General features: G+C 39.3%; 2 protein-coding genes and 1 pseudogene across 2 annotated transcripts; 1 reads left to right on the forward strand and 2 right to left on the reverse strand.

Moving 5' to 3' along the window:
• The first annotated feature begins 20,997 nt into the window (after positions 1–20,997).
• Positions 20,998–21,951, forward strand: LOC134372451 (vomeronasal type-1 receptor 1-like). Its single transcript, XM_063089947.1, has one exon. The coding sequence runs from the start codon at positions 20,998–21,000 to the stop codon at positions 21,949–21,951; it is 954 nt and encodes a 317-aa protein (XP_062946017.1).
• Positions 21,952–24,577: 2,626 nt separating this feature from the next.
• On the reverse strand, positions 24,578–46,896 carry LOC134372452 (DEP domain-containing mTOR-interacting protein-like; annotated as a pseudogene).
• Positions 46,897–53,752: 6,856 nt separating this feature from the next.
• LOC134372453 (vomeronasal type-1 receptor 1-like) lies at positions 53,753–54,745 on the reverse strand. The gene has a single exon (XM_063089949.1). The coding sequence runs from the start codon at positions 54,743–54,745 to the stop codon at positions 53,753–53,755; it is 993 nt and encodes a 330-aa protein (XP_062946019.1).
• Positions 54,746–72,089: the final 17,344 nt, after the last annotated feature.

The following is a 72,089-nucleotide window of genomic DNA, read 5'->3' on the forward strand; positions in this document are numbered from 1 at the left end:
AAGAAGATGAATGGCCAGCTGGACTGATGTTCCAGGCCCTCCACTGTTGAGCAGCCTAGACAGTTGGTATTCTGCCTGGAACTTATTTCAGAATACCCACATGGCTTGTCCCTCATCCCCTTCAAGTGTCTGCTCAATGGTCCTCACGTTACAGAGACCCCCTTACTGTGCTGTGTAATATCATATTACATAGTCTACATCTCAGCTCACCTTTACATTGTGCCTGTAGTCACATACTGTATAATTTAGTATTTCTTCCTTCCTCTTCCCTGTATGTCTTCTCTGGATATAATGCAAGCTCCAGGAGGGCAGCGGTCTTTGTCTCTCTTGTGTCCCATTGTCTCCCATGCATCTGCAATAAGTTCCTGAAACCAAGTTTTATCTTATTGATCATTTGTTGGAGCAGCGAATATCATGACACCTCAGCTTCCTTCTTTACTTTTCAGGCTACTCTAAATGTCTGTTAACTCGTTCCACCATCCTGGTATTGCTCAATATTTTCAAGATGAATAACAGTCACTTTTTAGAAAACCTTTAGAGTGACCTTTCTAGTCACATGCTCAGCTTACCTCTATCTCTTCTTAGACATCACTGCTGAAAGTTTTGAAGTCTCAACTTTTTTCAGGTATTCCCAGAGCTATTTCTGCCACCATCTTTGAATCACTAATATATAGTCATTATTAACAGCTTTCAGTAATCTGATCTTTACAACTTTTTTGAGACAATATTAGTTCCCCAGGAAGAATCATCCCTATAATCACAAGAGAAATAATCACTTCCAAGCAATTAGATGAGACTGGATTTAAGATACGTTCTTAGATGTTTTCCCTGTGGACATACTTTGCATGTGACCACTGCAACTATTGTCTCATACCAAAATTTCATTTGTTTTATTGCTCTCTTTTGAGATTGATATCAGACTCTTAAAATAAATGGAATAGATTTCAGGATATGAGTAAAGTATATTAAATGGATATAAGTGTTAGTCAATGAATTGACCCAATAATTCACTATGTAGATGGTGAGAAATGTTTTCTGTGGTAATCATAGAAATGCATCTTCGTGCTCCTTCTTCAGATTGGCCCAGCATCCTCTTTCTTCCCTGTTGTGATGATGAAGATTCTCTCCTTGACCAAAATGTACTCAGGCTTCTCTGAGCTCTCTTGTTAACTAGGCCTCAACCTGGGCCTATTAAAAACTGCAGGCCCTCAGCATAACTGTTTATTGCATTCACTGACTTACCACCACTGCCATCCCCCCTCCCCGCCTCCACACACACACACTAAGAGAGTTATACATAGTTTCTAGTAACTTAAGATCTGGACCCTAGGACTATGACTCCAGCTTGCTTAAGTTCCTACCTTGGAAAGCTCAAGGTTTTCAAAAGAATTTGCTGTTTGTTGAAGCCAATGCCTAAAGATAGGGCTCCTGTCTCCCGGTCTCTGGAAGAATGGGAGCCTACTTCAATAGCAAACCCAGGCAGTCTAATCTTGCTACTTTTCATAAATTTCTACTTCCCTGACTCTGCTCAAAACCCTTCCATTCTCCCTATTCTTTCCATTTCCCTTTAAAACATCGAGTCAGCTCTGCACAAATCAAAGTTGAGTTCAGTTCACAATTTACTCTTTCCTATTGCAAAGTTATTACTGATTAAAATCTGTCCTTACCACTTTAGTGGCTGGCTTTATTTATCTTTGACAATTATCCGGTGCTGTGACTCAATTGGAAATAGATTTGTCAGTGGGCCCTCAGATCATCTACCCAGGTCCCCAGGTACGTACCTTTGAAGCTCTTGTCTTTTCACTCCTGACTGGTCAATCCATGGGTGTGTTTCACTCCCAAACCAAGGTTCCAGATAAATGCCCATTGAAACATGGTGAGGACAGATTTGATAAATAAGAATTTATGACTCTCAGTATACTGTCTGAAAGTGGGTTAGAGTCCCAGGTTTCTTTGAAAAGTATATCATAAGCTGGAAGATTTTCTGGCTCTGTTTTAGGGGCAAATGTGGTCATCTGTGAGAGTCACAATGCCCAGTGTGGCGACCAACTGGACTGGGAATTTGGTATCTTTTTCACAGAGACACCAACTCTGTGATTCTTTGGACACCAATAGGGGATCCGGAAATTCAGCTCTGACACTAACAATCCAGATTAGCATCAGTCATCACAGGTTTAAGGGCTCAGTCCCACAAGACTTCTTTCTTTTCACACACCAGTCACAAATGTCAGGTCCCTGTACTTCTTTTTGACTTGGTTACAAAATTAGTGGCTCCCACAACCTTGCCCTTCTCAGGTTCAATAATTTTCTAGAACAACCCCAAAAACTCAGGATGCTATTCTTTTACTATAATTTATTATAAAAATACAAGTGAAGAGCAGATGAAGACGTACATAGGATGTCTAGAATAGTCTTGAGTGCAGGTGCCTCCGTCCCTGTAGAATTGAAGGATACCACTGTCCCAGCATGTGGATATATTTGCCAACTCAGAAACTTCCTAAACCCTGTCATTTAGGGTATTTTATGGAGGTTTTATCACATAGGAATGATGGATGAAATTATTGGCCATTGACGTTAACAATCTCGAGCCTCTCTTCACTCCCTGGAGGTTGGGGAATGGGACTGTAAGTTCTAAGCTTCTAATGAAGGTTTGGTCCTTCCAGCAACCAGCCCCCATCCTGAAGTTATGGAGAAGCCCATCAAGAGTCATCTCATTAGAACAAAAAATGCTCCTATCACCCTTACCATTCAGGAAATTCCAAGAATTTTAGGAGCTTTGTGCCAAGAACCAGGGAAAAAGTCCAAATATATTTCTTATTGTACCACAGCTTTCAATGAAGTTTGGGTGGAAAGAGGAGGGTTGAGGTTGCAGAGGAGACAGAAAGCACAGCACAGAAGTGGAAGAGGGACATTGATGTCTGAGATTCACGTATGTTTCTAGGGGGCTGATAGTAAAGCAAAAGTCGGAGGCATGCAGGGAGGCCTGCAAAACAGCATTCAGCGCTTTGGGAGCCACTGGAGGTGTGGGGTAGAACTAGATACTGTCTGAACTTTCCAAGCACTCGATGCCGTATTCCTAGTACATGGGGTAAGTCCAGGGAGATGTCTATGGTGTGGGGTAGGGAGGTGATGGTGGCTGTGGGAGTGCAACTGTAGAGTTGGGAGATGTGCGAGAGAGATGGTCTACAGAAAGATGTGCATACAGAGAGGAAATGTAAACTGATGTCCCCAGGGCCCTGTTACTGGGGACTTATGGGTGAAGCACAAACCCACTTTTCTTGTGTTTGGAGAGCAGGATCTGGGGACTCCAGGGGAATTGTCTGTCAGAGGATGGGCCCTATAGGCTAGGCCCAGAGCTTAGATGATGTCCATGTGCCCACTTGCCTGTTGTTGCTGGCCCAAACACAATGATTAATGGGACCATGAGGAGAAGTGGACATCAGTGCACAAGGGCCTGGTACCTCCTGTGAGGTAGGGAGCTCTGGAGGTGGGTGGGAATTAGGTAGATGTGTGGGGAGATGGATTGTGGGTCCTCAGAAAGGAGCTGTTCATGGTTTCATGTGTCCCTGTGATGACAGGCTCATGTGATCATTGAGTATGTTGCCGTGTCCTTCTCCTGAGAGTTATAGGGGTTTCTTGATGAGGCTCAGGATGTATCCTCACTTGTGTCAGGCCCTCACAACCTCCCAAGTGACCTGGGCTGGGCTTTCTGTGGGGATGTGTTTGGTCCTAACATCTGAGCTATGAGCACTTTTTCTTCAGTTCCTTGGGTAAGTGCTGTCATTGCTAGGGCTGGGTTGTGTTCACTGCCCTTTCTCTCCCCTGCATCCCAACACCTGCAGCCCCAATGCCTCATCAGGAAGCATTCAGGGTCAGTGGTCTTACAGTGAGCTTAGTGTATCCCTCTTTACTTGCCACATCCCTGGTCAAGTGACTGTGTCCAGATCCATGGCACTTGCATAACCTAGGTTTTGCTTCCTTCGTTTAGCTGACAATTTTGGGGGCCTGCGCATGCTAGGAATAGCAGGCATTGTCATGGTCACCATTTCTCTGGACTATGGGATGTTTCTTAAGACTCTCCTGCACATTTCTTTTTGTATTATTTGGATCTCTTTTCTGTGGTCTGTTATTTGCTGAGTTTCTCTGGGCCGGTTTTAGCCACTCACCTGCTCTCTCTTTCCCTTAGGACTTGTATCATTTATGTCCCATGTAGTTGCTCAACTGGGGGTTAGGGAGAAGAGTCCTCTGTGCATCACCTGATGGACATGACTCCAGCCATGGTGAAGTAGGCTCAGAGGAGACACCATGATCTGGCAAATACAGCTGGGGAGGGTGTGATGTCAGGGCAGTGTTCAGACCATACCAGGAACCTGTCCTGTTCAGGCAGGGTCCTGGTGCCATTGCCAGTGGTCACATCCCATTTGTTTACTCCATTCTTGACACTTTGCTGACTTGTGAATTCTACTTACTCCCTGTCATTTTTACTCTCACTTCCAGCCAAGGGATAATTTCCACCTCTCTGGACTGCACATCTCACCCATTCTTCTCGTCCCTCCTTCTGCAGTGCTCTCAAGAGTTACCCACACATGTTGGGCCATGAGGCATGCACATATTTTTATGTTGGCCTTGAACACTGCTACTCTGTTGCAAATGGATTTTCCTGGGCTTGGACACATGCTTCTACACAGTCTTACATGTCACCAGCAGAAAATTCCTGTAGAAAGCTGTTGCTAGAGGAACTAGTTGTAGACTCTGCCTCTTCTCCCAGTGTTACATCCTATCCTCATGTCCTTTTCCTGGTGAGGCCTCCACCATTCTGTGACCTTGGGGGCCCAGTAATGCACTGTAACCGCTTCTTCAACTAGACCCCAACTCCTTGTCTTGAAAAGAAATCCAGAGCCTCATTCCTAATATTACAGATGCACATTTGCATGGGGTTGTCCCAACAAAGTAAATATGTGCTTCACTGTCATTTCTTTGCTTTCAGGTCTTTGGTGTTGAATGGAGAATGAGGAGGCACCTTCAGAACAGAGTGATTCTGTATAAGGAGTGTTACAGGTCAGGACTGCCCTGGTAGCTGCCTCCATTCAGAAGGCCCACCTTTTTGAGATGTGTGGCCCAGTCTTGTATGACATTTTTCACTTAGCTAAGCACCAAGGAACAAATCACAGGCAGAAACTACATGTGGGGGCATGTACTCAATGATTCATTTCAGTGCCGTGTTTCAGTGAAACCTTATTTCAGTGCACCAGAAGCAGCATACTGGAGAGAAACCCTTCAGAAGCAATGTTAACAGAGCCTCATTTGTGGAAGCTGCAAAGCCCATGTGTCAGGGAAGCCCTTTACCTGTAGGAAGGGAGACATCTCCAGCAACAGGCCACTCACACCAGGGAGAAAACAAACAAAATCACTAAATTTAGGGCACCTTTCACAGTGGAAAAGTCATTACAACTGGGGACAAGGTGAGAAATCATTCAGCTGCAAATGCACATTTTTTCAGCACGAGTTTGTCCGCCCTGGAGAAGTCTTACACGTGCAATGAGTGTGGGAAAGCCTTTAGCCACATGTTTTCATTTGCTAGGCACCAGAGAGTCCACACTGGAGAAAGGCCTTATGAATATGGCCAATATGAGGAATCCTTTGGGACAAATTCTGGCCTCGTTTAACCCTGGAGAATTCACAAAGAAGCAAGGACTTACAACTGTAGCAACTGTGGCAAACCATCAGCAGAAGCTCTCCCTTCACTCAACACCAGTGGTCACACAAGAACAGTGCCTTAAGAGTGTGGGGAATATGGGAAATCTTATAGCTGCCATGCAATACTCATTCCACACTGGACCATTCGCACTGGAGAAAGGCCTAATGAGTGCATCGAGTGTGTGTAATGTTTTATTTGCAAATCCAACCTTAATCTACACTGGAGACTTCACACTAATAAAAGGCCTTATGAGAGTGGTGAATGTGAGAAATTCTTAAGCAAAAAGTCTCACCTCTCAACACTGGAGAGTTCACACAGGAGAAACACTTAAGATGTGCAGGGATGTGCAATTTCCTTGTTCACTGTAACAACACTGGAGGAAATCTGTGAGGAGCCATCTGCCTGAATTGAATCTCATGCGTCCAAATATCCACAGTGGGGAGATTCCCCACAACTTTCAGATATATGGGAAGCATGGGGAGCTATGTTTTACTTTCTAACCTGCCCCAGGCTCTTGCCAGATTTATGTAACTGCCTGTTTCTGTGGCTGAAGCCACTTCATTTCTACCCACTGGGAGGTTCCCACAGTGTGCTTCTGTCACCACCCCAAAGTGCTCAGGGAAGCAAACCACCGTGCTCTCCCAATTATTGGAGGAAATTTGGGGTAGCTTGAGCCCTAGGGGGACCTCACTCCCTTCTCTCTGGCTAGTTAGTCGTGGAACTGACTCTGTTGGTCCAGAGAAAATACGATGAAGGGTGGTTTGAAAATGATACAAAAAGAAATGTGCAGGAGAGTCTTAAAAAACATCCCATAGTCCAGAGAAATGGTGACCATGACGATGCCTGGGCTCTGTAAGAATGAAGGTGTGAACAACTTTTGGGGGGGATCCCAAACTTGCCTCAGAGAGGACAGTATAATGGCAGAAAATAACTTGCCAGTTTTGGTCAAATTTGTATTCCTGTCCACATCCTCTAGGAAAGATTTGTGATCTTAGTTTGTGGCTTGGATACTATGCATTTTAAGAGGCTCAGAAGTCACCCTGAGACAAGCTCCAGTGTGACAAGCTCCAGTGCTTGTGGGAGCAGCATGAATTTTTTTCCCCTTGTTTGTAAAGAACACATGGCGTGGTGGGGGCTGGGGGGGTGGGAGGAATCCCAGCACTTTTGAAAGGAAGCTCTTCACCAGATCCTGCAAAAGAGCCATGGGCCCTGATGTTTAAAATTCAGTGGACTAGGGTCACTGGTTGTAAGACCATAGATGGGGGCTAGGGGAAATCATAATTGGTTCAGAAATATTGGATCGATAGGGAGTGGAGGAGACTGCAACCAACTAGATGGATTGTGCCTGTGCTAGAAGTGTATCCACAAATTTTCCAGTTACGGTGACTGTGCAGGCTCAGTGTGTACACAAATCTCAGGGCCTCCAGGCATGTTTGTCTTGTGTAGCTAAAGTCATTGTCAGAGAAAATAATCTAAAGACTTTGAGGATTTTCCTAGCCTGTCTGTTATGTTCACCTCAAGGTCATTGCTACACAGGTACAAAAACAAAGATACAGAAAAGGGAGATATGTAGACCAGGGATGTGGCTTTCGTGATCCAGCCAGCATTCCTGCTGATGGGTGGAAACAACCATCATCGCTCACCAATATTTGCTGCCACTAGGCAAGACTGACCCCCAGGGGCATGAGGAAAGAGATGGGGTTGCCAAACCTATTTTATAAAAAGAGTGAGATATATGGATTTTTATCTTGAGCCATTTTCTAAAGCGTTATGGCATTATTTACATGTAGTAAACTGCACATATTTAAAATGTATAATTTGATAAGTTCTGATGTATGTATGAAGTTGTGAAACCATCATAATATTGACAATGAACACATCCATCACCTCATGTTTAATTCATGCCCTTTGTGGTCTCTCCTAGGTCATCATTGATTTACTTTTCCTTGTAATAAATTTGTTTGTGATTTCAAGAATTTTACATGATTGGAATCATAGTATTTGCTTTTTATTTTGGTTTCTTTTATGCTGCATAATTACTTTCAGATTCATCAAAGACACATGAGTAGTTCATCCTTTTTTTATTGAGTAAAATTCTCTTCTATAGATATACCACTATTAGTTTACCAGTTCATCTGTTTATGGACATTTGGTGTATTTGTTTTTTGATCTGTAATGGTCTCTAAGCTGTGTTACTCTATTTGTGAAATTAAGGGATGAACCCTGATGGCACAAATTTTGAAAATTCAGCTTAAATTTAAAAATATGTGTAAACTCAAGAATCCTCCCCTTGTGTTAAGATTTACAGCGTTTCCATCACCCTGGCAGACTCCTTGTATACTATCCTTGTCAATAGCACTCCCTGCAATGGTAACCACTATTTAGACATTATCACCATGGTTTAGTTCAGACTGTTATTGAACAGATATAAATGGAACCCAGAGTATTTTCTCTGTTGTGTATTTCTTCTTTTGATTATTATTATATCCATGAGAATAGTTCACTCTGTATACTTTGTTCTAAGAGGGCTGTGAATATCCTTGCTTGCAATATTTAGTGAATGTAATCACTTATTTCTGTTGGGTATAAACATAGCCTGGATCTGAATGGCTGAGCCACAGGATGGATCTATGCCCAACTTTAAGGCAAACTTCTAGATATCTTTCTAGAGGGACTGCACCACCACACTTAACACCAGCTGTATATGAGAGTGTCCTTGCACTACATTCTCCACAACACTTGACATCGTCTACTTTACTCTTTCAGGCATAGTAAGATTTTTTCAGAGCCACAACACTAAAATCGTCCTTGCTGATTCCACCATTGTCATCCTAATTGTCCGATGCAACAATGAGAAAAATAATAAAGCTTATGGCACACAATTCCGTAAACACTAATGTTGTGTCAAGAACTGTGCTGAGCAACTTACGGGCATTTTTCTCATTTAAACTACATGACAAACAGAAAAACTGAGAGTCTCCCAGTTTCTCAAATGGATCTGAATAAGAAGAGAAAATAATTCATCTAAGTCATCAGCTAACTTGATAAAAGGCGGGATTGGAACTGAAGCTCTCTGGCTCCCGAGCCCTCACTGTTATCCACCACACCAAATGCCTCTCAACAGAGCAGAAGCTTTTAAAATCACAGCATCATGGATCTTCTGTACCATTTGGCCCCATGTGTCTCTATGTGCCTCTTCTGGGAACTTCATTCTCACCCTCTTCTCTAATCACCTCTCTAGTGCTGGATTCACAAGGCATTTTTTAATCTTTTCTCCTTTTAACTGTTAAATATGTGCTAAGGGTAAATCCACCCACACTTAATCCTTCAATTTCAACTCAGTGCTCTCTCATACTTCTTCTACCTGGCAATTCTGACCTCTCCATTCTGGCCGAGCTGATGGGACAGTCACTCTAGGAATCCTTCCATGATCTCTTGCTCTCCCCTGTCTGGATAGGTGCTACTTCCCAATAATCTCACTGCACCAAAATTTGTCACTTCCTAAAGCAAATTCACCCTACACAGTGTCACTGGTACTATGGGTTCCTTCTCCTACTCTTGACACTGAGGCAGAGTCTACATTCCAGATCATCTCTTCCCTGCTTCAGCCTTTCCTACATATTTTCTCTTTTAAAGTGTCTAGGATAAAAGTACCAAAAAGGAAAAAAAAAAAGAGAGAGAGGGAGAGGGAGAGAGAGAGAGATTAGAAACTTGGTTTCAGAGTTGTCAAAACAGTGGGCATTAGAGGCACTATTTTTATCTTCATTTTCCCACTGAAGTTGGGATTTTGTGTCTCCTATGTTACTTTACTAATAGACCCCTCTTGTGTATCAGATTTCTTTCATATGACAGATCAGAACTTCAGACCAGAAAGCCAAACACTCTCAGCCAGTGTTGTTTGAGGGAGCTTTGCTCGAGGGAAGCAGGACTTGGGGATCTTCAAGGGAAACAGTTTGGGCCAGTCCAGGGATCAGGAAGGGCTTTTGGAAATGTGGAAAGGGCAACTGATGCCAGGAACAGACTCCCGTGAGGAGATCCATCCTTGGAAAATGAGCCTTGAAGATGATGGTTTGGGGCCAAATGATAGTCTGCACTCCAGGGTGTTATAGGAGCAAGTCTTTTCAGGAGATATTCTCCATGAATGTGACTCACATGGACCAGGAAATGGCCCCATGACCCATGCAGAAAATAACCTCTACAAATGCAGAGACTGTAGGAAAGGTTTAAACAGGAAGTGGTTCCTTGTTCAACCTCAGCAGATTCACAATAGAATTAAGCTCTGTGGATGCAACCAGTGCAGGTAAGTGTTTAGCCAGAGCTCACACCTCATTTGTCATTACTTCATACACTGAGGGGATGTCGTACAAGTGCATCAAATGAGAATGAGCTACAACCACAGGTCACACCTCACACAGCATCAGTATATTTTCATGGAGAGAAGACTTATGAGTGCAGTGAATTGTAGAAAAAACAGCTACAACTGCTTTTTGGGGGTCTCTCATAATAGGATCCATGCTGATGAAAAACACTTTGAATGCAAAGAATGTGGAAGAGCCTTTTACTACAAATCTTTCACTCATTACATAAGGATTCATACTGATGAAAAAGCTTTTGAGTTCAAGGAATGTGGGAAAGCCTTTTGTGTTGGCTCTTCCTTAACTAAACACATGGGGGTGTCACACTGGAAAGAAGCCCTGTGAATGTAGGAAGTGCAAGCACACCTTCTGGGGGAGGTGAGACCTTACATACCAAGGGATTCATACCAGACAGAAATGTGTGAAGTAATTTCCTAGTGGGTGCACCTTAGTCAACTTCAGAGAACTCATACTAGGCAAGGAAATTCTGTATGAAACTACTAGGACAATCATTAACCAGAGGAAAGTATTATGAAAATTGTTAATCAGAAGAAAATCTTACTAAACGTCTGAGAATTCTTACTGAAGAAGAGCTCCATACGTGCAATTGTTGTGAGAAAACTCCCTGAGACAGGTCATCACCTACTTGTCTTCTGCAGAATCATATAAGAAATTGACCCTGCTTGAACTTTCTATGTAAGAAAATATACGTGGAACAAATATAGTGTTTATCGTGAATCCATAAAGTATTTTAGTCACAGTTCTCCTTTTCTTTACACTATAAAGCCATCTCAGAATTTCTTTTTTTAAAAAAGAAAAAGTGGAGACATAAAATAAAACAAAAACAAAAGCCAAACAATACCCAAGAAGATGTCTTCATGAACTCTTTCAAACATGCCTGCCAATCATATTAGAACCCATCATCTTTTTATCAGAGGAGTGTTTGAGGAGTGAAAGTGGTCCCTTTACTTGTTATTTATATAATTCACTACTGTCTTGTGACAGGAGAGTTAGAAAGTGGAACACAGCTCTCCAAACACTTATTGATACTCCTCTTTCTTCTAAACATTATCTATAGTCTGAGGAGCATAATTCCTTGTGAGTCACGAAATATTCAAGGATCCACATGTGGATGGCCACATTTTACTGCATGATCGAGTTTGGGTATGTTGTCAAAGCTCATGTTGAAATCTGATCCCCAATGTGGCAGTGTTGGGAGCTGCTTGGGTCACAGGAGGGAATCCCAGGGAGGGGGATGGGTACAGAGTGAGTTCTCACTCCATTAGTTTCTGAAAGAACTGGTTGTTGAAAGTACCCTGGCACTTCCCCTCTCTCTTTCTTGCTTCCTCTTGCTCTGTGATCTTGCATCAACCAGCTGTACCTTTCCACCAAGAGTAAAAGCAACCCAAGGCCTGCACCAGATGCAGCCGTTCCAGAATTGTGAGCCAGATAAACCTCTTTTCCTTATAAATTACCCAATTTCAGTTATTCTGTCATAGCAACAGAAAAGTAGACTAATCTACAGTGTCACTTAAGTCTGTTTAGGGTTTTGATTTTTATTTTAAAAGCCTTTATTCTTGTGGTTTTACATTTTCAACCTACTTTTTATTAATTCCATTGTACTTGTTTATTTTCTTATTTCTCCATGGTGATGATCTCATGCAGAGCATTTTTCTCAGGTGAGTTCTAATTCTTCTTCTTTCTGTGGATTCTCAAATTCTTTTTTCCTAAGCAGATGGGCATCTCTAAGCCCCCCTCAATAGTTTTCTAGGGTTTGAATCATAAATCAAACGAACAAAGCACATAGCAAGCTAAATTCATGAAAGAAAAACAAACATGAAGGAGAATTCTTGTTATTTAATCTTACAAAGGTTTGTGTGAAGATCTGCTGCAAAATTTCATGCCTGGGATTTTAACAATTGACTAGGATGCATACATGCAGCTTCATGTGCGTTTACCAGTTGCCACAATGGACTTATTTCTTTGGTGCTGTCATTAGCTGGCTATTTTGAAATTCCTCTTGTGGGACTGTCTTTGAATCTAGATTTCAAGCCACATGAGCTAGTCAGTGTTACATCAGGTTACAGTTTTATTGTACAGAGAAATATAAATCACTCACTTTGATTCCTCCTCAGAGCTTTTAAATGATCACATATGCACTTGACATTGCCAATGTACCTTTTTAAGGTCCTTTATGCAGATATCATTATAAATGCATCTTTCAATGAGTCAATAGAGGCTCTATATTTGTAACGTCTATGAGGACAGCAGGTGTAGTTTTCTATTTTGGAGGGAAAGCAAGTATACTTTTAAGGACACCACTTTTTTCTGTCCTCTCTTAGAGGGCCTTCTGTGCAGTAGCTGTGGAGTTACCTATGGTTGAACTCCTGAGTCCAAGATACTTGTAGATATCTGTATTAGTTTGCTAGGGTGATATAACAAAGTACCATAGACTAAGTGGCTTAAACAACAGAAACCTATTGTCTAACTCTTGTCCCTCTTCCAACTCTATTCTTTGCAGTGTATTCTCAACCCACCAGCCAACATGTCTCTTTCACTGTATGAATCAGACAATGTCCATACTTTGGTCAAACTCTGTAACACCTCCCATTTTGCTATAGAAAATTGAAAATCCTTATAGAAGCCTACACAGCCCTACAAGTCTTTAGCCCACATTTCTCTCTGACCTCCTCCTTAAACTCTCTGGTGCCATTTACTTGGCTTTGCCTGGGACATGACATCAGATATTTCTTGTGCTTGCATAATATACAAACAAAATCTGCATAGTTTATTCCTTCATCTTTTTTCAAGTATGCCCTGAAATACCCACTTGTCAAAGAAATTTACAATTACTACCTACTTTATATTGCATCCTCCCTCCGTTTCTTGCTCATATTTCTATCCTGACTCTATTTTTTCTCCCAGTCACTTATCTTATAACATATTTCATCTTTTATTTATTAATTGTTATTGTCTAGTATTTGTCTTTCTCGACTAAAATATTGTCTAAATACCAGCAGTTTCTTTGACAGTCCTTCTTTTTTCCTTTCCTTTCCTTTCCTTTCCTTTTCTTTTTTCTTTTTTGGCAGCTGGCTAGTTAAGGGATCCGAACCCTTGACGCTGGCGTTATCAGCACCACGCTCTAACCAAGTACGCTAACCAGCCAGCCCCTTCTTTTTCTTCAGTACAACTCATACACCAAGAATAATGTGTGACATACATCAGGTGCTTAACATGTGCCTATTAAAGCAGTGAATAAAAGTTTCTCCACTTTTTCCAAGTTCATTTCTAACACTCAGGCAATTCATTCCTAAGTGATTTTTCTTTTCTTCCTTTTAGGTTGCCATTTTACAAGATTTTTTGGAACTGAAAAATAATAATATTTTGGAGGTAAAACCCTAAAGTTGGCAAGAAACACAGCCCAGGCTTAGTCTCAACTTTTTTCTGTTATTCTTTAAACGTCAGTGTCTTCATCTCTCCTGTCGTTTTTTACCTGGTTTCTCCAGGTATCTCAGATATGTTCTCCCCTGCTCATTAATCTCCCTTTCTCTCCCCGACCCTCAGTTGAATAATCACTACTAATAGCTTTCAGTAATTTGAACATTTCACAGATCTGAGATCATCTCAAATCCCCACACAGACACTGTCACTGCACTTACAGGTGAAATGATAATCACTTCCCAGCAAGGAGATGACCTCATGGTGTCACAAAACTTTATCTCAGGGATAAGATGCTCCTTTGCACATGTGCCCAGACTGTGGTCATGGAAGCTATGGCCCCAGCAAGAAATTACATATGGTAAGTGAGCCTTCTTTTAGATAGACATATTCTTAGAGAAATAGAATGTTTCTCTGATACCTCATAAAAAATACAGTGTGAATATACAGATTTTTTCTCCCTAGGTCAAAACTGAACATAATAAGTAAATACATAAAATAAGAATATTTTCTGAGATTACTGAGACATAGAGTAACCCCAGCCTTCCTGTCCCAGGGCTGCCTGACATCTCTTGTTCACCTTCTCTATCGTAGGCTCATCTGAAATCCTCTACCTGAGTGAGTACACCAAACCTCAGAGTCTTGGCTCTTCTGCTTATAAGATGGGTAAGAGTATGTTTAGCTCTCAGATCCAGCTTACACACCTGGTGTCTGACAGCAACTGCTATACAGGACAATTTTAAAATCTGTGGTAGCATGTCGTGCTTTGGTTGGCTATGAAAGTATGTCTGAAACTTTCTGTAATCCCTACAAAACCATAAACCTCCATTGCCTTTCTTATTGGTTCTGTAGAGCAGTATGCACTTTATCATACCACTAATTTCTTATCTGTAGAAAATTTCTGGGATCAGTGTGAAGAAGGTAAACTGCATCTCCCATTTAGAAAAATAGAAATCTCATTTTTTTAAATGTGCCCAAGAGACTTCCAGGCTTATGAGTAGGAATAATTGGGGAGTACAAATGTATTAATGTCTAAATGAAACTCTGACATGTAACCAGATTTAAAAGTACTTTTATAGTTCCCACGCCTCTGCACCTGCCCCCAGTCTATTGGGATTTCTAAAGCTGTCACTCTACTCAGTCTTCAAGAATTGAAAATTTGGCTAGTTCCAAGCCAGAAGAACTGTGAAGTGGGCATTTTCCAGTCATGGGAAACTGGTGACATTAATTTTCAATATCATTAATGTCATTAATTGCCTAATTGTGCCTCCATTGAAAACACTTTGATAAAGAAAAGAAAGGCCTTTAATATTCTATGAATGGTTCAGTTCTTAAAGGGTGCATGGATCCATAACCACAGCTGATTCAGGAATCTGATATTTACTTGTCTCCAAATATTCGCCAGAATTGTATTGTTCTCACTCTTGCTCAGTTGCCTTTATCTGAGTGTAATTTAAATTCATTTTTATGATTCCTCCACGATTTCGTAGGGCATTCTCCTATCTCTTATTCTTATTTTAATTTGTTGGATCAATTCCTACTACATTTTCAATATTTTACTGTACAACTTATACTTCATGTCAAAGAAAATTTTGGACAGATTTATGTGCATATTCATGAAATGGATATTCTTTTCTTGCTCTCTCACTTTTATCCTCATCCTCTATGACACTGGGGTTAACCTGTTATTGATTATATGTATCCTTCCAAAAATGTTTTTAATTTGTTAGCATCTATTTCTCTTAACTAATCTGTACTTTACCAAGGTTCTAATATTTCCCAAATTTTAATTCCCTTTAATTTTCTTATTGTAACTCTATAGCTCGTTAATTATTAAAATAAATAAGTGTAATAGTATTAGCTAAATAAAAACACTCACTGTTTTGACTAATCCTAATTTGAATTCTTTGGAAAACATTAAATTTTAGGTGATTATAAAATTTTCTGTCTATTTAAAAGTGACTAGAAAAATTTTATTTTTTACTTCATACCATCATATGTATGTAGAAAGACACTTTAAATAATGCCAAACTGAGAAACCATAATTAATTCATTCGATTTTGTCTAGACATGATAATGCAAAACTCCAATAAGAAGATTCATTATGCAAAGTTAAGCTATGACCCTAAATTAAACATTTGGCAAAACAAAAAGATGCTTTTAGATGGAAGATCCTATTTCTTTTCAAATTTATTTTGCATTTGCATGATAATTTTGAGAAAAATACATTTTATATTGATGGCATATTTTGTCCTGAGAAGTGTTTGTTGACATAATTTTTCTGCTTAGAGAACATATGCTGTATTATCTGTTTAGGATACCATTTAAAATCTTATCGACAGTCTCTCCTTTTTTGTTTTATTATATAAAAATTGTTCTAATATCCTGTGTTTCACCTTTATATTTTTGTGCATTTCATTTTCTATGAGTTTTACTATTTCATATAATCTAAGATTTAACTCATGTTTTAAAAAATATACACTTTCCTATGTAGTTAATCTAGAGTATTTTAATTTGTATATTCATTTTAATTTGTATGTAAATCTAGAGTATTTTAATTTGTATGCTTTATGAATATGTTTATTTATCTCAGTCGTATGTAGTCAAAATTTGCACTGGGTTTTTTTTCCAATTAAGTGTCTAAACATTTTAATACTATGGATTTAATAAACTTTTTCCAACTAATTTTTTAACTCATTCTGAGTTATGTATTTAATAAACTTTTTCCAACTAATTTTTTAACTCATTCTGAGTTATACACTAAATTCCTAATTTTTTTATACCTATAAGTCTCTAGATATCTGCTCTTGTCTGAATGTTTGTGTCCTCCCAAAATTCATATATTGAAATCCTAACCCTCAAGGTGAAGGTATTAGGAGGTAGGGCCCTTTGGAAGGTGAGTAGACCATGGGATTAGTGCCCTTAAAAGGGGGCCCCGGAAAGCTGCCTTTCTTTTTCCACCAAGTGAGGACTCAGCAAGAAGTCACTCTTATATAGAGTGGGTCCTCACCAGACACCAAATCTGCAGGCACCTTTGATCTTGGACTTCACATCCTCCAGAACTTTGAGAAATAAATATTTGTTGTTCATAAGCTACTCTGTTTATGGCACTTTTTCTATAGCAGCCTGAATAGACTAAGACACTAGCCATTTTTTAAATTCATAGATCTAACCAATTTTCTATCACTGTATCTATTTCCCTACATACCTACCTACCTACCAAATACTTCACATTTATTTTCTGGAGTCTATTCTATATCTTTAGTTCACTGCAACCAGTTTATATTTGTAACTTTTAAAGTATTTGTTTATTATTCCTCCCAGTACATCCAATTTCCTTTTTCTATCTTCTTTTTCACCAGTACAGGATATGTGAGAATATTGACATTTGGTTATAAATTTCATCCTTTATATAAATTTATAGTTAGTTGATCAAATTATTTAAAGTATTGAAGCACCCCATGCAGGATAGTAGTTTCTCGCTACATTTCTTTAGATCCTAAGTCCTTCATTGCCTTGCAATATTTCTTTCACACTTATTAATCTTGTGGTTGGTTTATACAATTACACACATTTTATTAAGCAATTATTTCATTATATTTTCAAATTTAAAACTATATCTAAGTGGGAAAAGCTATAAATTATTAATTTTGACTTAGCATTTGTGTGTCTTCTAAGTTTTTATAAATATTAATAATAATTACTTTTATTCCATTTACTAATTAGCAATTTATTTATCAATTATTCAATTGTATAATCTCCAAAAGTTAAAAAGGTGATTTTGTGATTGCCACGAAATATATTTATGGTTCTATTTTTGCCTTCTTGAGTCCCCTTGCTAGAGATATGTTGATTTTTTTTTTAAATGGTGGGTCCCAGAATTGTGGGTCATATTTCTGAACAATTTTTATGTGCTACTAATTATAACCACTCTAATATCAAAAAGGGCCCCCTGAATACTTACAAAAAATAAACATCATGCAAGAAGTAGAGCCCCCTTAATAAATCACACCTTTATCCATTACTGAGGCCAGGAAGTAGGAGCCCATAAGTCTTGCCTAAACAATAGACACAATTTGTTTATATGCTTTGGATTTTAATTGGAAATTGTTTACTATTAAAATTAAAAATATTTCAAAGAATAATATATATTTGATGCTTGATAACACAAAAGTTAAAAAAAAAGTTATAGCTGAGAAACAACCACCTGTTTGCATTCTCCATTTGACTGGCAGTTCTACCCACAAGACTAGCCTCTTTCCTTTGATTTGGTTCTCCCAATAGCACTTACATTTTGATCCTGGCTTCAGAAAAATAATAAGAAATATGGTAACATAAATAGAGCTCAGTATAATACTGTACTATCTGAAAATTGTAGGAAAAACAATGCAAAATAAGATGTTAAGGTGATCAGAAGAAAAAAATTGTAGCAAATAAAGAACAAACTCTCAATAGTTGTGGGTTATTGAAATTATTCTTTAACATTAACATTGACATTTTCAGACATCTAAAAAACGATTAAAAGGTAGTGTAATAAATAGACCATGTGAATCTACACACAGCTACATGAGGACATACCCATGGCCAAACTCATTTCATGTATTATTCCACCCGATTTTCCTCCAGGAACTACGTTAAAGCAAATCCTAGAAGCCATATAATTGCACCTCTAAATAGTTTATTGAGTTTCTCTAAAAGACAAAAACAGTTATATTTTTCTTATTATAATATCTTACCATCATAAACATAAATCTTTATTGTCATAAAGTACCAAGTCATTATTCAAATTCTCCTATTTATTAAATATTCAGAGAACTTTGTTCAAATCACCATCCACACCATTTTCTACCCATTGTATCATATTTATATATCCTTTGATTTTATTACATTCTATAAATAACCGCTCTTTTTATGTTAAAATATTTTGTTTCCTGAGAGAGGTCATTTATTATGTAGAATTTACCACATTCTGACTCAGCTTACTGCCTCCTTTTGGTATCTTCTAACACGACTTTTTTGTACCGTAATTCACTGAGCAGGTATTTGATCTACTTCATTTAATATTCAGGTAGAATCATGTGTTCATGTGTACTTCTCTCTACTTCTTTTTGCATCAGTTGAAAATGTTATACCTCCATGTCTCTATTTTTGTCACATTATGTTCAATGTAACTAGTAGTTTCTTTATTCTCAGGCAGATATTCGACATTGAACTTCTACCTAAGGAGCTGGCCATCATTGATGTTTATTATCTGTATGCTTGATATATGGATGTTCCGGGTCATTCTTCCTTTGCCTTTATTAGGTGAAAAACTTCTACAGAGAAGAGAATGTATCTTACAGAATAGTCCTTACAGAGAAAAAAGAAAAAAAAAACTTGATTCATTCCCTTTTCTTTTTAACTTTTCAATGTGGTGATTTTGTTCTTTGCCCTTCTCAAAATGCGAGGTATTTTTTGTTTTGTTTGTGTGCTTTTGCTATTAAAAGTACTAAACATATGTGGTATGTACATACTCACTTGTTCTAATTCATTACAAATACTATTTAATGCTACGAATCTTCCATCCTTTGTCTTTTTTTTTTTCCATTTAGAAATTATAGCTGAAGGTACATTTTGAGTGTGCTATAAAAGATTTATATTTCAGTACACAAATCAGCAGGGATAATGTAGTGGATTGAATTGTCCCCCAAAACTCACTGGAGCTTGAGTTGTGTCCCTCAAGTTTTATATATTAGGAACTTGGCCCCCACTGTGACTGTCAAGAGGGAGGGAAAACCTATTATGGTAATTGAAAGGTGGAACCTTGAAGAGGTGATTGGATTGTAGGACCCTGCAGTAGTGAATGGATTAAAAATGGGGGTCAGGGGCATGGTTCTGAGGGCTTTAAAAGAATAGGAGAGTCTGTCTCTCTCTCTTGCTCTCTCTGCTCTCTCTGCTTCCACCATCCTGCAATGTGAGACCCCTGAGTCACTGTCACCACCACCAGATGGACTTTGGACCTCTCAGCCTCAGAAACTGTAAGCAATAAATTCCATTTTCTTTATCAATCACTCAGTTTCAGGTATTTTGTTATAAGCAACAGAAATGGACTAATACAGATTGATTGCTTTGAAACATTCTATTATATCCATCAAAGAGGTGTACCTTTTTTATATGACTTGTTATAGCCATAATCCAGTTTAATTTGTATTTGAATCTCAATAAATATTGTAGTTATTATTAAAAGTACCTTATTAACATCAAGTGGATTTAGTTCCCATGACTGGTATGGCATGTTAATATCAATATCTTGAATCAAGGCAACAGGGACAAAATTTTTCAGTCTGGATGTTATAAATCTTTCTTTTGATTTGTCAGTGGGAATCCTTTTCTTGCTTGTTTGGTTGGTTGGTTTTTGGTGGCTGGTTGGTACAGGGATGAAACCCAGGATCTTAATGTTAACAGCACTACACTCGAACCAAGCTAACTGGATAGCTCTCAGGTCTTTATGATAGCCCTTCTGTTCTACTCACGAGTCTTGTGATCTTCAGTGGCTCTCTGGCTTTCTTGTATGGTGAGAGTTCTGAGCTAATCCCTTATACCTCCAGCCCTAGATGTAATTCAGCTATTTCTTCAGGAAGGTCTGTTTGATTTTAGTAAAACTGGTATTTAAAGAGGTGTGTGTGCAGATAAGTGTATATGCATATATATAATTTAAAAAATAAATTACTCATTATATCTATTCACAATATTATTGCCTAAATATTTCACTTTTATTTTGTACAATTATTTATTAACATAGAGCATATTATCGAATAATTTTGTTTAAAATTAGGTAGTAAGGATTCTCTTTTGCTTGGTTAAGCCCCAATTTGGTACAAAGTTAGGTTCATTTTGTTAATTTTTTTTAGGTTTCATCTTTATCTTTATGAATTTTATTTGACGATGTTTTTGGCATTATATATACTTGAGAAAAATATGTATATACTTCTAAACAAAAACAAAAACAAGATACATTCAGAGCAGTCCAGCTTCATCCCATCTCCTCTGCGGCTTCCTCTCTCCTTCATAAGTGCCCATGTTAAGAGAATTTGACTTCTTCTTCCATTTTTAAAATTCAAAAATACAGACACACACACACGCAAACATGCCAATATATTATTTCTTTCTGGATATTAGTAAAATATGACTTTCTGAGACCTTTTCCCCACACACAACAGAGTATCCCGGAAGGACAGCAGTCAAGAGAACTTCCTCATCACATCCACAGCCGCCCAAGGCTCCATTGTGGGATGCACCAAAATGTATTCAGTCTCTCACTGACTGAGCTTGGATAGGTTCCAATCTCAGTTGTTACAAGTAACTCTGCAAGAAACAGCCTTGTGTTTACAAAAGATCTATTCTTAAGGTTCATATTCGCTTGGAATAATTGGTTTTGTGAGAAAAGGCATTTCTGAATGTAATGAGAGTAACCCATCTGCAGATTCCTCCGATTCAAGTCATATCAAGCTCTAACATCTCCTATAAATGGATGAACTGATTTCTGCAAACTTAAACTGGGGTCTTATCTGCCTCACTTACACTGGTGCTGGAATCCTTGGAAATTCTTCACTCTTTTGCCTTTATAACTTTTCTTTGCTCACTATGCAGGTGTTGAGGCCCATAGACTTGATTCTTAGTCAGCTGGTCTTGGCCAACAACTTGGTTCTTTTCTCTAAAGGGATCCCCCAGACAATGGCAGCTTTTGGATTGAAATCTTTCCTGGATAATATTGGATGTAAATTTGTCTTCTATTTGCACAGAGTGGCTAGAGGGGTTTCCCTCAGCACTACCTGCCTCCTCAGTGGCTTTCAGGCCATTAAACTTTGCCCCAGTATCTCTCAGGGGATGGAGCTCAGATTTAGATTTCCAAAGTACATTGGCTTCTGCTGTTTCCTCTGCTGGATCTTCCCACTTCTGTTAAATATCTTTATTGTGATGAATGTTACTCACCCAAGAAATAGCAAAAACATGAGTACGGAAAAAACGTATAGATACTGTTACTCACCCATTCCAGAGACATTGTTATTCTCACTACATGCAGTTATTTTCTCCTTCACTGATGCTATGTGTTTGGGTCTCATGGTCTGGACTAGTGGCTCCATGGTCTTTGTCCTGCACAAGCACAAGCGGCGACTCCAACATATTCACAGCCGCAGACTCTCCTCCAAACTTTCCCATGAGGCCCGAGCCACATGCACCATCTTGATCCTGGTGAGCATGTTCATCTCCTTCTACTGTATATCATCCGTTTTATCATTTTGGATAACCCAGACTGTGAACCCAAGCCAATGGCTGCTGAACTTCTCCATACTGGTGTCTTCAGGCTTCCCAACATTCAGCTCCTTTGTGTTCCTTTTCAGTGATATCCGTGTCTCACGGTTCTGCTTTGCCTGTTGGACAAGGAAAACTAATGCTCCAGCTACGGTCTCTGGGTTATAAGTTCCCTCCAAAGCATCTGATCATTTAGATAGTCACTTCTTTTGACAATCTGCAAGGACTTTGTGATTCATTATTTCACATCAATGACAATAACCCTGTCCTCATATTGCTTACTGATCTGCCAAAAAGTGAACACGGTATAAAGAATTACTCAAATTTATTGTCGTTCCCCAAAACATGAAACATAAAATTACCATGTTATTCAGGAATTCCACTTTGAGGTATATATCCATGTGATAGTTACTTTTATGTGTCGTCTTGGATGGGCCACGGCATCTAGATATTTGGTCCAACATTATTCTGGGTGTTCCTGGGAGGGTGTTTTTGAATAAAGCAGATTTCCCTCCATAATGTGGAAAGGTCTCATACAATCAGTTGAAGGCCTGAACAGAACAAAAGATCAACTTCCCCCGAGCAACAGGGAATTCTCCAGAAGAGGACCTTTAGATTTGTGCTGCAATATCAGCTTTTTCTGAGTCTCCAGCCTGCCAGGCCATCCCACAGATTTTGGGCTTGCCAGCCTTCATAAACTCATGAGCCAATTCCTCAAAATAAATCTCTTTATATACAGTAGGGTACTTCAAAAAGTTCACAGAAAAACAGAATTAAATGATAATACAAATTTACAATGAACTTTTTGAAGTGCACTCAAGTGTCTATATTATATATATTTAATATATACTTGCATATGTATAGATTATATATACATATATATGTACATACACAGACATACTACAGGTTCTGTTTCTCTGGAGAACCCTGACTAATATAACCCAAAAGAACTGAAAGCAAAAACTTGAACAGATATTTGTACACTGATGTTCATAGTAGCATTATTCACAATAGCCAAAAGGTGGAGAAAACCCACCACAGATGCACAAAATGTGGCATATATATAAAATGAAATATTATTCAGCTTTTACTTTTTTTTTTTTTTTCTTTTTTGGTGGCTGGCCAGTACAGGGGTCAAATTCTGGACCTTGGTGTTATGAGCACCATGCTCTAACCAACTGAGGCAGCTCTAATCAGCTTTTGAAAGGAAGGAAATTCTAATATATATTACAATATGCATGAATCTTAAAGACTATATGCCAAGTGAAATAAGCCAGGCACAAAAGTACATATATTGTATGATTCCATTTATATAAGCTACAGTGTAGTCCAAAAGAATGGTGGTTTCCAGGGATAAGTGAGATAAGAAAGTGGGGAGTTAGTGTGTGTGTGTGTGTGTGTGTGTGTGTGTGTGTGTGTTTTGTTTTGTTTTGTTTTGTTTGAGGCACAACATTATTTTGTTAATGCATGATAGGAAAATAACCTCATCATTCAAATTCATTATTTGAAATGAAGAGGAATTTAACATTCCCTGACCCCCTAATTTGGCACTTTGAGGAATTTCCTTTGCACACCGAGCCCCAAAATGCACTATCTTCTAGACCCAAAAAGGAAGCATGCACATATAAAAGTGAGCTGAAAAGTTACAACACAAAATCATGATTTTGGTGAGAAATAATCCCCCCAAATAAGCAGCATGTCATGTCCTTAGAATATGTTACACTAGAAAGCTAAGTAGGCAATTTAGAGTTTCGAGTTTTATCACGTATCGGCCAAGTTCTAGAATACTTCTCTTAAATAGGGACACCTTCAAAGAGAAATCTTGCCAGAAGATTTGATTTTGAATTATATTCATGTGTACGAGCTTCCCTGTTTTAAAACTCAACATATTCAGGATTAATTCTAGAAAGCTCCTGCAGCTGATTTATAGAACAAAATGATTTAGGCTCAGAAAGAGAAAATAGGGGCAAACTTTTTTTTTTTTTTTTTTTTTTTTTTTTTGGCAGCTAACCAGTAGAGGGATCTGAACCCTTGACCTTGGTGTTCCTCAGCACCAGCTCTCCCAAGTGAGCTCACAGACCAACCCAGGGCAAACAATTTTAAATACTATCTTCCTATCTACCCCCGCCCATAGCATCACAAAGTTTTTTTGTTTGTTTGTTTGTTTTTTAGCTAATGCCATAATTGACACATATATCAAGTTAAAAATTGATACTGAAGGCAAGAACTAAGGAAAAAGTCATTTTTTGATGGCTATGAAGCACTCAAATGCTTTAGAACCGTCTTGAAAATGCTAGTTAACAGACCATATTCCTTTGGATGTTGCTTCAGTTTGAAGCTCGGTGAAATCTAGATCCCCTATTAAACAGTTTCATGCTAACTTTGGCAAGAAAACAATTTAAAGTCTGTAACAACTATTCTCTTGGTTCCCAAGAAGATTTTATTGTGTTGCTGTTTTGGCCAGAGGAGCATTTCGACAACTTTCTGCAATCTAATATAAGAAACAATGCATGAGAATTACGAATAGAAATCTAGTAAGGTAATCGTATCATGGAGGAAAACTTTGTTTTCCAAATGTTTTCTACACTGACTTTTTTTTATTTTTAAAGAGGTGTTACCTGGTTCTTCCACATTCAAGCAGTGTATGAAATTCAACTTAAAATGTGTATGTATGAAGAAAGGATTGGTATGTCCAAAGTCATCCATTTGCACAGAAGTCTTGTCATTGCATCATTTTGTGTGGTTCTGGCTTTGATCACCCGCTGGCCACCGGGAGGCTGGGAGGCCCAGCTGCTCAGCATTCTAACTTTTCCATGACTTCTATGACCATCATGCATGGGCCCATCAGAATCAGGTTGTTCAGGTAGTCTATGGGCAGTGCATTGAGCCCATTGATAGAGACGATGAACTGACAGGCCTTCATGCCTGCCACGGCTACTGGGCCACTGAGGTCCATGGCCTGGATGTGGCATGGCTTAATTTCTCACATAGCAAATCTCCGCCAACGTCCTCACCAACAATTGTGAGCATCTTCCTTGGTCAGGAGCCCAGGCAGGTAGGAATTCCTTAGAAGTGATGGGTCTCTTTAGCACAGACTTGGGGTTGCAGAGCACAGTGGGGCTGCTGCTGAGGGTGGGACTCCGGCCTCAGCTGCTCATACTGCTCTTTCTCACCCCTGACATGATCTTGATCTTGCTGGGGCTGACTGACGTGAAGCTGGTAGATTTCCAATTGTCATGGCTCTAGTTGCTCAGGCAGAAGGGACTGTCATAAGCTTCTGGAAGGAGACAGACTTTTCATTGAGCAGCTCCATCAGTCTTCGCCTCCCACAGGAGTTCATTTTGAACTGGTAGAGGACATTGCTGTCCACAAATGGGTGCTTGTTGGACAAGTTTTGGAGGCTGGGAAGTCCAAGGTCCAGGGGTCACATCTGGTGAAGGACTTTTCTTTTATTGGCAGCTGGCCAGTACAGGGTTAGGCTGGCCAGTATGGGGTGTGGCAGCACAAGGCACCACATGGCTGTAATGGCGAGAGTGCTCTTAGAGTTAGTGTTTCATGTGTACAGAGTTTCAGTGGGGGAAGATGAAAAAGTTCTGGAGAAGGATTTTACTGATGGTTGCACAACAATGTGAATGTAAAAATAGCTAATTTATTTTTATTTTTATGGTGATAAAAAGTGAAATGTACCACCTTAACCATTTTTTAAGTGTTTTTACCACAATATAAATACAGTTTGCAAAACTGAAACTCCATACCAATTACACCCTAACTCCTCATTCCCTCCATCCCTTTGTTTCTGGCAGCCACCGTTCTATTTTATGTCTCTATAAATACGACCTTTGTAGATACCTCATATAAGTGGAATCATACAGATATTTGTCTTTTTATGACGGGCTTATGTCACTTAGTGTAATGTCTTCAACATCTACATATGTTATAGCACATAACAGGATTTTCTTCCTTTTTGAAGTTGAATAATATTCTATTGCATATACATACATATATATATATATATATGTATGTATATACACGCATATACGCACACCTTATTTTGTTTATCCATTCATCCCTACATGGACATGTGTGTTGCTTCTACCTCTTGGCTACTGTGAATAATGCTGTTATGAGCTTGGGTGTGCAAATATCTCTTTGAGACCCTGCTTTCAATTCTTTGGCTATACACCTTGAATGGAATTGTTGGATCATATGGTAGTTCTATTTTGAACTTTTTGAGAAACTGACATATTGCTTTTTTAAAATGGTAACTTTTTGTTATGTATATTTTACCACAGTTAAAATTTTTTTGGAAAATTATTAGTAAAAGTTGACATTCTAAAATTGTATTGTTATTCACTACTGAAGTTCAGAAAGTTCATAATAATGTCTTTTAGGGAATTTTCAGGGTTTTGGAGTTCTGAGATAGAAACTGTTGGGAAATACAATTCTAACAAAATCTCATGCTATCCCAGAAAACCTCTCAACAAAAGTAGAAGAGAAAGAAAACAGCTGTTTTATTGGATAGGCATTGAACCAGAATGGGATGTGCATCATAGGCGATCCACTAAAGAAACTGGAAAGTCAGTGATATATAGCCTTTCATATAGCCAGGCTGATATAACCCTTTTCGTACAACTTATCAAGATAAATGAAAACTAGTCCTCAAGTAAGAGGACTTGACAGTACCATTTTCTACACATAGTTCTTCTTAAAATTACTGGTAATTGGGGTGGCTATTGGTGTTTGCTAATTGCCTTTATCTAAACAAAAATTAAGTTTCCCATATCTTTATCACAGATGAGTTTGTAACTTGGAACCAGGCGCACACTGAAGGGTCCTTCCTTCCCATAGAAACTGGGAGATGGAACACTATCTTCCTTTATTATTACATTTCAAAAAGATGGTTCCCATGTCCTTGAGAAAAAGACTCCTGGGTTGTAAACCTGGCAAGAGGCTTATTTAGCTATACAAAATATTTACATACATCTCAAAGGGGCAGAGAAAGAATTTACAATCACAAGTTTTCTCCAGTAAAAGCTGTATGAAAAGGAGGGTGGTTGAGAGTGTCTTCATTTTTGGCCTAGGGAAAATGATTGTTGTGTTTTTTTTTTTTTTTTTCTTTTTCAGATTTATATTTACCCTTACAAAACTCACTATTGACTTGAACGTTAAGCTGATACCCAAATGGTTTCTTTGCATTTTCTAAGCAAATTGAGAGAAAAAGACCTGGAATAATATGCTGGCTTGTAGAGTTCAAGAGTAGTGGGGGCTGGTACAAGAGAAAGCAGGGGCAGTAGCTGAGATCTTCTTCTGCCAGGTCCTGATGGACATGCCAAAGATCAGAACCTCCCGAAGGAGACATAATAGGTCACCGAGTATTTATTCATGTAGGTGAATTAATAGATATGCTTTAAAAATTCGATTAAAATGAATTTAGTAAAGATTACATTTTAACACTATTTAACTTTAGTTTTAAGAATTTTTTAAAAATGAGGGTATTTCAAAAAGGTCACAGAAAAATAGAATTGAAAGATAATACATTTCCCCATGAACTTTTCTTTTTCAACCCCAGCAGATGAAGATTTCCATGAACTTTTGGAAATACCTTCTTATCTTAGAATTTTTTGTGAAGTAAAATTAATTTTTAGAAAATGTGACATCCATTGGTACCTGATGGCAACTTTCAGAGAGCTGAATTTTCATTACCTCTTTGTTGTCAATATTTAAATAATCGTTGGCCTTTTATTAGGACTAACTTAAAAGCATAATACTTGGTCATTTTAAAAGTTCTTGTCTATAGCTAAATATACAATTCTACAGTTTTGAGATGTCTGCTTTACTTAAAGTTGATTTGAAAATTATTTTTTAGCTTTGGATATTTAATCATATAAAATGTTTAATGGTGTGTAAATATGAAGCACATAACTGAATTATCTAAATAGCATTTCAATCTAGTATGTTTAGGTAACATGGATGTTATCAGTGATAAATCACGTGGAAATAAGTTTTATTTCTCACTCCTAATAAATTCAATAGCAATATCTTTTCCCATAATGAGATCTTTTCTTTTCAACAATAGTCTATATTCTTTTATTAAACTGAGAATATGCAATTTTTACTAGTATGTTTATGCCAATACCACTAGCCATGCACTATTTCTATCTTTTCTTCCCCATATTTAACAGTTTGCTGAATTTTCAGTTCTGCTCATTGTCACTTCTCCTCTTACACCCAAACCAGGACATATCTTCATGTCTCTGGACTCCACATTGCACTAATTTTTCTCACTGCTCCATCTGCTGTGGTCTCCAACACTGGCATATATATTTTGTATGATGAAGTGTGTACCCATTCTTAAAAAGCCCCTAACCGACAGCCGTTGTGTTGTAGTTGTATTTTCTTGGGCCTGGACATACCCTCTATCTAGCACTCACGTGTCATGAGCAGATAAAGACCTGCAGACAAATCATTTGCAGAGGAATGAGTAGACCCTGCCTCTACTCCATGTATTGCATCATACGGTCATGCCCTTCACATCACGAAGCCTCCTACATTCTGTGGTCTTCATAGCCCAGTAATGCTAAGCAGCCCCATCTTCAAACTGAACCCAATGCCTTGTTTTTGCAAATAATTCTGTTGACTAGTTCCTGGGTTTTGCAGTCACATTTGTGCAGCACCCTCCCAACAAAGACAACTTGCACTTCACCAGCATTTTCTTAGTTTTGGATTGTTGGTATGGAGCAGATGAGGAGGCACCTTCTAAGCAAAGCATTTCTATACAAAGTGTATCTCAGCTCAGGACTCCCAAGAAGACACATCCCTCTGAAATGTGTGGCCCATTCTTGGGAGCTATTTTGCCCTCTACTGAGCACCAGGGAACACATAACAGGCAGAAACAGCACAGGTGTTGGGCATGTGGGAAACAATTATATGTCAGTGGAAATGTTCACCAGCACCAGAAGCAGCACATTGGAGAGAAACACTTCAGAAGCAGTGTGTGCAGAGCTTCATTTGTGACCAGCTGAAAATTCCACATGTCGGGGAAGCCCTTTGCCTGGAGGGCAGCTGTAAAGGACTTCCTGATCAGCTTGGGGCTTCTCCAGCAACAGGTCACTCACTTCAGAGAAGTCAAACAGCAGAACTGAGTGTGGGGCAGCCTTTCCCAGAGTAAAAACTACTTATATAGTTTTTATATAGAGTTTTATGTACTAAAAACTACCTGTGAAGAGTACATGGCATCTCTCAGCCACAAACACACACTTGTTCAGCCCCAGAGAGACTTCACTAGAGAAAGCTACAGTCTCATTAGACATTGGAGAGTTCACAGTGGAGAAAGGCCTTATGAGTTTGGGGAATGTGGGAAATTTTTTAGGCTGAGCTCTTATCTTATTAAACAGTACAGAGTTCATACTGAAGAAAGATCTTATCCATGTAGTCAATGGGGATGACCCTTCACCTTCAACTCCAAATGCCTAAAATCAAAGCTTTATGAAACACAGCTAGTACGGTGTTATGGACTGAATTGTTTCCTCCCCAAATTCATATGTTGAGGCCCTAACCTCCAATTTGACTATTTCAAGATAGGCTCTGCCAAGGCTCAATGAGGTCTGATCCAATAGAAATGGCATCCTTATAAAAAGAGAAGAGACACCACAGGGCGCTCTCTCTCTTTGTGCACACACAGAAGAAAGACCATGTGAGGACACAGTGAAACGTCAGCAGTTTACAAGCCAAGAAATAAGGCCTAACCAGAAACCAACCCTCTGAAACCTTGGTCTCAGACTTGTAGCCTCCGGAAATGTGAGAAAATACATTTCTGTCGTTTTCTCCTTCCAATCTGCGGTGTTTTGTTCTGGCAGTGTACTATTGTGATTTAGAATTTTAAAATATTTGCTCTTTTGCGCTTTAATGACATGGCACTCTTAAAAACCTTGGACTGTCCTAAGTGATCAGAATAGTAAAGGTAAAGAAAGCATTTTTTTGATATTCATAATGACTCCCTTTTAATCGCACCTGAGTTTAAGTTAGTAAAGTGACTTTGGAAAGCTCCTAAGGATCAGCGTGCTGGTTGCCAGGGTAACTCTGATATTATGAAATGTATATTTGGTCTTATTCTCCATCCCTTTCCTGGCATACAATTCCTAAAATCCTTAGAATCTCCAAAGCGGTATCTTTTTGTATGCTAATGAGTTGACTGATGGCTGGCTGTCCCTGAGTAGTTTCTGGATGGTGGCTGGACACCAGAATGACAAAGGCAAGACTAGAGGGTAGGATGTTCAGCCCCAACTCCCAACCCCCAGGAAGGGCAGAGGGACTGAAGGTTCAGTTGGTAGCCAATGGCCAATGATTTAGCCAATCTTGCCTACATAATGTAGCCTCCATAAAAACCCAAAAGAACTAGAGGAGCTTCCAGACAACTGAACACGTGGAGGTTCCTGGAGGGTGGTGCATCCAGGGAGGTCATGGAAGCTTCGGACCCCCTCCCCTATATCTTACCCTGTGCATCTCTTCATCTGTATTCTTTGTAATATCCTTTGTAATAAAGTGATAAACATAAATAAGTGTTTCCCTGAGTTCTATGAGCCACTCTAGACAATTGAACCCAAGGGCAGTCATGGGAACCCCAATTTATAGCAGGGATTATTGATTGAATTGTGTCCCCCAAAAGTTTAATGTGTTGGTGGCTTGATCCCCACTGTGACAGTGTTAAGAGAATGGAAACTCTATTATGGTAATTGAAAGGTGGGACCTTGAGGAGGTGATTAGATTCTGAGGCCCACGCCTAGTGAATGGATTAATAATGGTGGTCATGGGCTTGGTTCTCAGGGCTTTAAAAGGAAAGCACGTGAGAATCTCTCTGATCTGCCATTTTCTGCCATGTGAGACCCCTGCATTGCTGTAAAGCCACCACCAAGAAGATCCTAAGCAGTTGTATTCTCTGGACTTTGGACTTCCCAGCCTCTGAAATTGTAAGCAATAAATTTCATTTTCTTAAAAATTGCCCAGTTCTAGGTATTTGTTATATGTAAGAGAAACAGACTAATATAGCAGGTCAGTCAGAAACTGGGGCTTGCAATTGGCATCCAAAGTGGACCTAGTCTTGTGGGACTGAGTCCTCAACCTGTGCGATATGACACTATCTCCAGGTAGAGAGTGTCAGAACTGAATTGAATTAGAGAACACCCAGCTAGTGTCTGCTGCAGAATTGATTGCTTGGTGTGTTAGGAAACCCCCCCACACATTATTTGGTCACAGAAGTCTTCTGTGTTAATTGTGGTATGATAGAAAAAACAATTTTGTTTTTCTTCCATTAAGGAACACACCATGTGATGAGAGGGTTAGGACTTTCAGCCCCCACCTCCTGGCCTCCTGGGAGGGGAGACATTGGAGATTGACTTAATCATTAATGACCAATGGTTTCATTAATCATGCCTAATTAAGGGAACTTCTATCAAAACCCCAAAGGAGATACCTCAGAGAGCTTCCAAGTTGTTCAACATGAGGAGGTGCTGGGAGGGTCACACATGGAGAGGGCATCGAAGCTCCACACCTCTTCCCACACATCTTGACCTATGCATCTCTTCCATCTGGCTGTCTCTGAGTTGCATCCTTTTACAATAAACTGGTAATCAATAAAGTAAACTGTTTTTCTGAGTTCTTCAAATCATTCTAATAAAATGTCAAGCTCAAGGAGAGGTTGGGGGGAAACTCTGATTTATACCCAGTGACAACCTGGACTTGTACTGGTGTCTAAGTGGGGTGCAGTCTTGTGAAACTAAGCTCATAATCTGTGGGGTCTGTGCTAATTCCAAGTAGATGGCATCAGAATTGAATTAAATTTTAGAAGAGCCAGTTAGTGTCCACAGAGAGTTGGAGAATTGGTCAGTGTGTCCCTTCAGAAGGAAATGCCTTCTGAAGGCATTTAGAGGCAAGATTAACATTGAACTCATGGCCAGTAGCACTGTAACTTATGCCTGAATGAAGCTTATTTAACATGTATTTTCTTTTTAAGGCACAAAATAGCTTTGTGCTAATAATACTAGATAGCATATAATATGCTCAGGGGAGGATGAAATAAATTTAACAGCAACAGTACTTGGAAATTCTTCACATCCTGGTTACTGTGGATTCTTGTGGTGATGAAGGAGTAGTGGGGTTATGTGAATAGACTCAGGACCAGACAGAGCAGGAGTCAAGTCTTTCCTCTGTAAACTTGACATGGAACTCTGGATGAACCTGAACTTCAGTTCTCTGTTACATGAGCCTCGCTTTTCTGTGACATGAAAATGATGATGGCTTTTACCTCATGACTGTGAGAGTGTTAATAAAAGAAGCAAAAACACATGGCATACTGACATAAGCCAGGTACTCTAGTGTTTGCTTCTGGAAAATTTTATTTTAATTCTCACAACAACCTGATGAAGTGAAAACAATTATTATATTTCTGGGGAAATGGAGGCTCAGATGAAAATAAGTGACTTCCTCAAGGACACACAGCCAGCATGTGTCAGATTCAAGAGGCTGGATTCAAACAAGAAGTCTGGCTCCAAAGTTGGGAGTATTTAATCCCTCTAATACACTCTGATTTCAGGCCATGGCAGAGACACTGTGAGGACCTACAGGAGGAACAATATCACACTTAACTGAGGATCAATAAAGATACGTACTGTGTTTCTGAATGAAAAATTTCAACATTTTATACATGTTACTTTTGCAAATCAGTGTCTCAATGTACCCACAGATTTTTAATTTGTAGAGGTAACTGAGTGCTGACATGGAGCAGTTAATGCCATTAAAGTAGAATTACAGTTTCCTAGAGAAGGGGCAGCCACATTATGCCGGGCCATATGGGGAGCACCGGGTAGTCAGGAGTCAGAAGCAGAAGTGATGGGAAAGCACAGGTCACAGCCTTTTTGGGGGTTTCCATGGGAATGACAAGGCAGGGCATGTAAACAGCTTGAATTGGAGAGTTTGAATAATTAATAGGTGGGCTTTGGAGCACAGGGGCTTTTCCTTGTTGTCTGGGCCCAGGCCCTGGGTTGATTTAGGGCAGAGGAAAAACTTATTGGTCCAGTCTGTGAGTGTTAGATGAAGCAGGTGACTGGGGATATGGATTTGGGAATAGTTTGCATATGAAAGGCATGCTCCTGGGTGAGTTTCTTATTATGTTTAGGAGTTGGCTAGTCCAGGGAAAGTCAGTTTCTTCCTAGCCAGTAAGGCATTAAAACATTTTAAGATGCAGAAAATTCAAAACAATTAATACCATTAGTCCATCAATTTGAATTAATTTCAGAAATATACAATGCATTTTAAATGCCTGACAATGTTTCTGGGGCATGGTAATTTCCTGTACATATCTGTTCTATTCTTGTAGTGAGGGACATGCATCCCAGGGTGGCATGGCACAGGGATTGAGCACCTGCACTCAGAAGCCAGTGTGCAACACTTTCCTGATGCTGATACTTAGCTGTGGCACACAGACTCATTATTGAACCTCTGTGGGCCTCACCACATCTCTGCACTAGGGATAATAATAGTACCCACCTACTCGTGTTATTGTGTGGACTAAAATATGTTAATAACTGTAAAGCACATCAAACATTACTGAGTATGAGCAAATGATGTGCAAATATTTGTAGCAGTCAATAATGGTTCATGCCTTAGAAGGGATGGCAGAATGGCAGAGCACACCTTCTCAGGCCAATTTTGGCCAAATTTGCCTTTGTGCCCAAGGAGTCTTGGGAAAACTAAAGTAGTTTTTGGGTTTAAACCTTTTGAACCCACATGCCAAAATTATTTGAGGACCAAGAGGTCACTCTAGAAAGGGGACAGTTCTTGTAACAACATCCATTGCATGTAACAGCAGTATGAGTCGGGCCCCTTACTTCCAGCCTATGTCCCATTTCTCCAACACTGATGAAAGAAAGCTTTTCCCCCTGGACCTGTGAAGTATCATGTGCCCTCAAATCCAGGTCCTGGTAGGCAGGTGTCACTGATTCTAAGGGGCCAAGTGAGGACCATAGTAGACACAGAAATATGAGGTGTGATTAACAATGTGAGAGAGACTGTGTCCAACTAGAAAACACATGTCCCTTCTAAGGTTGTTTCCACAAATATTGCCAGGAATATGCATGCTCACAAAAAGGAGGCATAGAAATTCTCAGTACATCCAGTGCTATGTCACTTACAGCCAATGTCACTGGCATTACAAACAATTTAATACTTTTGTAGATACCCAAAGCCTCATCTAAAGGTCACTGCTGCATAGTCAGGAAAACAGAAATTGAGAGAAGAGAGTTCTTGTAGTCGAGGGGTGTGCCTTTTGAGATTCAGCCCTATCCTGGTGGTTCATGGAAAAGTGGCCTTTATTGCTTACCAACTTTTCCTTCTGCTAAAAACAGGGATGCCCCACACAAGGCATATAAAGAGAGATAGTGAAGCAAATTTATTGTTTTCATATTTGCGGTCCCTAAAAAAGTGGAAGATACTTTATGTAAAACTACTTCTTCAAAGCTTTATTGCAGTATAGTTAACATGTAAGAAACTACACATAGTTAACTTGTACAATTATATATATATATTCCTTGAAAAATTTGTGGAAAAATAGAATTAAAATACAAATCTTTCCATAAACTTTTTGCATTATCCTCGTACATATACAAATATGTACACATACACACACACACACACCCCATGTAATTTATCATCATGAGCAACATAAAGCAAGGATCCATCAATCCCAGTGCTACCTCCTTCCCTAGATAAACCCACTATCCCTGCATTACATGGTCTTCCTCCTCTAGACAACCATTTCTTACTTTATTTCAGTATAGATAAGTTTAGCTTTTATACTAATTTGTATAAATTTAAACTTTATTACTTTTTCTATGGTTTCTTTTCTACCACACAATTATTATGAAATTTATCTTTGTGCATATGAACAGTTTATTCCTTTTATTGCTAAATACTATTCTATTGTATGTATCAACACAATGTATTTATGCATCTGAAAATTGACATTTGAGTTGTATCCAGTTTGGGGCTACTACAGATAAAATTGTCACAGACATTTATTTCAAGTCTTTATTTGAAAATATGTATTTATTATTGAGTTAGTATCTAAGAATGCCATAGTCAAAAGGCAGATGAACATTTCTGCTGTTTAATAAACTTGCAAACATGTTTTAAAGTAGATGTTATAAAATAAATATTTGGTTCCCCCAAAATTCATATATTGAAACTCTAACCACCACACATAAGTTGATGGCATTAGGAGGTGGTCCCTATGGAATGTAATTAAGACTAAATGAGGTCGTGAGGATGGAGCACTCATGAATGGGATTAGTGCCCATTTCAGAGTCATGAAAACTTAATAAAATTAGGAGAAGTGACTTTTCACCAGATATGCAGACATCAATGTAGGGGCACAAGAAACATGAAAAAGCAAGGAAACATAACACTCCAACAAGAACAACATAATTCTCTAGTAACAGACCCCAAAGAAAAGAAAAACTATAAAATCTCGATATGAAATTCAAAATAATGATCTTAAGAAAATTCAGTGAGATACAACAGAATACAGATAGACAACTCAAAATCACAAAAATAATTCATAATCTGAATGAGAAATTCAACAAAAAGAAAGATATCATACAAAAGAACCAAACAGAAATCTTGGAACTGAAGAATTCATCAAATGAAATAAAAAGTTCAATTGAAAGCTTCAACAATAGACTAGATCAATCAGAAGAAAGAATTTCTGAACATAAAGATAGATATTTTGAAATAACCCAGCTAGATGAAATAAAGAAATACGTAAAATAATAAAAAAGAATGAAGAATGCCTGCAAGATATAAGACACAACCTTAAGCAAACAAATATTCACATTATTAGAGTTCCAAAAGGAGAAGAGAAATAAAAAGGCTTAAAAACCTGCTTAATCAAACAATAGGTGAAAACTTCCCAAGTCACAGAAGAAATATATACATCCAGATGCAGGAAACCCAAAGATCCCCAAACAGATTCAACCCAAAAAAGTCCTCTCCAAGGCACATTATAATCTAACTGTCAAAAGTCAAAGACAAAGAGAGAATTCTAAGAACAGCAAGAGAAAATCATGAAGTCGTATATAAGGGAATCCCCATCAAACCAAGAACAGATTTCCCAGCACAAACTACAGGCCAGGAAAATGGGATAATATATTCAAAGTGCTAAAAGAAAAAAATTGCTAGCCAAGAATATTGTTCCCCATAAAGCAATCTTTATGGTATATTGGAAAAATAGTATTTCCCACACAAGCAAAACCTGAGGAAATTCATTACCACTAGGCCGTCCCTACAAGAAATCCTTAAGGGAGTACTACACCTGGAAGTGAAAGAACAATAATTATCATGACAAAAACACACAAAAGAATCAAACTCACTGGTAGAGCAGATACACAACTGAGAAATACAAAGGAATCAAACCATATCACTACAGAAAACTGTCAAACCACAAACACAAACAATGAAAGTGGAAGAAAGAAACAAAGGATGTACAAAACAACCAGAAAAGAATTAACAAACTGACAGGAGTACATCCACACCTTTCAAAAACAACCTTGAATGTAAATGATTTAAGTACAGCATTTAAAAGATATAGACTGGCTGTATGAATAAAAAAAAAATAGGACCTAAGTATATGCTGTGTACAAGAAACTTACTTCACCTGTTAAGACACACACACTGAAAGTGAAGAGATGGAAAAAGATATTCCACACAAATGGAAACAAAAAATGAGCAGGAGTAGCAACACGTACATAAGATAAAGTACACATTAAATAAAAAAATAGAAGAAGAGGGAACAAAGGACATTATTTAATTTAGAAAGAGGATGCAACCATTTTAAATATTTATGTGCCCAACATTAGAGCACCCAGATATATAAATAGGATTAGAAATAAAGGGGGAGCTAGTCCCCAATATAATATTAGTAGGGGGCTTCAACACAGCACTCACAGAATGGGAAAGATCATCTAAACAGAATATCAGCAAAGAAACATCACACCTAAACTAAACTATAGACCAAATGAACCTAACAGACATTTACAGAACATTTCATCCAACAACTGCAGTATACACATTTTTCTCATCAGCACATGTAATATTCTCCAAGATAGACCACATGTTAGACCACAAAATGTCTCAACAAATTTTTAAGAATTGAAATCCTGTCAAGTGTACTCTCGAATATAGTGAAATAAAACTAGAAATCAATAACAAGAAGAACTCTGAAATCTGTAAAGATCTATGGAAATTACACATCATGCCCCTGAATGACTAATGGGTCAATGAAGAAATTAAGAAGAAAATTTAAACATTCCTTTATACAAAAATAGAAACACAATGATCCAAAACCTATGGAATACTGCAAAAGCAGTACCTTCAGGAAGTTTATATCAATAAATGTTTATATCAGAAAGGTAGAAATATTTCAGATAAACAACCTAGCATTGCACCTAAAGGAACTAGAAAAGCAAGAACAACAAAAATCAAAAACAAAAAAGGAGACATTACAGCTGATACCACAAAAATAGAAATGATCATAAGAGTCAATTAGGAACAACTGACACACTGGAAAATCTACAGGAAATAAATAAATAAATTACTGGACATATAATGTACTAAGATTAAACCAAATATAAATATCTGAACAGACCAATTACAAGTAACAAGACTGAATCAGTAATAACTCTCTCAACAAAGAAAAGCTCAGGACTGGATGCCTACACTACTGAATTAAAACAATTTTTAAGAAAGAACTGACTGATACCAAATTGAGACAAGGACACACACAAAAGAAAACTACAGGCCAATATCCCAATCCACAACAAACTGAATCCAACAGCACATCAAAAAGATTATACAGCATGATCAAGAGGGATCCATGACAGGGATGCAAGGATGTTTCAACATATGGAAATCAATTAATGTGATACATCATGTCAACAATATAAACAGCAAAAACCATATGATTACCCCAATAAATGCAAAAAAAGCATTTCATTAAATATGCATTTTATTGAATTTAACATCCTTTCATGATAAAAACTCTCAACACAATAAAGGCCATATATGAGAAATCCACAGCTTATGTCATACTCAACCTGGAAAAATTGAAAGCTTTTCCTTTAGAAACTAAAACATTACAGGAAATCCTACTTCCACCATTTTTATTCAACGTACTAGTGGAGGTCCTAGCCAGAGCAATAAAGCAAGAGAAAGAAATAAAGGGCATCCAAAAGGGAAAAGAGAAAGTCAAATTCCCCTGTTTATAGATGACATTATCTTGTATATAGGAAAACCTGAAGACTCTACCAAAAATGTCTTAGAACTGAACAAACTCAATAAAGTTGCAGGACACAAAATCAACATAGAAAGTCAGTAGTGTTTCTATACACTAACAAAAAAAATAGCTGAAAAAGACATCAAGATAGCAACCCCATTTAAATTAGTTACAAAATAAAATAAAATAGAATACCTGGGGAAAATTTAACCGAGGAGGTGAAAGATCTATACTGATAAAACTACAAAACACTGATGAGAGAATCTAAACAGGACAGAAAAATGAAAAGACATCTCATGTTCATGGACTGTAAAATCAATATTATCAAAAAGGCCATACTACCAAAAGCAATCTACAGATTTATATGCAATCCCTATCAAAATTCCAATGACATTCTACACACAAATAGAAAAACCAATCCTAAAATTCATATGGAACCAAAAAAAGACCCTAAGTAGCACAGTAAATCCTAAACAAAAGGAACAAACTTGGAGACATCACACTACCTGGCTTCAAAATACATTACAAAGCTATAGTAACCCAAACATCCTGGTGCTGTTATAAAAGCAGACACATAACGATGGAACAAAACAGAAAATCCAGAAATAAAGCCACAGATTTACAGCCAATGTGTTTTTAACAATGGTGCCAAGAAAAAGCATTGGGAAAAGGACAGTCTCTTCAATAAATGGTGCTGGGAAAACTGGATATTCATATACAGAAGAATGAAACTAGACCCGTGTCACTCATCATATACCAAAATCAACTCAAAATGGATTAAAGACTTAAATGTAAGACCCAAAACTACAAAACTCCTACAAGACAACATAGGGGAAATGCTTCAATACATTGGTCTGGGCAAAGATTATTTGAATAAGACTTTTAAAGCACAGGCAACAAAAAGAGAAATAGACAAATAAGATTATGTCAAACTAAAAAACATGTGCACAGCTAAGGAAACAATAACCAGAGTAAAGTAGCAACTGCAGAATAGGAAAAAATATCTGTAAACTATTCATTGAACAACTGATTTCAAACAACTCAACAGCAAAAAACAAATAATCTGAATAAAAAATAGGCAAATGACCAGAATTGACATTTTTCAAAAGAAGACATACTAATCGCCAGCAAGTATATGAAAAAATGTTCAACATCACTAATGATCAGGGAAATGCAAATTAAAACCACATTGACATACCATTTCAACCCAATTACAATGGCTTTATCAAAAAGAAAAAAAAAAAGAATAACTCCAACAAATGCTGACCAGGGTGCAGGGAAACGGGAACTCTTATACACTTTGGTGGAGATGCAAATTAGTACAGCCACTATGAAAAACAGTGTGGGCCATCCTCAAAAAACTTAAAATACAATTACCACACGACCCACAATCTCACTACCAGATATTTATCTGAAGGAAAGGATATCTGTATACCAAAGAGATATCTGCACCCTGCTGTCTACTGCAGCACTATTCACTACAGCCAAGATATGGAATCAACCTAAGAGCCCATCAACAAATGAATGAAGAAAATGTGGTATATGTATACAACGGACTACTCAGACATAAAAAATCCTGTCACTCGCTGCAACATGGATGAGCCTGGAAGACGTTATACTCAGTGAAATAAGTGAGGCGCACAAAGATAAATACCACATGTTCTCACTCATATGTGGGAGGTAAGAAAGTTGAGCTTGTAGAAGTAGAGAGTAGAATCGTGGTTATTAGAGGCTGGGAAGGTCAGGGAGGAGGCAGAATAGGGACATGTTGGTTAATGGATACAAACTTAGTTAGATAGGAAAAATAAGTTTTAGTGTTCTATAGTACTGTTAGGAAACAATAATTAACAGTAATTTATTATATATTTTTTAACTGTTAGAAGAATTGATTTCAAGTGTTCTTAATACAAAGAAATGATAAATGTTTGAGGTGATGGATATGCTAATCACCCTGATTTGGTCATTACAGAAAACATACATGTATCAAAATATTGCACTGTACCCCATAAATACGTACAATTAATATAAGTCTATTAAAAAGTAAGAGTCATGAGAAGGTATGCTTCCTCACTTTTTCTACCATGTGAGTATGCAAAAGGTCATCCATCTACAACCACAACGTCGGTCGTCACCAGAACTATACTGGCAGCCTGATCTCAGATTTTCAGCCTCCAGAACCATGAGAAATATATTTCTGGATTTTTTTTTTTTTTTTTTTTGCCACCATGTTTATGATATTTTGTTATAGCAGTCCAAACTAAAACGGTAGTTAGAAAATTTTAAATTCCCACAGGTATTTTATGAAAATTTTAGTTTCTCCAGATCTTCACTAACACATGCATAATTAGTCTTTTTAATTTAGTCCATTATATTATGTGTTTCTTGAATCTCTCTAAGAAGAAAACACCATGCCTAGTACGCTTCTTTGATTTTGAGAAGCAAGTTTTCCTCTACACATAATATAACTGATACAGCAGGGGACAATGAAGACAAAGAGCAAATGAGGGGATCTTAGAGCTCTGCAGAAAATTCAGGGCTGTGCTGCCAGCAGTCCTATCACTTAGGCCACATGCATCAACAGACCCCTTTGTGCTATAGTGTGGTTGATGGGAAAATAGGCAGTGATGGGTTTGGGGAAAGTTCAAGACAAAGAATCATAGTGCAGGGTCCTAGCCCTGGAGGAAGTCCAAGTTATCTTCAGAAGAGATTTATACATTATTTTGAAACAACTCCCATTATGTCTCTGTGCCCATACAAGAATAGTACACTTGAACACAGGGCATTAAACCTCTATGCATCCATAATGGCCACTATGAACAGATTTCTCTCGACCAAAGAAATAATAAAGTCAGAAGGGCTCTACTGTATTCCATTAGCATTAGAAATACATCCACTAGATTGAGGCTGAACAAGTCCAGAGAACATAAACAGCAGCATGAGCAATACCCAGACTCTATGTTGTACACCACAGTAGTAACAGCTCACTGCAGTGGATACCCTGGGTGTTCTGCACAGTCAACTGGAAGAGTTTGGATTCTGCATGGGACGTTTTGGATTATGGGTGCAAGTAAAATGCATGGTGGCTGCATCAGAGCTACAATTGGATTGTCCCTGAAAGACTATGGAGAAGCAACATTTTTCCAGTATGTGGATCTATGAGCTGGTCTTCCATTTGGTGTGGAAGAATGTATATCCCAAGATGAGAATGAATGTATGCAGATTCCATTGCATCAGTCACTGATCTGCCCTGACAAGGAAAGAAAAGTTGAGACAATAGTTGATGAGGTGTTGGGTAGAGGCAGGGGGTTGCACTTCTCAGAATGTGAACATAGTGGGAGCTTTTCTGTATAATATATAAAAATTGACAGAAAATAGCAGTAGCCACCCTGGAGCTGACACAATGGTCATATGGATGATCCGGCACTTCAGGTAGGCACCTGCCTTTGGGTCACTGCACTGGCTATTCCTTCACCGTGGAATATCTTGCCCATGTATCCAAATCAATCCCTCCCCTCCTTCCAATGTGTGCTCAAATATCACCTCGACCAGGAAAACCCTGATCTCTCTATTTCCATATTGGGATCTCTACTCCACATCGTTGTCATTACCTGGGGCTGCTCTTCTTTTATATTTTCACAGCACCTTTCACTTAATAACTTATGATATATTTTTTCTTCCTTACATATTGTCTATTCCCTTTCATTCTAATAAAGTCTTCCTGTGGACACATTTTATTATAGATGTGTTCACTGATGTAAACACTACCTAGAATAGCCTCTGAGCCAGATGAGATGCTCAATGCTCAATAAATATTAATTAGTGCAATGAAACTACGTAAAACTGTTGCTTTCCTTACACTTTTCCTCCTCTTCCTTGCTTGCTTATTCTCGCCTTAGTATTTCTTTCCCTCCAAATTTAGTTTTACAAAAGTTCTCATGAAGAGGATTTACATACTGTAGAAACAAGGATTTCATGGCAGCCAAGTTTCCAGCATAGCCTTGGACTTAAATTCTCTCACATATTAGAGCCCCAATGTCCTCCACTCACCTCCGATCAAGAATTGTCTGTTCGTGGGCTTCACAGACTATTTCCTTCCAGCTATCTATGTCATTCTTCTTGTAAAAATCTATTAATCAACAATAGCTTTCTGCAATTTGCCTACTCCACAACTGTTTTTCAGAGATAATCTACAGTCCCCTTGCAGACACTGGCACTGCACTTAGAGGTGAAATGATAATCACTTCCCAGCAAGGGGATGAGATCTTGGAATCCCAAACTTTTACTTCATGGTTCAGGTGCCTACGTTCCACTCCTGCATGGAGGCAATCACTGCATCCATGTCATGGCAGTAATTTCAATTTGGTAAGTTACCACTATTCCTAGATAAATATCACACTCTTTGAAGAAATAGACAATATCTCAGAGTATGCAATGAGAAATATCATATGGAAGAGCAACTCTACCTGCTGGAGTTGGAACAAACATACTGACAAAGGAAGAAGGGATATATTCTAAGGTACCCAATGTCAAGGTGTCACTTGGTGTCCTTGTTTTAAGGGCTGCCTAGTCTATCTCTTTCATCTTTCCTTTTATAATGTGTCTGAATTAATCTCCACTCATTGCTGACCAATCACAACAAAATGCACAATGTCCATACTAAAAAATTCACTCTTCATGAAGGGAAGAGGAATGACAGTGTGTTCACTCACAGCTTCTTAGTGGACATTTATTGTTTGGGGTGTTTCGTTTGTTTTGTTTTATTTTGTTTGGTGGCTGGGTGGTACAGGGATCCAATGGACATTTATTCTTTGTGTAGCAATTATTAGACATGCACTTTTGGCTTGGGGGACATAATTTGCGAATGGAATCTGAGTATTTTACTAACAAGTGTCTAATGAGTGCCAGAGATAAAACTTCCTGTCCCATTTAATGAAAGGCTCATTTAAGCACAATATGAGTAAAAGATAGTAAGTTATAAATAGCAATATAATCAGGGATGTAAAGAATCTCCAGCCCCAAATTTTATTCCACATGAAGGCATGTTTTCTACGTACATAATACCTTAATTGCCACTAATATTTTGTTCTCCGATTTCTCAGATACGAATCAATGTAGTCTTCCAGTGCCACCTAGGAATTTAGAGATTTGGGTGGGGGGTGGAGCAGTGTGCCTCGCAAGCACAGGGATAGAACTCTGCACCTTAGTGTTATCAGCCCCACATTGTAACCAACTGAGCAAACCGGCCAGCCCGCACCTAGAAATTATCAAACCATATTATGACACACACTGATGTAAATTCCTATCCCTTTCATGCAGAGCAAAATTTTCTCAGTTAGCCTAATTGTGGTCATCTGTCACTCACTGCGGGGAATTTAATTTTTATTTGTTCTTCTTGGAAAACTACATTTGATAAAGGGCAAAATGTTTAGCAAATTTAGGATTTGCAGGTGCTTCTTATTACCTCACTAATGCAACTTTTGTTAATTTTCACACCAAGTCAATTGGCCTGCTTGTCGATGACTTAAAATTATTTTAAATTTTTATACAATATATTTTAATTTTTCCCCACAATTCTTGTGCTTCATCTGTAATTTTTTTGTTTTTTTTACTAACTTCCTATTATTGTCTAACTGTATAGAATGCTATATAGATCAATATACTTACTGATAAAATTTTGACACAATCCATATACATATTGCATATTTTATCCTCTGAATCACTCTACAGCTGACACTAAGAACACATATCAATTGATGGATTATCCCCGAAATATTTTCATTCATTTTCAAATGTATTGGGAAGTATCAACTTATTAACTCTCTATTTACTTGCCCTTATTGCTGAATTCTCTTCAGATCATCTTTAAACCACTCTGATTTATTATCATAAAATGCTGAATGATCCATGCTATGAGGATGTGTTATAACATACACCAGATCTTCTTTTCCCATAGTTAAGTTTTCTGTTTGTTTGAATATTTGTTTGCTTGTTTTAGTGGATGGTTGGTTTGGGGATCCGAATCCCCATAGTAAGTTTTTGATTCATTAGGAGTCATTTTTTTCTTCCTCCAAAATTTAATCAAAAATGTACCTTAACTGACTCTATTATTAAAAACAAAATTATTTATTTAATATAATGGAAACAACAGAGATACTTGCCCCACGTCCCCAAAAAATATTTCTATGTATCTCATTTGAATGCACTGGAACTGAGGCCTGTAACCTTGGATTGGAGATGGCCATCTTCTCCTTGTGTCTCCACTAGGTGTCCTCTATATGTGTATCTGTGTCCCCTCTCCTCATAACACCAGTCATATTGCATCATGGTACGCCCTTATGACCTCATTTTAAATTAATTACTCCTTTAAATACCCTATCACCAAATATACTCACATTCTGAACTACTGGGAGTTAGGACTTCAACATATAAATTTGGGGGCAATACAACTCAGCCCATAAAATAGGCCTTGAGTCATAATGCAAATTAATGTTAAAACTAAGTAGAGGTTTTTTGTTTGTTTCTTGCCATTATACTGTCCCTTCTGAGGCACACAAAGTCTGGAACAGAAAAATTTTTTTTCACCCCTTCAGGCTGGCAGAGCCCAATTCTGCTTTTGGAGCACCTAACAGCATAAAGAGAACACCCAAGATTAAAGGGGATTAATCAAAAAGGCATTTATTATTGCACACTCCAGGGCAATGTATGGCAAGAAATTCCTGGGTTGGTGACTTGGAAGATGGAAAAGTTCATCACAAGCATCACTTGAGATCAACATCCCTAGGAAATGTAATCTTTCTCTGCAGGACACCAGCAGAACTCAGATTAGGAGGTACTCTGCATCAAAACTGGGTTATGTCCATGCTGTATTCAGATGGAAGGGAATGAAGATCCCCTGGGGGATCCAATTATTCATAATTTCCATCAGCAAATGAGAGCATGGAATTCTGCTTCCCTGAGCATGCTGGGGTGGTCACTGATGCGCACAAGAAACTGCCAGGTGGTAGAGGTGAAGTGTCTTCTGTTACAGGAACTTCAAGTGACAAAAATATAGTAAATCCTGAGCAGGTTAGAGGGTACAGTACAGGTCCTTCATTTCCCAAGTATCTAGAACTCATGAGAAATCACCCCACTGTGGATGTTCAAATAAGTGAAGTTCAGTTCAGGTAGATGGCTCCCTCACAAAGGTTCTCACCAACGTAATTTTACTTAGAAAGAAAATAGCACATTCCTTGTTACACTGAAGACTTCCTGTAGTATAAATTTCCCATTGTCAAAAGAAGATAGATGTTTGGCTATACGGTTTGCCAAATTCACCACATTTACAAGGCCTTCTCCAGTGTGAATTCTCTGATGTGTTACAAGACTGCATCTTTGGCTAAAATATTTCCCATATTCATCGCACTCATAAAGCTTTTATCTAGTAGGAACTCTCCTGTGTTGAATGAGAATGCAGCTCTGTGTAAAGGATTTTGCACATTCACTGCACTTATAAGGACTTTCTCCTGTGTGAATTCTCCAATGTTTAATGAGGTGGGACTTGTTGTTAAATAATTTTCCACATTCATCACACTTATAAGGCTTTACTCCAGTGTGAACTCTGCAGTGCTCTGTAAGGGCAGAATTTCAGTGAAAGGATTTTCCACATTCCTCACACTTATCAGGCCTTTCTCCCATGTGAACTCTGTGATGATTGTTGAGGTTAGAGCTTCAATTAAAAGGTTTTCTACACTGAGTGCACTCATATGTCTTTTCTCCAATGTGTGCTCTCTAGTGTTGAGTGAGGGCATAATTTTGTTAAAGGACTTCTCACATACCCCACACTTAGAAGGTCTCTCTCCTTGGATGTAGGGGCATCCAAGGGCCAGACGTCACAGATGAAATGACAAGTCAGCAAAGTTTAATGTATGGGAAAAAAAAGACAGAGATGTGACCAGTGACATTTGCAACAAAACACCAGTGGACACAGGACAGATTCCTGGCATGATGTAAACACAGCCTTGTTTTCATGCCCTTGACCATTTGCCACTCACCAGGGCCAGGGCTCCTCTAAGACCATCTTGCCATGTCCAACCTGTGAAGCAGCCAGGCCTCTGCCTGCAGCCCCAGTTCTACAACTACATGGGACCTGCATGATGTAAGTCCTAAGGGAAAGACAGGACACGTGAGTGATCAGCACTGACCCAGAGCAACTCAGCACACAAGAGACCACAGGAAAGAAAAACAATACAGCAAAAAATCCTAGAAGGGAGATTCCAAAATCAGTCCATGGTCCATGTAAGTTATCAACCACAGCAATGCCTACAATTGGCACAGGCAGGCATGAGAAAATGTCAGCTAGAGGAAGAGGGCAGAAACAGGCATAGAGGTGTCATAGATCTGCACACCAATATCCCAAAAAGAGGAGGCCAAGCAAGGTGAGATCCATTAGTCTGTCTGCAAGAGTCCCAAACCCTTTTCTGAATGCATTAGGGTGAGAGGCGTTAGGGCTGCTGGAGGACTGTATTGCTCAGGGCAGTGCACAAAATTCATTGCTGGCACCCACAGCACAACTGCCAAGAAAGTGGAAATGGGGAAGGTAGCAGAGCCCATGGTCCAGGTGTGGGAAGCACAGAGGGGAAAAGAAGAAAGGCAGAGATTAAGACAAAGGTGGGGGTGGATATGAGGGCATTACCCAGCAAGGCTATCAGTGTAAAGATCTCCAGGATCACATCCACGTAGAGGAATCTATGAGCCTTACCAAGGAGCCCCCACTCCTCCTGGGAGAAGTAAATCGCCACGTCCTCAAAGGTCATACAGTCCTGTCACGAAGGGAACAGTTTATTCCATGATCAGCTTCTCTGCATGGACCCCATGTTCATGCCTCCCTCTCCACATCCAACCCCTGCTCATCCTCCTCCAGTCAATGGAGATATTGAGCCCTGCTGCTACTGAGGCCCACTCTGTCCTCATGGTTCCATTGACCACTGTGTCAGTCCACAGCAACAACAGGCAGGTGGGCCGACAGATATCTAGCCTCTGGGCCTGGTATGCAGAGCCACACTCTCTCTTTTCAGGCAATTCCCCTGAGATCTCCCAGATGGTGCCTTCTAGACACAACCATTCATGGGTTCACCCTTCACCCTTATATCCTCAGTGCCAGGGCCCTAAGGCCATCAGGTCACACTCCTCCATGTGCCCTTCGGGAAATGTAAAATCATCCGGGAAGTGTAAATTAAAACCACATTGAGATATCATCTCACCCCAGTTACACTGACTATAATCAAAAAGACAGAGAATAACAAATGCTGGCAAGGACGTGGAGAGAAGGGAAAGCTCCTACATTGTTGGTGAGACTGCAAAATAATACAACAGTATGGAGTTTTCTCAAACATCTACAGATAGATCTACCATATGATCCAGCAATCCCACTTCTTAGCATATACTCAAAGGAATGGAAATCATCATGTTGAAGGGGTACCTCCACTCCCATGCTCACCACAGCTGTACTTACAATAGTAGCCAAGATATGGAACCAATGTACATGTCCATCGACAGATGACTAGATAAGGAAAATGCGGTACATATACACCATGGAATGCTACTCTGCCAGAAAAAAGAATGAAATTCTGCCATTCACAGCAACATGGATGATCTTGGAGAACATTATGTTAAGTGAAATAAGCCAGGCACAGAGGGAAAAATACCGCATGTCCTCACTCATTAAGTGGGAGCTAAGAGAGAAAGAAGGAAGGAAAGACCACAGTGGTGCACTGCAGAGAGAGAGAGAATACCAATGGTTGCACATGGGGTAGGAGAGGGGGAAGGGGAGGGAGGTTGGGTATTAATTGGGTAATGGACACAGGGAATAATTGCAATTTCTGGTAATGGGCATGGTGATAGTATTGACATAGTCATCACATCATGGGCACAGCTTTGTACCCCATGAACATGCATAACCAATTAAAATAAAAAAGAAAGAAAAAAGAAAAATCTCACAGGCCCACAGTGCAGCATCATTTATTTTCTTTAATAAGAAATTTTAAGAAAATTGATTACTCATTTTTACAGAATTAAAAGTTGCAAATCAGAAAGGTAGGAAAAAGAGTTCCAGTCAAGATGGCAGAATAGACAGTCCCCAGCATCACTCTCTCCCACAAATCAACCAATTTACAACTATAAAAATGTTAACATCAGCCAAGCTGGGGCTGCTGGAGCTCAGGGGAAGAGGAGGAGAGACCTACGGAGTTCATGAAGGTGGGGCAAACCATGATGAGAGAAAGAAAAAAACTGCTCAGAGCATTTTGTGCCACGGCCACTTTAAGGCTGGAACTGCTGAGCACAAGGAGCAAGGTCAGCTGATCCACCCCCCAGTCAGTGCACGACCACTCAGAGGAGACTGGTAGGGAATTGCATGGGGTGCAGTTTGATGAAAAAACTCAGGCCCAGATCAGAGTTTCTACATGACCTAGGTGCACTTGGTCTCTGGAGAGAAAGAAGTACATATAAGGTCAAGCATTAAACCCCGAGCTGCACATAAAGCCTTCCCTAGGGAAATAGCAACAAAACAGCAATTTAGCTCAACCACCAGCTCAAGTACTGTTTCCCACAGGAAATTACCCTGTTTTAGAAGTAAGCAAAGGACAAAAAATTAGTTGCAGCCCAGGCACACCACCAGGGTCTTAGGGCCCACCAGGGGACATGTGGCATGGAGCCAGGGGCCAGACCCCCGCCTGCAACGACTCACACAATCAGTGCTTTGGGGCCCTGCCCAGGGGCCTGGGACATGGAGAAGGGGACCAGACTCCCCTCCGACAACCAGACACACCGTGCCAGCATCTTGGGGTCCACCCAGGGACATGAAACATGGATCCAGGGACTGGACCCCCCTCCCACAATCAGGCACACTACCAGTACCTTGGGGACCCACCCAGGGGTTTGGGGCATGGAGCCAGGGACCAGACCCCACTCCTATAACCAGGCGCACCATGCCAGCACCTCAGGGCCCACTCAGGGATCTGAGGCATGGGGAAGGGGACCAGAACCCCCTCCCACAACCAGGCACACTGCACCAGCACCTTGGGGCCAGGCCAGGGACCCAAGGCATGGAGTAGGGGACCAGACCCCCCTCCCACAACCAGGTACACCATGCCACTGCCTCAGGGACCACCCAAGGACCCAAGACATAGATCCAGGGACCAGACCCCTCTCCCACAACCAGGCACACCATGCCAGCACCTCAGAGACTGCCCAGGAACCAGAGGCATGGTTCCAGGGACTGGACCCCCCTCCTACATCCAGGCACACCATGCCAGTGCCTTGGTGACCACCCAGGGACCAGAAGCATGGATCCAGGGACCAGACACTTCTCCCACAGCCAGGCACACCATGCCAGGGCCTTGGGGTCCACGCAGGGACTCAAGGCATGGATCCCGGGACCATACACTCCCCAAAACCAGGCACACTGCCAGCCCCAAGGAGCATGCAAAAAACATCACCTCCATGTGTGTGGCCCACCACCGCCACAATAACCATGGCTGCCACATAAGCAGCTAGATGACACAACCACCATGCCGATGGTCCGCCAGCCACTGGAGTGCATTGACACAAGGAGAGTCACCAGCAGAGATAAAGAAAAAAAGAGGATGTCTCTCTCCACAAAGCCCATCCCAGAGTGACAGAAGAAGCATCTGCTTTATGATCATATTGGGGACCTCATCACACCTCTCAGCACTGGACAGATCATCTAGGCAACAAATCAACAGAGTAACCATTATTCTTTCAGAAGGAAAGAAGAAATCTAGGGTAATTAGAGGGGGGTAGCGGGGAGGGAGAAGTGGATGGGGAGAGATTGGACAGCGGCATAAAGAATAATTATGATTTGTAACATATATGCTAGTAATATGTTAATTAATTTTGATTCAATAAAAAAATTTTTTATAAAGGAAGACAGTTTGAAACAAGAAAGAAAGGTAGGAAAACATAAAGAAATTGATTTGACCTTATAACCTTTTACAATATTTGTGTATCAAAAATTCCCTTTAAAAGTTAAAATCATGGAGGGTGCAGCAAGATGCCGACTAGAGTGGTGCGGTGCTCATTCTGGGCCCCTCGTCCTCCAAAAGAATACAGGAATCACAGATAAGGCATAGAGTCTATTAGTGGATATAATACAAATGATTACTGTACAATATATAACACATAAAATACAGCTTAAACCCCAACATAAAATACAGCTTAAATGAAATAATATAAAATGATATGGCATATGATATATGATATGGTATGCTTTGCTGTACTGTGGTGATAATAGAATAGAATATAACATAAAAATAACACTACGGCAGGCCTGAGATAGAGCACCGATGGAAACGATTCCACTTCCCCAGCTTGGGTTCAGACGTTTTCGAGGAGGACATCACCAGGATCATTAGATGGCAGAGGAGTTGACGGATGCAGCAACGGAAGAACTTGCTGAAGACTGCTCTCTGGAACATGGCAGAAATCGTAAATCTAAGGTGCCAGGGAAAGTAGATTACAAGGAAGCAACTCAATGGAGGCATGCTGCTGCTAACCCACCTGAAGGAAGGCCCTGAGGGGAAGCTGCAGGACAACAGGTGTCACTGACGCCTGTGAACTCCATGAAGTGGACATGGGATTAGCTGCTGGTATGGCAAGAGTGGAGAAGCCGTTCCCAGCAGGAGTCTAGTACAGGGGAAGCTGCCCATGCAGAGGAGCTGGGCACTGGGAAACCAACCGCACTGCAGGGACTTTTCTGGATCTTCATGACAGCCAACAACATGGTGATTTCTTTTTCTATATCCTCAAACTTGGTAACATTCTTTCATTATGTTATCTTGCAGGGGAGTTGAAACCTTTACCTTTACCTCCTAAGGGTCCCAGGTGGGGACTAAGAATTAAATTGACATAAGATACACTGACAGGAGAAAAGCATACAAATTTATTGTAAGTTTTGCATAAAACAAGAACCCTCATGAGAAAATGAAGACCCAAAGAAATGTCAAAGTCTACATGCTTTTGTATTGGTTTGAACAAAGAGAGGCAATGGTGGGAGAGTAACTAAATTATGGGTAAAGGCTAAAGGAATAGAAGGATTATTTTAACAAGGTCTGATTGTTCAAAATTCTCTAGGCTATGATTCCTCATCAACAAATGTTTCTTTTCTGCTGATAAAGGAGGACATATTCCACATTGGAGCTATTTTCTCTCGTATTCAGGAAAAAAGGGGGAAGGTTAGAATCCCTTTTATGCAACTGCTGTTCTTTAAGTGCCTTTGACTCAAAGTAATCCTTATGAAATCAGGGGACAGATCCCCAATTTCCAGCTGTTCCCTGGCCCCAGTCAGAACAGTTCTCAGCTGGGGGAAGGAGGAAGTAGCAGAGGAAAAACTGCTTGACCAAGCCTGACCTGAATTCCTGGGAATGCCAATAAAGCTTGCTTAACATTCCCTGACTTCACACTATACTACAAAGCTAAAGTAAGCAATACAACGAAGTACTGGCATAAAAATAGAAAGACCAACGGAACAGAATAGAGAACCTAGAAATCAAGCCACATACTTACAGCCAACTGACCTTTAGCAAAGGCAACAAGAAAATACATTGAGGAAAAGACTCCCTCTTCAATAAATGGTGCTGGAAAAACTGGACATTCATATGCAGAAGAATGAAACTAAACCTGTACTTCTCCCCATATACCAAAATCAACTCAAAATGGATTAGAGACTTAAATATAAGACCTGAACCTATAAAACTCCGAAGAGGAAACACTTCAGGATATAGGACTTGGAAAAGACTTTATGGATATGACTCCCAAAACACAGGCAACAAAAGAAAAAATAAGCAAATGGGATTATATCAAACTGAGAAGCTTCAGCACAGCAAAAGGAACAATTAGCAGAGTAAAAAGACATCCTACAGAATGGGAGAAAATATTTGCAAACTATGCATCTGACAAGGAATTAAGATCCAGAATATACAAAGAACTGAAACAAGTCAACAGGAGGAAAACAAGTAACACAAGTAAAAAAAAATGGGCAGAGGATCTGAATAGACATTTCTCATGTGAAGACATACAAATGGCCAACAGACACATGAAAAAAATGCTCAACATCACTCAGCATCAGAGAAATGCAAATCAAAATACACTGAAATATCATCTCACACCAGTTAGTTGGCTATTATCAAAAAGACAGAGAATAACAAATGCTGGCAAGGATGTGGAGAAAGGGGAAGCCTCCTACACTGCTGGTGGGATGGTAAGTTAGTGCAGACATTATGGAAACAGTACAGAGTTTACTCAGACAACTACAGATAGAACTGCCATACGACCCAGCAATCCCATTGCTGGGTATACCCCATGGGATGGAAGTCTTCATGTTGAAGGGACACCTGCACTCCCATGTTTATTGAAGCCCTGTTTACAATAGCCAAGATATGGAACCAGTCTAAATGTCCATTGACAGATGAATGGATATGGAAAATGTGAGATATATACTCAATAGAATACTACTCTGCCATAAAAAAGAATGAAATATTGCCATTTGCACCAAGATGGATGAACTAGAGAAAACTATGTTAAGTGAAATAAGCCAGGCACAGAAAGAGAAATACTGCATGTCCTCACTCATAAGTGGAAGGCAAAATAAAGAAATAAAGAAAAGAAACAAACAACCAACCACAATAATACATTAAACTTTCAAAAAAAAAAAAAGAGAACAGAACTGTGATTATTAGAGGTGGGAAAATGGAGTGGGGGAGGAGAGGGGGACAGGCGAGAAACTAGTTGAGGGTCACAAATATTGATTATGTTTTGTAAACATGACTATACTAAATATCCTGATTTGATCACCTATATTGTACACATGAATCGATATTCAATTTTGTACCCCACAAATACATGTAACCTATAAGAATAATTTTATAAAGCTTGCTTAACAGTAAGGTGAAACCAGAAATTACATAAAGACGTACTTTCCTTGCAAGTAAAGATAATGTAAAGATACAACATGCTTTTTTCTTTAGTTTATTGCTTATGATAATGATGAGAGATAACATTGCTAAGGACAGTTCTGAGATGTTCCAGACCACCTGTTCTCACAAGACTGCTTTGACGCACTACACCCACAGACCTCGAGGAGCCCTGAAAACATTTCTCAAGATGCCAGAAACAATTATACTGACTTCACCGCTGACCAGTCAGACACCCACACAATTCCCGGGACTCTTACCCAAATTCCTTCCCTACAAATATTGGTGATATTAGGCTCTTTGGGATTTCTAGATTTTTAAGCTTCTTTAGCTGCCTTGAAATCCGTGAAGGGCCCCTCAAATAAATGCTGCTCTTTATCACTGCAGTGTTTGCCATTAGAGGCTGTTTACTCATTTGGTGAGAGGGAAAAGAATTCATCTCAGTTCAGAAACACTTCTGTCAAAGTGGCATATTTTGGGGTGGCATGTCCTGCCACCCTTCAATCTCCTAAAACCCGGGTTATCCCTATTGAAGGACATAAATTTGCATTCAATAATTTTTACGTAATTATTAGTGCAAGATTACTTTATGTGTACAAAATGAGCTCAATGAGGGCAATGGTTGTGGATCCCTTAAACACAGAGTATCAAGACTCCTAACAGAGTACCTGGCACTTAACAGTCATAAGGAGAGAGTAGATGGTTTCCCTGGGGAGAAGTGACGTTGTTTGATGCATGAGAAGGTTGGAAAAAATATTGTTTTTCTTTCCGAGTGGGAAAAGCAGAAGTAGTAGACTCGGGTGTCACTGCTGATAAGCACAAAGGGACTGAATGTTGGAAAACAGGAAGTCACAAGCAAAGAGGTGAGCACAAGCTGCTGGCCCGGATCCATCAAAGAAAGACAGACAGTCAAAATGGAGGAGACTGAGTAAAATACAATAAAGGAGCTCACCAGGATCAGGATGGTGCATGTGGCTCTGGCTTCGTGGGAACGTCTGGGCTTGGACAGGCTGCTGCTGTGGATGTATTGGACTCGCTGCTTATGCCTTTGTAGGATAAAGACCATGGAGCCACTAGCCCAGGCCATGAGGCCCAAACTTATTGCATCAAAGAGAGAAAATGTGAAAAAATGTAGTACATCTATAAATTTAGCTAAAATGGAGGCAGAGCAGTAGCCAAAATTTCTGCTCATAAAACTTATATTTTTGCCATTTAGTGGCTGAGTCACATTCAAAGGAACTACCGTGTTTAACAGGAGATGCAGGATCCAGACAAATAAGCAACAGAAACCAATGCACTTTGGGGATCTCATTCTGATCTCCAACCTTGGATAATAATTGGAAGAAAGCTTGACAGTCTGGAAGACACTCAGGAGGCAGGTGGTGCTGAGGGAAACCCCCCTGCCCACTCTGTGAAGATAAAAGACAACTTTACAGGCAGCATCATCCAGGACATATTTCTGTCCAAAAGATGCCATTGTCTGGGGGATCCCTTTGGAGAAGAGCACCAGGGAGTTGGCGAAGACCAGCTGGTTGAGAATCAAGTCTGTGGGTCTCACCTGGTGTCCGGTGAGCAGAATAAAGTTATAAAGACAAAGGAGGAAGGAATTTCCCAGGATTCCAATGCTGGCCTGAGTGAGGAAGATGATCTCCATCTCCAGGTTAGGAGAACCCATCACATCAAGTCCTACGGACGCTGATTTCTACTGACATCTGAGGAATGAGTAGAGGAATGAAAGAAGCATTACCATGATTGTGGCTGGTAGTTTCCTGTGCTTAAAGGAACACAGAGTTTTTCACTCTCAGTGGATACTAATAATATATGCTAATGTGTGCAAAGATTATTTACTGAAGAGCTATTATGTAAACAACCTCAACGTCAATTAGTAAGCAAGCCGATGTGAGAAGGCTGCACACTGTATGATTCCAACTGCATGACGTTTTGGAAAAGGCAAAGTTATGGAGACATTGAATAATCGGTGGTTGCCGGCATAAAGAGGGAGGGAGGGATGAACAGGTGGAGCACAGAGGATTTTTAGGGCAGTGACCCTGCTGTGCGTGATACTATCGTGGTGGGTACATGACATTTTACATTTGTCTAAACCCATAAAATGAACAAGACTAGGAGTGACCCCTAATGTAAACTTTAAATCTTGGGTAATCATGATGTGTCCGTATAGGTCCATCAGCTGTAACTAATGTATCATTTGTGGGATGTTGACTAAGAGGAAGGATGTGCATGTGGGGGGCAGGTGTGTGGGGAAATCTCTGTACCTTCTGCTCAATTCTGTTGTGAACCTAAAACTGCTCTAATAATAAAGTATATTAAAAATGTAAAATTTCAACATATATATGTACTTTTATAACAATAATATTTATTTCATAACAAGGGAAGGAATAAGCAAAAATAATTCACATGTGTTCCTTTAGGAGCAGACTGTGACCATGGTGGAGGGACAGGGTAGAACCTACACTTATATTAATTAATTTTATTTTACATTTTGGCATTTTAACAAATGTAATATATTAACTAATTAGAAAACAGCATTAGATTCCAAATATTTAAAACGTTAAAACCAAAACAATATTCAAAAGAATTCTGAGTGCTTAGCAAGTTAGTGATAGTTTCATACCAAGAGAATTTTATTTATTTGGCATGAAAAAGCAGATTTTTTTTTGCTCTCCATCTCTAATAGTATTAAAGATAAAATACCAGAAAATAGTCAAAATGTTTTTCCACTATTGTATAATTTGTTACCATGATGACATTGTTAGTTTGAACAAAGCAACCATTCTATCAATAGTCCTGATAACCAAAGTTTTCATCACAAGAGAAAAAATTCAAATATATGACCAAAAAATTAAAAAGCCCATAATTCTAAATCTATTTAAATTAGTCACTATTCACTTTTGATAGATAATGTTTCAAAATGCACATATTTTCTACATTGTTCTACTGAAAATATATGGATCATTTTACCAACTCAATAACAACTTACACCCATCAGACAAAGATTATGGTTTTTAAATATGAAGGTAGGACTGGCCGGTTAGCTTAGCTGGTTAGAGCACAGTCTTATAACACCACAAAGTCAAGTGTTCTGATCCCCATACCAGCCCGCTGCCAAAATAAGTAAATAAATAAGAGGGTATTTCAAAAGGTTTGTGGAATGATTTGTATTGTCTTTTCATTCTGTTTATCCATGAACAGTCTGAAGTATACTCATTTAATTTATCTTTAAACAAATTCAGTGTTTCTTTTAAAAAGGATGGTTTCGGGCCGAGCCCGTGGCGCACTTGGTAGAGTGCTGCGCTGGCAGCGCGGCGACGCTCCCGCCGCGGGTTCGGATCCTATATAAGACTGACCAGTGTACTCACTGGCTGAGTGCCGGTCACAAAAAAAAAAAAAAAAAAAAGGATGGTTTCGTGTCTGAGGAAGGAAATTTTCAAAATCACTGTGGCATGCGTTATTGTAAAACAAGAAAGCCAGTAAGCTCTTACAGACTGCTAGGGTCAGTTTAGGGGCAAGTATCCCTGTATTTAGAAACCACAATTCATCCTCAAGGGATATAAGTTGCTTCTGAGATGGTAATATCCATTTTCCATAGAATGATGTAGAAAACATGTGCTTCTAAAATCATTATCTATGTTTATCCACGTTTAGGGGCAGAGTATTAAAACTGAATAGGCTCAGTTCAAAAATGATGGTACAAATCAATCATCGATGACCAGTAACAGCAAAATTGAACTGCATAAAATGAGTTCTCAAACCTGTATTTTGCTGAAGATAATGGAGAGATCCTGGCAGAATTAGTACACACAAGTCTACCTACAAAGCTTATGAAATAATGGATTAAACCAATAATCGCAGTCAATGACTTCAACCAATGACTGCTGGCACAATTGATAAAAGACCAGCGGGAAAAAATGATATTGGAAAAAAACCCACTAATATCACATGGATCCACTGTTCAACCTTAACACCACCAAAAGAAAACACCCAAACATTTCAGACTCCATACTGGATTCAGTCAGAAGTCTTATCCTGGGTGAGGCCAAAGAGAAAATCTGGATTTAGTAGATGTTCTGACTCTAATTATACAATCATTGGAAATAAAGAAGAATGTGTTAAAGAGATGCAAAAATATTAGAGAATGTGGGAAATTATACCAGACAAATAATCCAATTATACCATCATGTAAGTTACAAATCTAACACAAGAAAGTAGGCCAACGTTTCTAGTAAAAGAGAACTAAGATACAAAAAATGAAAGTATATTGTTTGTTTATAATTTAAACATAACAGTTATAAAAAATAAACTTTTAAAACAGTGGCAAAATTGAACACCGACTGTTTATTTAAGTTAAAACTGTTACTGTGAAAATGTGATTTTAATTATCAGAATGAAGTGATCTTTTATTTTATGGACATGTTTGAATGATTTATGGGTGAAATGATATGTCTGGCATATTCAATGCTATAAGATTAGGATTATACTTATGAATTATACTTAGAAGAAATGAAGTATATTTTCATAATGACAGTTGATATTCGTATAACTGGAAATCATTTTAGAATTACATACAATATTATAGTTAACATAATTATGGATATACAAAACTGTAATAAATATTAAAAAGCAATAGCAAATGGGTATAGAGGCTTTTTCCTATATAAAAATGTCAAGAAAATATTTTACTGAAATGTAAATAAAAATTTTAAAAACAAATGAAAGCTAAGAACTGTGACAAGACCTAGGGACTGGTGGGTTATTAGCTCACATGATTAGAGCCTGGCCCTGTAACACCAAGATCGAGGGTTTGGTTCCTATGCTGGCCAGCAGCCAAAAAATAAAATAAAAATAAGAAATGTGACAAGTACTGGAGAAATCTATAAACTTACTAGAAATAACAAAATTCTGTCCTAAATACAAGTAGATACAAACCATAATTCTAGATAAATAGACTGAAGATTGTAAATAAAAGTACATAGGGTTGATTTAACTTATGTATTTTCAACAAAATACTGGTGCTTTGGAACTTATTTAATTTTTAAATAATAGAAATTAGATTATTGAAAAGAACTTATATATATGCAACAGATTATTATGGTAGAGAAAACAATATCTGAGCTAATGGCAAGAAGACAGAGGATTAAGTAATGAATATAATACACACCTATAAATATTCTGCAGTTAGAATGTTTTTAAAATATTTAAAAATTCTTAATTCATTTTAAGTAACTGAATAGTTAATGGTAAATTTTGAAATCAATAAATCAAATGAATCTGTATAATATTCATTTCTTAATCACTTACAATTTCATCAGCCACATTTACCAGGGCTGGATTTTTTAAGAATATAATAATTGGAAGCTTTCCAGTTCATTAAAATGAGGATTCATTGAAAAAAAGCCTTTTGTTTTTCCAAGTAGTTCTCCATTGTTTACAGTGTATTAACCAAATAATATAATATTTTCAAAGTAACACTTGCATTAAACATTTGGGGGGGGGGGGAAATGACTCGTAATAAACCAAAACGTAACCATGGGAACAGAAGATTTGGTGGAATAACTCCCTAATAGCCTTGGTCAGTTTGCATTTCATGATTACAGATTGGATCAGTCTCAAAAGGGTCTGAAGACAATTAACTCGCCAGTCAAGATAAGCAGAAGGTAATAAAAGCAGATTTTCCAGGACATTTGAAGATGAAACAAAATATTTCCAGAAAATCCACCAGCTGATAACTGTGCTCTCAGTCTTGGCTATAGAGCAAGTAATGCAGACAGGCTGTAACATGTCCCATTTAATTTTCTGGGACACAGTGTACCCCTTCTACGAACGTGATATTTATCTTGGAATAATGGCTACTTACCAAACTGACATTTTCTGCCAGGACAGTGGCTGCAGTGACAGCTTCTGTGCAGGTGTGGAAGGTGGGCATCTGAACCTGATATAGAGGTTCGGGATTCCATGACCTCATCTCCTTGGGGGGAAGTGATTATCCCTTCACCTGAAAGTTCAGTGACAGGGTCTGCAGGGGTACTGCAGACTAGCCCTGGAAAACATCAGTGCAATAAGCCAACTACAGAAAGTTATCGGTGCTGACTAGTGGAGTTATACATTGAGAATAACAGAAACAGCTAAAAGAAAAAAAGTTATGTGAAGCCCCAAAACAGGTTAGTCTCAGTGGGAGATAAGTAGAGGAGACTGAGCTCTGAGATGTGAAAATTAAGTTGAGCCCATGAGTATCCTGGCAACTTGCCTAAAATTAAATTCCTCTTTCTATAAAGTGAGATTTTTTTTTTTTAATTCCTGAGAACTTTGAGGAAAATTAAACTCGGAGTATAGGAAGTAAGGTGAGAGTGAGTGTAGAAAGAACTGGTTGAGTGGAAGGAAAGCTGTGGCCCCTTCAACCAACACTGTGGTTCCTTCAACCAACACTGAACGTGTCATGTGGCCCAGAGCTCCTCGAGAGACGTGGCACATATCAGCGAACACACCTACAGAGAGTGCTCACACGCAGCCTTCATTCAAATTGAGGGGAGTAGCCAATACGTTACAAAGAAAATATTACATATTGTGCAGTAAGTTATAAGGACACAGTTGCTGTGGAAATATGAGGGTACTTCAAAAAGTTTATGGAAAATTTTGTATGCTCTTTCTGTTGTATTTGTATGATCTTTCTTACCCCACATCCTTGTTATTACTTGTGTTGAACTTCTTTATACTAAAGTAATTCAAAAAGATTGTGGGAAAATAGAATTGAAACATCTCACTAGGAAATAGAAGGATCAGGATTCTTCTAAGGTGGAGATGATATTAGAGCACACATCTAAAGGCAGGGAGGCAGCGACTTGAATACATGGGGAAGTTGTCCCATGCGGAAGAAACAGCCAACACAATGTCCTAAGGGCAGGAGCTTGCCAGGATGACACATATGTCCACTGTGTCAGTTCAGGGGTGGCTACTAATATTTTCTGGTGGGTTTTAATAGACTGTACCATATAGAAATCTTCCTACTAGGGACACATTCACATAAGTGCAACTCCATGCTTCTACCCCAGAACTCATCGTTAACTACTTTTTTGGCTTTTCCTTCTTTGCCAGGGCAGATCATTGGCTGCTGCCCTGGAACCCCCCCCCCCCCACTGGCACTTTAGATGCTGATTCTTCCAAACAACATAGATGACCAGCTTGTAGCTCCTCCCATTGGAAAAAAATGTTCCTCCACTGTCTTTCATCCCGAATGTGCCTCTGATTCAGCTACTATCCATTACACTTCCACTCATAACCCAAAATGACCCATGCAGAACCCAAACTCAGGCTTTCTCCTCCTCCAGCTGTGCAGAACACACAGTGTAGCCACCGCAGCGAGATTCTACTACCATGGTGGATGACAGGGGGTCTCAGCTACTTCCTCATGCAAGGTTCTCTGCATCTGATCCAGTTTAATCCTGGCTCTACATTTTCAACTTATAGTGGAATACAACAGAACCCTTCTGACTTTATTGTTCTATTGGTCCAAGAGAACTCTGCTCATAATGGGCCATTCCAAAGACATGGAGATTTGATGCCCCATATTCAAGTGTTCTGTTCTCATGTGGGCACAGTGACACCACTGGCGTTGTTTCACAATGGTGTACAGGCATCTCTCCTGTTACTACACTTGCTTTGCAGGGATTAGCAGATATCATTGTTTTTATGAATTAAAGGTTTGTGTCAATCCTGCATCAAGTCAAGTCTGTCCGCGCCATTTTTCCAGCAGCACATGCTTGTGTTGTGTTTCTGTGTCCCATTTTTATAAACCTCACAATATTTCAAATTTTTCATTGTTATCTGATATGGTGATCTGCAATCAGTGATCTTTGATTTACCATTTTAATTGTTCTGGAGCACCATGAGCCACACCTGTATAAGATGATGAGTTTAATCAATAAATGTTGTGTGTGTTCCAGCTGCTCCACTGACCAGCCATTCCCTATCTTCCTCTCCTTGTTCTTCCTTAATCCCTGAGACACAAAAATATTGAAAGAAGGCCAATTAAAACCCTACAATGTCCTAAATTTTCAGGTGAAAGAAAGAGTCTCATATCTCTCACTTTAAATCAAAAGCTAGAAATGATTAAGCTTAGTGAGGAGGACATGTCAAAAGCTGAGACTGGCTGAAAACTAAGCCTCTTCCACCAGTTAGCCAATTTGTGAAAGCAAAGGAAAGAGTTCTTGGAGGAAATTTAAAGGGCTACTCCAGTGAACACACAAATGATAAGAGAGCAAAACAGCTTCATTACTAACAAGGAGAAACTTTTAGTGGTTTGGATTGAAGATCAAACCAGCCACAACACTGTCTTAAGCCAAAGCCTAATCCGGAGCAAGGCCCTACTTCTCTTCCATTCTGTGAAGGTTGAAAGTGGTGAGAAAGCTGCAGAAGAACAGCCTGAAGCTAGCAGAGGTGTGTTCATGTGGTTTAAGGAAAGAAGCTGTTTCATAACACAAAAGTGCAAGGTGACGCAGCAACAGCTGATGCAGAAGCTGCCGCAAGATATCTGGAAGATCTAGCTAACATCTTTGATGAAGGTGGTTACACTAAACAACAGATTTTCAATGTAGACAGAAAAGCTTTATATTGGAAGAAGATGCCATCTAGGACTTTCATAGCTGGAGAGGAGTCAGTGCCTGGTTTTGAAGCTTCAGACATCAGGATGAATCCCTTCATAGGGGTTAATGCAGCTGGTGACTTTAAGCCAATGCACATTTACCACCCTGAACATCCCAGGGCCCTCAAAACTTATGTTAAATGTACGCTGCCTGCACTTTATCAATGAAAAACAAAGCCTGAATGACAGCACATCTGTTTACAGGATGGCTTGCTGCATATTTTAAGCCCACCGTTGAGACCTACTACTCAGAAGATTCCTTTCAAAATATTACTGCTTGCGGACAATGCACCTGGTCACCCAAGAGCTGTGATGGAAATATACAAGATTAATGTCATTTCATGCTAATACAACATCCATTCTATAGCCCATGGATAAAGGAGTAATTCTGACTTTCAAGTCTCATTATTTAAGAAATACATTTTGTAAGGATATAGCTGCCATAGACAGTGATTCCTCTGATAGAGCTGGACAAAGTTAATTGAAAACATCCTGGAAAAAGTTCACCATTCTAGATGTCAATCTGAACATTCATGATTCATGGAAGAAGATCAAAATATCAACATTAACAAGAGTTTGGAAGAAGTTGATTCCAGTCATCATGAATGACTTCAGAGGTTCAAGACTTTAGTGGAAGAAGTAACTGCAGATGTGGTGGAAAGAGCAAGAGAACTAGAATTAGAAATGGAGTCTGAAGAGGTGAATGAACTACTACAATCTCATGATGAATCTTGAAAGGATGAGCAAAAAGTGGTTTTTGAGATGGAATCTACTTCTGGTGGAGATGCTGGGAACATTGTGGAAATGACAAGAAAGCATTCAGAATATTACATAACCTTAGTTGAGAAAGCAGTGACAGTGTTTCAGAGGCTTGACTCCAATTATGAAAGAAGTTCAACTGCAGGTAAACTGCTGTTAAACAGCACTGCAAGATACAGATAAGTCTTTCATAAAAGAGTCTAATCAATGCAGCACACTTCATTGTTATCTTATTTTAAGAAATTTCCACAGCCACCCCAACTCTCTCAATCAACCACCACCTGCTCAGTCAGCAGCCATCAACAGCAAGGCAAAGACCCTCCACCAGCAAAAATATTACATCTCACTGAAGGCTTGGATGAGTGTTAGCATTTTGTAGAAATAAAATATTTTAACTATGGTATGTACATTATTTTTTAGACAGTGTTTTTGCACACTTAACAGACTACATTATAGGTTACACATAACTCTTATATGCAATGGGAAACCAAAAATTTGTGACTTGCTTTACTGTGCTATTTGCTTTATTGCAGAGGTCTAAAACTGAACCCACAACATCTCTGACATCCACTATCATCTACTCCCACCCATATTTCATACAAGAGAGGACTTTGACCAGCAACAACAGCAGAGGATGGCACCTCACAATGAAGATGCATTGTGTATATTAAGTTGAGCTTTCTGAAGACTCTGCAGTGGCCCTATTTTTATTACTTTATCAAGGAAAGGGATGACATTAGAATTAAGTGACTAAAGCTTGAACAATGCCTGGAACAGGCCTGACACCTTTTCTGTGCTCAGGGGACCTGAGCTGTGGCCAATGTTACTATTCTCTTTAAACTGACCCACATTTTTTCCCCTTTATATACTGTGTTATAAAAGAGGAATTTTGTTATCTCTTTATGAGATGAGAAAACCAGTTTGACTTGGCACAACTTTTTATCATGAAAATACCATGAAATTAAAATAATGCTCTTTGTTCCAGGAAGCTCATTGTGCCTGCCTAGGGTTGCTCCCTTTGTCAAAAAGGGAGATCAGTAACAGTGAGTCAGGCAGGTGAGATTCAGCACAACATGAAGACTTCTTCCTGACTACAATCAGGAAGGAAGGAGAAGGGAAAATGGTTGATGTTCTTAGGATGTCCACCCATGCCACATTATGTCTTGTCTGTGCACCCTCTAAAATTAGCTCTGGAACCAGTACAAGCACCTGGCCCAGGCCTTAGGAAATGAGGGTTAATTCTGTAGGTACCAGGGATCTTTTTTACCAAGACCATGTTGTTTAGGAAGACATCTTGGGAGCACCGATGTCAAACATCTCCTGTTCGGGCTGCCTGAGTCACTCCCTTCTCTGAGAAAAACCAATCACTCACAATGCTGTTAACTAGGCTTTGGATATACAGGTTGGGCCAACCCATTTACCACCTATGCAATCTGGAATAGGGACTTCAGATTGAGGCCAAAGTGTGCTGGGCACTGGGGTGAGAGTTTATATTTAGAAGCTCAGGTTTCTACTCCAACCAATTCCTGATGTAGACACAGGGATACCAGGCTGGAGGAGTTGACCAGAACTTGTTGAGGGCTTCAGGGAGGAGGGATGGTGGCTCCAATATGTTCTCAACTAGCAAGGCCTGGTCTGAGAGGACAGAGTCAAGAAGGAAGTTGTGGCTCTCCTGCATGGGGCACAGGTGAGTCCTTACCCAGGAAGACCAAGAGCCAACAGGTCTCCAGCACTACCTCTGGTATGGGGTCCTCTGAGCTTGGTCTAGCTGTCCCCAGCCCTCCATGGTGAAGATCATGGCCATGTGTTCTACAACAGTTGAAAAGTCAAGCCGAAGCACTGCACTGACCTTCAGGTTGTTAGATGGGATCAGTGCCTGTCATTGAGTCACTGGTGAAGGTGCAGAGAGATCCAGGCCCAAATCATCAAGGACTCCTGAGGTCTGGGCTCTGTGCTGGACTCAAGGGGGAAGGAGATGCAGCCTTTGGACCTAATGTAGCTGTGGCTGAGAGAAAAGCCTCCCATGGGGGAAGCTGCTGAAGATGACACAGACAGTGGCAATTGCATGAGGACTGCAAGGGCAGACAGTATGTGCTTTGGCATGTCAGAGAAATGGAGTTGTGGGAAATGGCCATGATGATTCCAACACTGACCAAAGCAGCAGTAGCATCAGCTGAGCCCCTGGTCTTCACTGTGTGCTTGCCCTGGGCCAAGAGCTTCAAATGCTCTTTCATGGTAAAGGAATGTAACTTCCCCAGCCTGGAGCCAGACTCCTGAGGTTTGAATCTAGCCTCCTGAATCTGAACTTGCCTGCTATGCAGACTTGGAGAAGCCACTTCATTTCCCTGATATGGATTTTCCCAGCAATACAGTAACAGTTCCCACTTCCCCAGGTTGCTGTGAGAACTGAAGAAAACATGCTCATAAAACAAACCCTGGAGTCCTGGCACTGGTAAGTGTTCTGTGTTTTGTTACTTTTATTGCGTCTCCCAGGCCCAAAGTAAATGCCATCATCACCTCCACACCTCACTCAAAGAATGTACCAAGTATGATTTGCCTGGTTCATCTAGTTTTATAACCAGGAACCTTAGCCCATAGAATTTTGGACATCAGGGCCCATGGCTCCCTTGTAGGAACTGGGGAAGAGATTCCCCTCAACAGTGCTGGCATCAGTCCCCTGCCCCTGTGATATTCCCTTTATGTAAGAGGGAAAATATCATGCTGCTTCCTCAAGCACTGGAGGTTGTTACAACGGCACCCTCTTCGGGGTGATCTCTGATTCTCCTAAAACTCATCCAGCATCCAGGCTACAAATGAGGACCAGAAAGCCCTGCAGTCTTTCCTAGAGTGACAAACTACAGGAAACAAAACTGAATCTTACAAAATAACTTCAAATGAGGGTCTTTCAAGAACAGCCCATGATGCCCAAAGATAGGGAACTTATCAGTGAAGGTAATTCTGGGCACAGGCTGAGGGAAATGTCAGCTAGAAGGAGGAAGAAAAACCGAGGCATCACTTTACCGTACCAGTGTCTCTGAGTCTCATCAAGGAGACCCCAGTTCTCCCTCAATAGACAACAACAAATGAAACACAGCCACATCTTCAAAGCTCATACCACCTTTCCATGATGAGGAGAGATGAAACCACAAATGGCCCCTCACTCAAGGACCCACAATCCATCCTCCACATATTTACCCCACATGAATCCTCCTCTCAAGCTCCACAGTCTGAGGAAAAACTAGGCCCTAGCACCACTGGGGCCACTGTCTCCTAATGGTCCCATCAGTCAGTGTTCAGACCTCAGCAAAAACAAGCAGGTGAGCAGAGAGATGCAATATAAGTTCAGAATCTGGATCATAGGGCCCCAAGCACTCCCAGCCAAGCAATTTCCCTGGGATCCTCCAGACTGTGCCTTCCAGGCACAACGAAACATGACCTCAACCTTCACTCTTGGCAAGAGGGCAGACTAGAGGTGCCCAACACGTGATCTTCCTGCAGGAAGTAACCAGAGCAAGGAATGGACAGCTAAGTACAGCAGAGAGCATTACTGGGAGAGGATGCAAGTACAGCAGAAGCCTCGTGAGAAAGAGGCACACAGCTTCAGTCACTGCCATGTCTCTGACACGAAGATCAGCCAGGAGGAATTCCTCCTTTCAGCAGAATTTGTTCACCTGTGTTACTTTCCAGCAGGAACTCCACTCCTGCTCCTGCCCCAGTCCACCCCCGCACCACCACAGTTGCCTGTGCCATTGTCTAGTCTCAGAGCCATGGCCTTTCTTCCTGCACAGGAGTTCATCCTGTGCAGCGCACCCCACCATGCGGCCCACATGGACAACATGGCCCAGCCAAGCTGCTTGTATGGCATGGGCCACCTGCATGGCTCCAGCCTTTCTGCCTCCCACATGGCTCCAGATGTCCATGTGATCCCAGTACCCTGGCCTCCAGAATGACCCCACTTGCCTGCCTGGGCCCAGTCACCCAGCCACCCATGTGGCCACACCTGCCAGCATGGGCCCTACCATCTGGCTACTTGTATGGCCACAGTCTTCCACATGGCCCTACCTGCTGGCATGGACCCAGCCACCCAGCTTGCGGAATGGCTCCAGCCACCCTGGCTGCCCACACACGATCCAGACATCAAGCCACCCATGCAATCCCAGCTGCCACAGCTGCCTGTGCAGCCCCACCTGCATGTTTGGGCCCAGCTATGCACATAGCACCAGCCACAGACATAACTGCTGATGCCCCCTGGAACTAACGAGTCTAACTGGAACCAAGACTAAAACACCCCACCCAACAGGTGATACATAGTAAATCCACAGGAGGGAGTCCCTCTCCTCAAAAGCCACCCCAGAGAAATACAAAAAGCAACCACATTACCAGTTGACTACAAATCAATGTAGGGATACTAGAAATACAAAAACAAGAAAATATGACACACCAAAAAAATACTATAATTCTCAAATACCAGGCCCCAAACAACAGGAAACCCTTGAAATGTCTGAAAAGGAATTCTGAGTAACAGTCTTAAGGAAACTCAGCGAAATACAAGAAGACTCATTTAGACAACACAATGAAATGAGCAAAGCAATCCAGGACATGACGGAGGAAATTTACAAAGAGATAAACACCATAAAAAAGAATGTAGCAGAACTCCTGGAACTGAAAGACTCATTCCGTGAAATAAAAACTACAATTGATAGCATAAGCAGCAGGCTAGAGCAAGCAGAAGAAAGAATTTCTGATGTCAAAGACAGTCATTTTGAAATAATGCAAGCAGATAAAAAAAGAAAAAAGAATTTTTAAAAAATGAAGAAAATCTAAGAGTGCTAGCAGATAACCATAAGTGCACAAACATCTGAATCATGGTTGTTCCAGAAGGGAAAATGAAAGGAAAAGCCATTAAAAACATATTCAATGAAATAATAGCAAAAAACTTCCCAGGTATTGGTAGACATACAGACTTCCAGATCCAAAAGGATCAAAGATTCCCAAACAAATTCAATTCAAAGGGATTGTCTCCAAAACACACTGCAGTCATACTGTCAAAAGTCAGAGACAAGGAGAGAATCCAAAAAACAGCAAGAGAAAAGCATCAAGTCACCTATGAGGGAGACCCCCTCAGACTAACAGCAAACTTCGTAGCAGAAATTCTGCAGGCTAGAAGAGAATGGGATGATATATTTAAAGTACTAAAAGAAAAAACTGCCAGCCAAGAATACTATACCCAGCAAGGCTATCCTTCAGAAATTAAGGGGAAATAGTGTATTTCCCAGACAAACAAAAGCTTCAGGACTTCACCACCACACAACCAGCTCTTCAAGAAATCTATAAGGGACTTGTGCACCTGGAATTCCAAAAACAATAATCACCACTATGAATACACAAGAAAGAACCAACATCACTGATAGAGCAGATATGCAAACAAGAAAGAGGAGGAAACTATACCATACCATCTCAAAAAGCCAATGAACACCAAAGACAAATAATAAGGGGAAGAAAGGAACAGAAGATATTTAAATCAACCACATGAAAAGTGATTAAATGTCAAGAGTAAGATAATAGCTTTCAATAATAGTCCCAACTGTAAATGAATTAAATTCCCCACTGAGAATACACAGACTAACTGACTGGATCAGAAAGCTAGACTCCACTACATGCTGTCTACAAGAGACTAACGTCACCTGTAAAGACAAACACAGACTAATGGTGAAGTGATGGAAAAAGATATACCACACAAATGAGAAGCAAAAATGAGCAAGAGTAGCTATTCTTGTATCATATAAAACAGATATTAAACCAAAAACTATAAAAAGAAACATAGTAGGCCATTATATAATGATAAAGGGATCTATACAGCAAGAAGACATAACAGTCATAAATATATATGCACCCAATATTGGAACACCCATATATATAAAGCAAACACTATTAGACCTAAAGAAAGAGATAGACCCCAATAGGATAATAGTGGTGGACCCGAACATCCCTCCCTAAACATTGGCAGATTATCTAGGCAACAAATCAGCAGAGAAGCACAGGATTTTAACTAAACTTTAGACCAATTGGACAAGGAAGATATCTAAAGAATGTTTCATCCAACAAGTACAGAATGTGCATTCTTCTAATCAACACACGGAACATTCTCAATGATAGACTGCATATTAGGTCACATATCAAGTCTTAACAAATGTTTAAAAATTGAAATTATTTCAATTGTCTTTTCAGACCACAATGGATTAAAACTAAAAATCAATAACAAGTGAAACCCTGGAAACTACACAAATACATGGAAATCAAACAACATGCTCTTGAACAACTTATGGGTTCATGAAGAAATTAAACAGGAAATCAAAAAATTTCTTGAAACCAACAAAAATAAAGACACATTGTACCAAAACCCATGGAATACAGCAAAAGCAGCACTTAGAAGGAAGTTTATTACAATAACTGCTAACATCAAAACAATAGAAAGATTTCAAATAAACAATTTAACATTACACATCAAAGAACTAGAAAAACAAGAACAATCCAATCCTAAAATTAGCAGATGGAAAGAAATAATTAATCCAAGCATAACTAAATGAAATAGAGACCCAAAAAGTTATACAAAAGATCAATGAAACAAAAAGTTAGTTTCTGGAGAAGATAACCAAAATAGAAACAAAATAGACAAATCATTAGCCAGGCTAACTGAAAAAAGAGAGAAGATCCAAATAACAAAATTCAGAAATGAGAAAGGAGACATTACACCTGATACCACAGAAATAGAAAGAATCTTTAGAGATTATTATGAGCAACTATACACCAACAAATTTGAAAACCTGGAGGAAATGGACACATTTCTGGACGCATACAAACTAGCAAGACCGAACCAAGAAGACATAGAAACTCTGCACAGAACACTAACAAGCAACAAGATTGATGCAGTAATCAGGGGTCTCTGAGCAAAGAAAATCCCAGAACCTGATGGCTTTATAGCTGAATTCTACCAAACATTAAAGAGGAATTAATACCAAATCTCTTCAAACTATTCCAAAAAATTGAAACGGAAGCCATTCTCCCAAACTCATTATATGAGGCCAACATCACCCTGCAACCAAAAACAGACAAAGATACACCAAAAAAAGAAAATTACAGGCCAATATCTTTGATGAACATAGACACAAAAATCCTCAACAAAATACTAGCAATCAGAATACAGCAACACATCAAAAAATATATACACCATAATCAAGTGGGATTCATACCAGGGATGCAAGGATGGTTCAACATACGAAAGTCAATAGACATCATACATCACATCAACAAAGTGAAGGACAAAAACCATTTGATTATTTCAATAGGCACAGAAAAAGTATCTGACAAATTTCAATATCCCTTCATGATGAAGGCTCTTAACAAATTAGGTATAGAAAGAAAGTATCTCAACACAATAAAAGTCATCTATGACAAGCCAACCACCGTTATCATCCTGAATGGGGAAAAACTGAAGGCTTTTCCCTTAAGAACAGGAATATGACAACAATGCCTACTCTCACCACTTCTATTCAACATAGTACTGGAGGTACTAGCCAGAGCAATCAGGCAAGAGAAAGATATAAAGACATCCAGATTGGAAAAGATGAAGTCATACTTGCAGATGAAATGATACTATATATAGAAAAACCCAAAGATTCTGTCAAAAAATTCTTAGAGCTGGTTGCTAATTTCAGTATTGTTGCAGGATACAAAATCAACACCCCAAAATCAGTAACATTTATATTCTCTAATAATGAACTAACAGAAAGAGAAATCAAGAAAGTAAGCCCATTTATAATAGTCACCATAAAAATAAAATACCTAAGAGTCAATTTACCCAAAGAGGAGAAAGATCTCTACAATGAGAACTGCAAATCACTACTGAAAGAAATTAAAGAAGACATAAAAAGATGGAAAGACATTCCATGTTCTTGTACTGGAAGTATTAACATTGTGAAAATGTCCATAATACCCAATGCAATCTACAGATTGAATACAATACCCATCAAAATACAAATGACATTCTTCACAGAAAAGGAAAAAACAATCTTAACATTCATTTGGAGCAACAAAAGAACCTGAATAGCCAAAGCAATCCTGAGGGGGGGAAAAAAAGCTGGAAGCCTAACACTACCTGACTTCAGATTATACTACAAAGCTATAGTAACTGAAACAGCATGGTACTGAGTAAAAATAGACATTTGGACCAGTGCAGAATAGGGAACCCAGAAATCACTTCACAGACTTACAGCCAATGTATATTTGACAAGGGCAACAAAAACATTCATTAGGGAAAAGACTGCCTCTCTAATAAGTGGTCCTGGGAAAATGGATATCCATATGCAGAAAGAATGAAACTAGACATGCACCTCTCACCATATACCAAATTCAACTCAAAATGTATTAAAGACGTAAGTATAAGACCTAAAACTGTAAAACTACTAAAGGAAAACATAGGGGAAACAATTCAGGAACTAGGACTAGGCAGAGACTTTATGAACAAGGCCCAAAAGCAAAAGCAACAAAAGAAAAAATAAATAAATGGGACTATATCAAACTAAAAAGCTGCACAGCAAAGGAAATGGTCAACAGAGTGAAACAACAACCAACAGAGTGGTAAAAATATTTGCAAATTATGCATCTGAACAAGGAGTAAATATCCAAAATATACAAGGAACTCAACCAACTACACAGTAAAAGAAACAAGTAACCCAATTTAAAAAATGAGCAAAGGAGCTGAATAGACTTTTTTGAAGGAAGATATACAAATGGTCTACAGGTAATGAAAAACTGCTCAACATCACTAATCACTAGGGAAATGCAAACTAAACCCCATTGAGATATCACCTCACCCCAGTTAAACTGGCTATATCAGAAAGATGAAAAATAACAAATACTGGCAAGGATGTGGAAAGAAGGGAATACTCCTACACTATTGGTGGGACTGTAAATTAGTAAAAGCACTATGGAAAACAGCATGCAGTTTTCTCAAACAACTACAGATAGATCTACCATACAATCCAGCAATCCCACTTCTGGGTATATATCCAGAGGAATGGAAATCATCATGTGGAAGTGATACCTGCACTCCCATGTTCATTACAGCTCCGTTTACAATAGCCAAGACATGGAACCAACCTAAATGTCCATCAGTGGATGGTTGGATAAGGAAAATGTATATATACACCATGGAATACTACTCTGCCATAAAAAAGAATGAAATTCTGTCATTCACAACATGGATGAGCTTGGAGAAACTTATGTTGAGTGAAATAATCCAAGCACAGAGGGAAAAATACCACATGTCCTCACTTATAAGTGAGAGCTAAGGGAGAAAGAAGGGAGGAAAGAAACACCACAGTGGTGTGTTGGACTTGGAGAGGGAGAGAACATACCTAGGGTTGCAGAATGGGGTGGGGGAAGGGGGAAGGGGAGAGAGTTAGGGGATTAATTGGGTGGGCAACATGGGTAATAATCATGATTTGTGGTAACAGGCATGCTGATAGTATTGATCTGGTCATTACATATTGGGCACAAGTGGAGATGGTCAACTTTGTACCCCATGAATATTCATAACCAATAAAAA

Source organism: Cynocephalus volans, chromosome 3 (assembly GCF_027409185.1).
Source record: "Cynocephalus volans isolate mCynVol1 chromosome 3, mCynVol1.pri, whole genome shotgun sequence".
Taxonomy (NCBI): domain Eukaryota; kingdom Metazoa; phylum Chordata; class Mammalia; order Dermoptera; family Cynocephalidae; genus Cynocephalus; species Cynocephalus volans.

What these genes read in the sequence shown, in the direction of transcription:
- LOC134372451 (XM_063089947.1), top strand. Translation starts at nt 20,998, where the DNA reads ATGGATGAACTGATTTCTGCAAACTTAAACTGGGGTCTTATCTGCCTC.
- LOC134372453 (XM_063089949.1), bottom strand. Translation starts at nt 54,745, where the DNA reads ATGGGTTCTCCTAACCTGGAGATGGAGATCATCTTCCTCACTCAGGCC.